General features: G+C 51.6%; 1 protein-coding gene across 2 annotated transcripts; it reads left to right on the top strand.

Annotated features, from left to right (window-relative positions):
- Nucleotides 1-13,648: 13,648 nt before the first annotated feature.
- LOC115404147 (CD9 antigen-like) lies at nucleotides 13,649-37,576 on the top strand. 2 transcript variants are annotated; one of them, XM_030113357.1, is made up of 8 exons: nucleotides 13,649-13,800; nucleotides 19,639-19,741; nucleotides 33,032-33,129; nucleotides 33,757-33,831; nucleotides 33,941-34,042; nucleotides 34,139-34,228; nucleotides 34,500-34,583; nucleotides 37,125-37,576. In XM_030113357.1, the coding sequence occupies exons 1-8, from the start codon at nucleotides 13,732-13,734 to the stop codon at nucleotides 37,188-37,190; spliced, it is 687 nt and encodes a 228-aa protein (XP_029969217.1). In that variant the 5' UTR covers nucleotides 13,649-13,731; the 3' UTR covers nucleotides 37,191-37,576. The 2 variants fall into 2 exon arrangements, with proteins under 2 accessions (XP_029969217.1, XP_029969218.1); XM_030113358.1 differs by lacking the exon at nucleotides 13,649-13,800 and adding an exon at nucleotides 15,576-15,709.
- Nucleotides 37,577-60,279: the final 22,703 nt, after the last annotated feature.

Genomic DNA, 60,279 nt, shown 5'->3' with positions numbered 1-60,279 from the left:
ACACGCCCCTACAAGACACGCCTCTACAAGACACACCCCTACAAGACACGCCCCTACAAGACATGCCCCTACAAGACACGCCCCTACAAGACACGCCCCTACAAGACATGCCCCTACAAGACACGCCCCTACAAGACACGCCCCTATAAGACACGCCCCTACAAGACACACCCCTACAAGACATGCCCCTACAAGACACGCCCCTACAAGACATGCCCCTATAAGACACGCCCCTACAAGACACGCCCCTATAAGACACGCCCCTACAAGACACGCCCCTACAAGACACGCCCCTACAAGACACGCCCCTATAAGACACGCCCCTACAAGACACGCCCCTACAAGACACGCCCCTATAAGACACGCCCCTACAAGACACGCCCCTACAAGACACGCCCCTACAAGACACGCCCCTATAAGACACGCCCCTACAAGACACGCCCCTACAAGACACGCCTCTACAAGACACACCCCTACAAGACACGCCCCTACAAGACATGCCCCTACAAGACACGCCCCTACAAGACACGCCCCTACAAGACATGCCCCTACAAGACACGCCCCTACAAGACACGCCCCTATAAGACACGCCCCTACAAGACACACCCCTACAAGACATGCCCCTACAAGACACGCCCCTACAAGACATGCCCCTATAAGACACGCCCCTACAAGACACGCCCCTATAAGACACGCCCCTACAAGACACGCCCCTACAAGACACGCCCCTACAAGACACGCCCCTATAAGACACGCCCCTACAAGACACGCCTCTACAAGACACACCCCTACAAGACATGCCCCTACAAGACACGCCCCTACAAGACACACCCCTATAAGACACGCCTCTACAAGACACGCCCCTACAAGACACGCCCCTACAAGACACGCCCCTATAAGACACGCCTCTACAAGACACGCCCCTACAAGACACGCCCTACAAGACACGCCCCTACAAGACACGCCCCTACAAGGCACGCCTCTACAAAACACGCCCCTACAAGACACGCCTCTACAAGGCACGCCCCTACAAGACATGCCCCGACAAGACACGCCCCTACAAAACACGCCCCTACAAAACACACCCTACACCTACAAGACACGCCTCTACAAGACACGCCTCTACAAGACACGCCCCTACAAGACACGCCCCTACAAAAGACACCCCTACAAGACACGCCCCTACAAAACAAACCCCTACAAGACACGCCTCTACAAGACACGCCCCTACAAAACACACCCGTACAAGACACGCCTCTACAAGACACGCCCCTACAAAACACACCCCTACAAGACACGCCTCTACAAGACACGCCCCTACAAAACACACCTCTGCAAAACACACCCCTACAAGACACGCCTCTACAAGACACGCCCCTACAAGACACGCCCCTATAAGACACGCCTCTTCAAGACACGCCCCGACAAGACACGCCTCTACAAAACACACCCCTACAAGACACGCCTCTACAAGACACGCCCCTACAAGACATGCCCCGACAAGACACGCCCCTACAAAACACGCCCCTACAAAACACACCCTACACCTACAAGACACGCCTCTACAAGACACGCCTCTACAAGACACGCCCCTACAAGACACGCCCCTACAAAAGACACCCCTACAAGACACGCCCCTACAAAACAAACCCCTACAAGACACGCCTCTACAAGACACGCCCCTACAAAACACACCCCTACAAGACACGCCTCTACAAGACACGCCCCTACAAAACACACCTCTGCAAAACACACCCCTACAAAACACGCCTCTACAAGACACGCCCCTACAAGACACGCCCCTATAAGACACGCCTCTTCAAGACACGCCCCTATAAGACACGCCTCTACAAAACACACCCCTACAAGACACGCCTCTACAAGACATGCCCCGACAAGACACGCCCCTACAAGACACGCCCCTACAAGACACGCCTCTACAAGACATGCCCCGACAAGACATGCCTCTACAAGACACGCCCCTATAAGACACGCCTCTACAAAACACACCCCTACAAGACACGCCTCTACAAGACACGCCCCTACAAGACATGCCCCGACAAGACATGCCTCTACAAGACACGCCCCTATAAGACACGCCTCTACAAGACACGCCCCTATAAGACAAGCCTCTACAAGACATGCCCCGACAAGACATGCCTCTACAAGACACGCCCCTACAAAACACACCCTACACCTACAAGACACGCCTCTACAAGACACGCCCCTACAAGACACGCCTCTACAAGACATGCCTCTACAAGACACACCCCTATAAGACAAGCCTCTACAAGACACGCCCCTACAAAACACACCCTACACCTACAAGACACGCCTCTACAAGACACGCCACTACAAGACACGCCCCTACAAGACACGCCTCTACAAGACATGCCTCTACAAGACACGCCCCTATAAGACAAGCCTCTACAAGACACGCCTCTACAAGACACGCCCCTACAAGACACTCCCATTTTGAGAGACGCTATGGTGGTCTAGAGAGACAATAGCCGAAGTCAATAAATCACAAATAAATAAAAATTGTTGCTAAAAGTAACAGTTTTAACCAACTATTATGGAAAGAAATAAGTAAAATCCCTGGGCCATGACGATAAATCACTTCAGCACCAATAATATGATCTAAACAATGAATTATTGCAAACAAAAGGGGAAATACAAAAAAAAATCACATAGATGTTGTCAATTCAACAATTACTACGCAGAAATAAACAGAATAAACTATGGATCAAGTTGGCTTAATTGTTAAAATTGTTTCGTATTTATGCATTTAATTATGCATTAGCCCAGCATCACAACAGCAGCTGCCTCAGAGGCTTCAAGATGTTACATTGGTCGGTAAAAATAAAAACAGTGAATAAGCATAATGTTAATATGTCAAATTCACAGTAACAAGACAAAACGAAGCAACCACCGCCTTAGACCCTCACATCCCGTGGGAAAAGAAGAACTCTTGTGGAGAACCACAGTATGGAGGGATCCCTCTCCCAGGGACGGACAGCTTTGGCAGTCAGGATATAGACTGCCACAGTTCAGATGCACCAAACAGGAAAGAGAACTCCAACAACCTCCGACTTTATACAAAATAAAATCATTTTTTCTTTAATAAAAACTTTAAACTGTTCAAAGACGTTTTATTTGTCCTCACATTAATTTTCAGATATATCATGAATAGACAGACCATACTGACTAAAATATACACTTTAAAAAGCGGGCAAACAAAAACTAAAACACACTATCAAGTTTTATATGACAAACTTCTATTTTGCCTGTAATCGAGCTATAGTGGAACGTTTCTGAATGTTTACACAGCTACATATACGGCCCGTTTGCAGGCTGTTGTCCATAAATTCTGCTCAGCTTCTGGAGGTCGATGCTAAATAGCGCACGGCTGCTCTGCTTCTCCGGCCGGCGGAACAGAGACGCAGCAGAACAGAGCGGAGCGGAGACGCTATCTTCAGGAGAGGGCGTGGCCTGCAGGAGAGGGCGTGGCCTCACTGTAACACAGCGCGAGGGGAAGTTACTGGTGCAGCTTCTCTGCTTGGCCAGGAGGAGTCTGTGTTGAGTCATTTTTACTGGGCTGTGAAAAGCACTAAATGCTGCCACTTTCAAGCCGACAGGTACTATACATAGTACTATATCGGAAATGAAAATTTGAAAAATTATATGTAAAATAATAATAATAAAGCAATTGAAAAAATTAGAAAAACTAATTATTAAAATGGAATGAATTCATTTTTCCCTGCCTACCCTGACTGCACGTCACATCTGGTACCTACAGCAGTGCTGACAAATGCTGTAGTTCTTCTTGTGGCCTCTGGGCGGCAGCAGGGTGTGAAAGGATGCTGTAGTTCCTGCTGTGGCCTCTAGGTGGCAGCGGGCAGTGAAAGGACACTGTAGTTCCTGCTTGATCTGTGATCTGCTTCTTCAGCCTGTGAACTCGCGATTGATTAGTTTCGTCTTAGATGAAGTGAAGAGAGGGGTCACGCTGTCGGGTGTGTGTGTTTTCAGTATTTATGCTCTTAAAGTTTTATTGCACTTCCTAATGGGTTGGTGTCTGTAGTGAGAAGACGTTCAGGCTGAGCGCCGAGGGACGCTGTCCGGAGGGTGACGTGCTTCCTGGGTGAAGCTGCTTCACTCCGCCCTCTCAGCCGCTGCTCCTTGTTGTACCCATATATGTTGATTACAATGAATTTAAAGTCAAATATCTCAAAGACCACCATTATCCAATGACCATTTTTCACTTTTGTAGGATTTTACCTGCAAACCTGTGAACTCAAATCATCACTCCCGCTGAGTGAGAAGTTCTGTGTGAAAACTAAATATTATCTCCCTTGTTGCTTCCAGAATTTTCCATCGTCTTTAAAGGTGCATTAAGGAGTTTTTCAACTTTAAAAATACTTATTTTCCACCATAAATATGTTACACATTTTTAATGATGTGTCCAATGTGCCCTGACAGATTCATTACCAGAACCTCTAACAGGCTAAACTGTCACTTGAAGTCACAGTGCCGGTCCGGCTCCAGAGTTTTTGGGGGGAGAATTTGAGAGGAATGACGTAATGCGCGCTCCGGCTGGTTAGGTTTCGCTTTGTCCGCCATTACTCCACCAGATGCTTAGTGAGCAACAACTGAGCAGGATCTTCCAGGAAGTCAGAACAGACTGGCTTCTAGCACTGCAGCTCCACACAGACTCCACCAGGGAGAGACACTGACATCTTACTGCAGCGCTGCTAGAAGAGCGAGGACGGAGTTCCCCTCTTCCGTGCACGAGAGCCACAGGGACGAGTGTTTCACGAAGCTGCATTACGCCTAAGGCCTGCAGGGGGCGCTGTTTCGCATAACACGTGCAAACTCCTTAATGCAGCTTTAACAGAAAGAGTTTCTTGTAATAAATTGAAATTTGCTTTAAGTTCCTTGCAAAATAAAAACATGGCCTTGCGCTTAACATTATTTTTTAAACCTCGAACATTCAAAGAACACAATTCAATAGACATATTTATGTAGAAAAAAGAACAAAAACGCCTCGATGGACTTAAGGTACATTTTTAGGCAGGAGTAATTATTTGTCCTTTATCTTAAACTACATTCTTCACAGTGATCTTCAATAACGTTCAACAAAGGCAGTGAGCTCAAATGAGTTTTTTTAGCCTCTACTCTTCTCCTGTCAATAATAGCATTCCCCTCTTTCAGGAAGCCTTTCTTCTGGCTTCGCCCAGCTTCTGCCACCAGAGGAAACAGCTTGGCCCGAGCCTGGCGATCCTCTTTGGACCAGTCCATCCTGAAATGAAAGTTCAGCTCTGCTTCCAGATCTCGTCCTTCATGGTCCGCATCCCGAACTGGATGCTGATGGGTCGTGGTCTCATGTTGCAAGCCGGATCATCTTTCTTCCCCAAACGGTGGACAGTGTCGACTTGGTCTCCAAGCTTTTCCACCGACACAGGAATAACTTCTGTCAATATACCGATCACCTTTTCTCTTGTGTTTTCATTTTCCTCCTCTGGGAGCCTGATTGCTCTTGCTGGAGGAAAAGGAAGACATGCTCATGGTGAACATGTAGATCTGTCAAGTGAACAATCTGTAAACATCTGGGTGTCTATTCCAGATGTCTCATTTGTGACCGAGTGTGTGTGTAATTATGTACTCACTGAAATTATGTTTTAGCAATATGTCGCCGCTGCTGCTTCCCCTGCTTTTTGTCCTCATGCTTCTGTTCAACACTGTGTGTGTCGAGGGGCTTCCTGGTTTCTTTGGTTTTTATTGCACCTTTGTCATTTTTTATGCGCTGATCGGTGTGTGAAGGAGGAAGGATTGAACAGAACGATTCTAAAGACTGCTCTGTGATCAGTCTGACAGCCGTCTGCTTCAGTTTGGGACAGTGGAATGTTCAACAGTTTGGGTTTCATTCGAGTCAAAGACGTGTGAATCCAACACACACCCGAGGTGTGGAGGACGCCTGAGCAGGAGGGGTGTGTGACAGTGTGACTGAGGAGGCTCCTGAGCGGCTGCAGGACTGGACCAGGTTCTGGATCCAGACCCGGACTGCAGCAGATTCTGGGACTCTTCTGGGACTCTGGATCAGGTTCAGATCCTGGTTGCTGTTCTTCAGCACCATGGACAGCTCCTGCTGCAGCCACCATGTGGGACTTCAGGGTCTGTCCAGCCAGAGGACAGCGTCCTCAGAGGAGACGCCACCCAGAGGACAGCGTCCTCAGAGGAGACGCCACCCAGAGAGGAGACGCCACCCAGAGGACAGCGTCCTCAGAGGAGACGCCACCCAGAGGACAGCGTCCTCAGAGGAGACGCCACCCAGAGAGGAGACGCCACCCAGAGGACAGCGTCCTCAGAGGAGACGCCACCCAGAGAGGAGACACCACCCAGAGGACAGCGTCCTCAGAGGAGACGCCACCCAGAGAGGAGACGCCACCCAGAGGACAGCGTCCTCAGAGGAGACGCCACCCAGAGAGGAGACGCCACCCAGAGGACAGCGTCCTCAGAGGAGACGCCACCCAGAGAGGAGACACCACCCAGAGGACAGCGTCCTCAGAGGAGACGCCACCCAGAGAACAGCGTCCTCAGAGGAGACGCCACCCAGAGAGGAGACACCACCCAGAGGACAGTGTCCTCAGAGGAGACACCACCCAGAGAGGAGACGCCACCCAGAGAGGAGACGCCACCTAGAGGACAGCGTCCTCAGAGGAGACGCCACCCAGAGGACAGCGTCCTCAGAGGAGACGCCACCCAGAGGAGACGCCACCCAGAGGACAGCGTCCTCAGAGGAGACGCCACCCAGAGAACAGCGTCCTCAGAGGAGACGCCACCCAGAGAGGAGACACCACCCAGAGGACAGTGTCCTCAGAGGAGACGCCACCCAGAGAGGAGACACCACCCAGAGGACAGTGTCCTCAGAGGAGACGCCACCCAGAGAGGAGACGCCACCCAGAGGACAGCGTCCTCAGAGGAGACACCACCCAGAGAGGAGACTCCACCCAGAGGACAGCGTCCTCAGAGGAGACACCACCGTCCTGGATCTGGACGGGGTGTAAATGATGTCCACGTCTCTAATGTATGGAGGACTTGTCTCACCACTGTGGTCAGAGGACTGGAACCAGCAGATCTCTGAGCTCCACCAGCTGAGACCACCGCACGAGCAACACGAGCACCGGCCCACAGCATCCACTGCCTGCACACACTCCTCCACTGCCTGCACACACTCCTCCGCTGCCTGAACACACTCCTCCGCTGCCTGGACACACTCCTCCACTGCCTGCACACGCTCCTCCGCTGCCTGAACACACTCCTCCGCTGCCTGGACACACTCCTCCACTGCCTGCACACGCTCCTCCGCTGCCTGGACACACTCCTCCACTGCCTGAACACACTCCTCCACTGCCTGCACACACTCCTCCGCTGCCTGAACACACTCCTCCGCTGCCTGGACACACTCCTCCACTGCCTGAACACACTCCTCCACTGCCTGCACACGCTCCTCCGCTGCCTGGACACACTCCTCCACTGCCTGGACACACTCCTCCACTGCCTGGACACACTCCTCCACTGCCTGGACACACTCCTCCACTGCCTGGACACACTCCTCCGCTGAGCAAGTAAAATCCTGTTTCATTCTGAAAGGTGTTTCCTAGTTAGCCTCATGTAGTCCATGATGCTAACAGCTAGCAGACTGCTAGCTGTTAGCCTCATGTAGTCCATGACGCTAACAGCTAGCAGACTGCTTGCTGTTAGCATCATGTAGTCCATGACGCTAACAGCTAGCACACAGCACTGCTAGCTGTTAGCCTGGTGCAGTTCATAGTGCTAGCGGTTAGCCTGGTTTAGTCCATGGCATAGATACATATAGAAACAGCAGATGGCTCCTGCGCGCTGTAACCCAGTGGGGACTGACGTCGTCACATGAATGGTAAAGGGACTACACTTGTATCGCGCTTTTTACCCCGCAATGACAGAGCCCAAAGCGCTTCACACTGCAATATCACATTCACCCATTCACACACATTCACACGCCACATAGCGGCCATCTTGGTACAGGGCTGCTCACTCTCTCATCACATTAATGTCAATGGAGCGTCAACTTTGAAATAGCTGTAGATTGCTCAATTTTTTAATCGATTTTCAAATGACTTGGTTTGTTATAAACGTCAGACACGTAGATATTTAACTGCATGCAAAAAGAAAAGTTGTGATTTTAACATTTAGTCTGAATCATAATGTTAGTAATAAATCAAACCGTCTGTAAATCTGTCAAGAATTCAATGAGTTGAGTATTTTAATTAGTGTAAATCACTCAGCTTCCCTTAGATTACCCAGAGCGCCTCAGAGAGGTCCACTGTCCCAAGATCAGAATCAGAATCAGAATAGCCTTTATTGTCATCGCAACAAGTTACCGAAGTTACAAGTGCAACAAAATTACTGGGTGGTAAAAAAAGAAACATCGAACTCAGATCACGGTTCTGAAGGGAGTCATGATTAGAAGAGAGAGACCAAAAAAAAAGCCAACCTGCGCACAAACATAGCAAAAAAACACGAGACAAGTTGCTGTCAGACTAGCGGATCCGTGGTCGCTGCCCCCATCGGCGCAACACGCCATCACCATTAGTCGCCAGCAGAAGAGAGGGGAGGAGACGTTGAGACTGGGGGGTGTGCGAGTGTGTGCTCTATCAGTTCATCAGTCCGTGTGTGTGTGTGTGGGTGTGTGTGTGTGTGTGTGTGTGTGGTTGGCCCGTCTCTCTGCGCTCCAGCTGGTGACCGCCGTTGCCATGGGGATGTCCTCCAAGAAGCAGTCCAGAAAGGGGAGGGTGATTTGTCGGGACAGTCGTGGGAGATAGAGAGCGACCTCGTGTCCTTATCTTCTTCCGGGAGTTGTTTGAATTCCAAGGGGCGCCAGATCCAGTCCGAAGGTTTCTTGGTATCTTGTTTTGGTCGGAAGGAGCCGTTGTGACCTTCCCGTTATCGCTGGTTCTCAACCGTTTCAGACCAAAGCTGAGTTGTACCTTCCCGTGGTCGAATCCATCTTGCGCCTCAGATCGTCCGTAGTCCCAGCAAAATTGTCCATCCTTCGAAAGAGTTCGCAAACTCAGTCAGCCTCAGCTTTTGCCCGTTGATTTGAAAAGACCGTCCGCCCTTGGACGTCTTTTGAGGTGGCGGTCTTCTTAATCCTCCAGAGGATCAGACCACTGCCCAGGCCAATCAGCAGCAGACTGATCATCATGAATCCGAAAATGTAAACATCTTCTGCATCCTCGACGCTCAGATTTGCCAGACAGATGACGGATCTCCACTGACCGCGGGACTCCATCAAATACCCAGCATGCCGAGTTCCGTCAGGGCAGACAGGCTAACCTCCTGCACTTCTTTGGGAGAAAATCGTATCAATCGCATTGAGAGACCAGCTGATCAATTCCATGGTTGATACGTTTTGATTCTTCGAAGAAAATCAAGACAGGTGGTTTCTCCAGTCCAACAGACGAGACAGAGTCCTGCAGCGGAGACAGTAGGGAGGGGGAGAGGCAAGCAGGAGCGACAGGAGAGGCGTCCGCCTCCTCCAAGAGCCAGCGCAGAAACAAAAGATGGCCGCCAGCGAACGGCGTTGTTGACTCCGCCTTAAGGCATCTAGTTCTTATATGATATCTATGGTCCATGGTGCTAACAGCTAGCGCACTGCTAGCTGTTAGCCTGGTGTAGTCCATGGTGCTAACAGCTAGCACACTGCTAGCTGTTAGCCTGGTGTAGTCCATGGTGCTAACAGCTAGCGCACTGCTAGCTGTTAGCCTGGTGTAGTCCATGGTGCTAACAGCTAGCACACTGCTAGCTGTTAGCCTGGTGTAGTCCATGGTGCTAACAGCTAGCACACTGCTAGCAGCACCACAGACCCTCCACACCAGGAACCCGGAAGCTACAGGAGGAAGGTGGAGGAGGAAGGTGGAGGTTCCTCGCTGTCTATCATGACATCTGCTGGACTGATGGAGGATGGATGATGTTTCCTTTTCATTCCTGATCTTTTCTCTGATCCTGAGTTTTACTCCAACATGTGTCTGTTCTGTGTTCTGTGTTCTGTGAACTCGCTCTTGAAGTCTTTCATACTCTGATGTCTGTGGAATATACCAGCTACTTTAAATTGATGGTGTCTGTCCACAGTAAAGAAGGTGTCTGGAAGCAGATGCTGGCTTCCCTCCAGGTTAGTGGTCTGTAGTTCAGTCTCATGTAAACCTGAGAAAAGATTTCAACATTCCTCCTCCTGACCAGTCCTCTGTTCTGCTGGCTGCAGCTGGTGAAGGATGGCACACACACACACACACACACACACACACACACACACACACACACACACACACACACACACACACACACACACACACACACACACACACACACACACACACACACCATGCCAAACACTTCCCTACTTCCTGGTTCTGTCCAGCCCTCACAGAACGTCCCCATGGTTCTCCCTGAAGCAGTGCAGGGTTCTCACTGGACAGGTCCACCCCCTCACCTCTGCTCCCAAACAGAACCTGCAGAGAACACACACTGGCCGGACGCCGTGCTGCGTCCCGCTGCTCTCACGCTGACCGGCTCATCAGTTCACTCAGCGTTCTGTGTTCTTGTCTGGGAACTTTCCTTTCCCCTCTGGGACTCTGGAGCCATGAAATGAACAGTCAACCTCGACTTTGCCGTGTTGTGAGTGAGACGTTTTTCTGGAAAGAACCCCGCCTCACCCACCTTCATCATCCTCCCCCTCCCCATCATCCTCCTCATCAGCATCATTGTGTGCAGCTGCAAACATCAGCCGTGGGCCGAGCGCCACACTGGAGTCTCTGTTCTGCAGGGAAGAAGCAAACAGTATCGCTCATCACACACACACACACACACACACACACACACACACACACACACACACACACACTTGGAAAGCTGCTGGTACAAAGTTCAGCATCAACATAATCATGTTGTGGTCACATGACCAGTGTTGCCCTCAGTGCTGTTTCTCCTCGATGGATCTGTTTTGTTTATGGACTCTTTCCCTGCAGCACCAGGCCAGGATTTAAGAAAGTTCTGTGTCATGTTTGGATCATCCTCTCTCTCTCTCTCTCTCTCTCTCTCTCTCTCTCTCTCTCTCTCTCTCTCTCTCTCTCTCTATCTCTCTCTCTCTCTCTCTCTCCATTCCCTCACCCCACCCAAAATAGCAGAAAGCCGCCACCTCTGGGCCTGGTTCTGCAGGCTTCTCTTCTGAGCCTGGTTCTGCAGGGTTCTCCTCCTCTGAGCCTGGTTCTGCAGGGTTCTCCTCCTCTGAGCCTGGTTCTGCAGGCTTCTCTTCTGAGCCTGGTTCTGCAGGGTTCTCCTCCTCTGAGCCTGGTTCTGCAGGGTTCTCTTCTGAGCCTGGTTCTGCAGGGTTCTCTTCTGAGCCTGGTTCTGCAGGGTTCTCTTCTGAGCCTGGTTCTGCAGGGTTCTCCTCCTCTGAGCCTGGTTCTGCAGGGTTCTCTTCTGAGCCTGGTTCTGCAGGGTTCTCTTCTGAGCCTGGTTCTGCAGGGTTCTCCTCCTCTGGGCCTGGTTCTGCAGGGTTCTCCTCCTCTGAGCCTGGTTCTGTTGGGTTCTCCTCCTCTGAGCCTGGTTCTGTTGGGTTCTCCTCCTCTGAGCCTGGTTCTGCAGGGTTCTCCTCCTCTGGGCCTGGTTCTGCAGGGTTCTCCTCCTCTGAGCCTGGTTCTGCAGGGTTCTCCTCCTCTGGGCCTGGTTCTGCAGGGCTCTCCTCCTCTGGGCCTGGTTCTGCAGGGTTCTCCTTGCTTGTGTAGAAATGACTGTGTTGTAATTGGAGCTGTATAAATAAAGCTGAATTGAACTGAATGTTCTTCATGTTGTGGTTCTGTGGTTTTCCTGTCTGCTCTGTTGTCATGTTTCATGGCTTCGTGGTGTTGTGGTTCTTTCACTTGTCTTCCTGCTGTAACCTGCGTTCTTCTTCTTCAAGACTGAAGGATTTGTTGTCACATCCACAGTAGAGAAACACGTTTCCCTGAACAGTGAAATTCTTACTTTGCTGCCGAAAGCCGAAAGCAGGTAAGTAAAATGAGCTTTCAAAGATATAAGATAAATAAGTAGAGAAAATAAAATAAAATATCTATATAATAAACAGAAACACTATAAATATGGACTAAATACTATGTACATATATACAGTACTGTAATAAAAAAAACTGTGTGCAGTGTGTAAAGATGATTATATGAGGTGCAACGCATTCACATAAATAGTACAGAAATTATTCATCTGCAGATTATGGGTCAGTGCCCATGGGGGGGGGGGGAGTCTCATGGCTGTTGGGAAAAAAGAGTTCTTAAATCTGGTCGTCCTGCATTTCACACTCCTGTACCACGGACCAGAGGGCAGGGGTGAGGATGGTCCATGCTGGGGGTGGGTGGGGTCCCTCATGATGGAGGCAGCTGTCCTGTGGACTCTGGGACGGTGGACGCTCTGCAGAGAGGCTGGAGGAGTCCTGGCGGTCTTTGTGGCAGTCTTCACCGCTCTCTGCAGGCGTTTGCGGTCCTCCACAGTGGAGCCGCCGTTCCACACAGTGATGGACTCACTGATGCAGCTGTCCAAGTTGCTGAGGACTTTGGGCGACATGCCAGACTTCCTCAGCCTCCTCAGGAAGTTCAGCGGCCGTTGAGTCTTCTTCACCAGCTGCGTTGTGCTGAGAGTCCAGGCGAGGGCGTCCCTGATGTGAACCCCAGGTATCACCTCCAGGTCCTGGAGAAACAGAGTCTCCTCTTCCTCCTCACGTCCACTATCATCTCCTTCGTCTGGTCTGTGTTGAGAGTGAGCTTGTTGTCTCCGCACCATGTCACCAGACGGTCCACCTCCCTTCTTGATCTTCAGGCTGAGCCGCGGAGCGTCTGCTTCCACCGACGCCGTCCGTCACTGTTCCGGTGGACAGAGTCCATTCACCCTCGCAGCGTCTTTATTCTACACACTCTTCCTGCCCGTAACCTGTGAGCAAACCGAAGGGAGCCGACTGGAAGAGGGCCTGGCTCTCCCGGGGAGCGGGGCGTCTTCCTGCTCACCTGATCGTTTGCAGAGGTTTGCTTCATTTTGTGGCCATGTTTTGGTTCCTGTTTCCTTCACAACTTTCACTGTTTCACCGCACTTTGGCTTCTCAGGTTCTCCGGTTCTCAGCTGACCAGTTATTTCAGGCAGATTAGTGTCATTTTGCATTTCTGAGCGGTTTTACTGTCATGGTAATAGTGGAAGCTTCTAGACCATGTTGAGCAGCAGCAAGCATGAGATGTATCATGAATAAACCGATGGATGGATGGATGAACAGACTGTCTATGAGCATGTGTTTACTCTTTATAGATACGAACAACACAACATATAGAGTGCTGCATTCATGTGTTCACAGGTTTCATGTGGAAACATTCATGCTGAGCTCATTATTTCATGCAGAAGCTGTCTGTTGTCTCTTTAAAACACGTTTCCAGCGTTGCACGCGCCCTTCCCTCTGTCTCTGCGGAAGAGAGGGAGCCTCTGTTCTTCGGTCTTTTCCGTGGGCGGGGACCAGCTGCCGCTCTGAGCCGAGCGCTGACGGAAACTCCCGAACGGAGCCGAAGCGAGCCGAGGCTGCAGAGCGGAGCGGAGCTGCGTCCGTCCGCCGCTTCTCACCACTTTTCCGCAGGTTCTTCGTTCCTCGGGTTCCCGGGCGGAGCAGGGATGACGGCTCTGAGCAGCTGGGAGCTGTGCGTCAAGTACGCGCTCTTCATCTTCAACTTCGTCTTCTGGGTGAGAGGCGCAACTTTCATTTCACTGCAACACCACCGAAAACACTCTGAAAGGTTTCATTGTCAGCGTCAGAAACAAAGAAATTCAGTTTGACACACACACACACACACACACACACACACACACACACACACACACACACACACACACACACACACACACACACACACACACACACAGGTGTGGTTCGGAGGCAGGAGTTCAGCTTCCCTCCATCATGGACGATCAGCTTCACACCAACAGGTGGATCCGAGTTTAAAAATCAAAATGTTGACTTTCCTTGATTTTGTGTTTCATTTATGAAATCACAAATACGATTTTTCAACAAAAGATAAGAACACTTTTTAGTGCTTTTTAGTGAAATATTCTTATATTTCCAGCTTTAAGACTCCAGTTCCGGAGATTCCACGAGGGTTCGGTCACGTTCTGCCCGTCGGATTATCTGTTTACTGTGGAATATCGGCGCACGAGTCCCCAAACTCAGGACTGCTTCTGTTTTTAGTAGTCCAGAATCCAGAGTCTGTTAATCCATCCTCAGAGTCCAGGTTTTGTTAATCTAGCTTCAGAGTCCAGGATCTGTTAATCCATGTTCAGAATCCAGAGTCTGTTAAACCAGGTTCAGGTCCAGGATCTGTTAATCCAGGTTCAGAGTCCAGCTCTGGGGGCCTGTTGCACAAAAGTAGGATCCATTGATCCAGGATCAGAAACTGGACGAGGCTCCTCCAATCCAGAACCACAGGGCTCAGGCTTACTTGGTTCCACTAAAGACCAAACCAGGATGAAGGCACTGGTCCAGGATCAGTGTGATTCCTGAAAGAGACTTCAGTCCCAAGACCATGAATATTCCCAGGTCTGATCCAGGTCCAGATGAACGAAGCGGTCTGGTCTCCAGACAGGATTTATAGAATCCACACATTAAGTTAAAAAATAAACCTCTGCTCCGCCTCGCCCCCCACCCCGGACCCAGGACTACAGACCATTATCCCCCCACCCTGGACCCAGGACTACAGACCATTAGCCCCCCACCCCGGACCCGGGACTACAGACCATTAGCCCCCCCACCCCAGAACCAGGACTACAGACCATTAGCCCCCCACCCCAGAACCAGGACTACAGACCATTAGCCCCCCACCCCAGACCCAGGACTACAGACCATTAGCCCCCCACCCCGGACCCAGGACTACAGACCATTATCCCCCCCCAACCCCAGACCCAGGACTACAGACCCTTCGGCCCCGCCCCCCACCCCAGACCCAGGACTACAGACCCTTCGGCCCCGCCCCCCATCAGGGATGTGCCTGCATACCTTGAGTTAAAGCAGCGGACGGTTCACTGCTCTGATTGGTTAGTATGTAATGAAGGAACGTCATGTTACTCTGATTACTTTTTAAATTGTAACTTTTGCGTCTGCTGATGACTCTGATCTGAAGATCGCAAATAATCCGAGATCATAAAGAATCTAAAATGAGGGATTTACTGAGCACAGAGTTTAAATCCTGCCAGAGGTTCTGCTTCAATGTGGGACGAGGAGAACCAGGGTCTGAAAACAGGGATGACACTGAATAAATCCTGGTCCTGGTCCTGGTCCTGGTCTGGTCCTGGTCTGGAGCAGACGAGCTCACAGAATAAATCTCCATGGTAACTTGAACCTGATCCTGGATCAGTTGATCAGTTTTCCAGTCCTGCTCTTGTCCATTTGTACATTGTTCCCACCTGGAGAGCTTCTGGCTCCTCCTCCTCCCGGCCCCTCCCCCTCCTGGCCAGGTGAGCAGCAGGGCGTGTCCTCCAGTCCTCAGACTGAAGACGAGCTGCTGCTGAGAGCTGGGCTTTGAACGGAGCTTTTCTAGGAATCATGGGAGGAATGAAAGTCATCAAGTATCTGGTGTTTGTCTTCAACTTTCTCTTCTGGGTACGTAGAGAGACACGCTGAGAGACGCTGAGAGACACGCTGAGACAGAGACACTCTGAGAGACACGCTGAGACAGAGACACTCTGAGAGACACGCTGAGACAGAGACACTCTGAGAGACATGCTGAAACAGAGACACTGAGAGACACGCTGAGACAGAGACACTCTGAGAGACACGCTGAGACAGAGACACTCTGAGAGACACGCTGAAACAGAGACACTGAGAGACACGCTGAGACAGAGACACTCTGAGAGACACGCTGAGACAGAGACACTCTGAGAGACACGCTGAGACAGAGACACTCTGAGAGACATGCTGAAACAGAGACACTGAGAGACACACTGAGACAGAGACACTCTGAGAGACACGCTGAAACAGAGACACTGAGAGACACGCTGAGACAGAGACACTCTGAGAGACACGCTGAAACAGAGACACTGAGAGACACGCTGAGACAGAGACACTCTGAGAGACATGCTGAAACAGAGACACTGAGAGACACACTGAGACAGAGACACTCTGAGAGACACGCTGAAACAGAGACACTGAGAGACACGCTGAGACAGAGACACTCTGAGAGACACACTGAAACAGAGACACTGAGAGACACGCTGAGACAGAGACACTGAGAGACACACTGAGACAGAGACACTCTGAGAGACACGCTGAAACAGAGACACTGAGAGACACGCTGAGACAGAGACACTGAGAGACACACTGAGACAGAGACACTGAGAGACACACTGAGACAGAGACACTCTGAGAGACACGCTGAAACAGAGACACTGAGAGACACGCTGAGACAGAGACACTCTGAGAGACACGCTGAAACAGAGACACTGAGAGACACGCTGAGACAGAGACACTGAGAGACACGCTGAGACAGAGACACTCTGAGAGACACGCTGAGACAGAGACACTCTGAGAGACATGCTGAAACAGAGACACTGAGAGACACACTGAGACAGAGACACTGAGAGACACGCTGAGACAGAGACGCTGAGAGACACACTGAAACAGAGACACTGAGAGACACGCTGAGACAGAGACGCACTGCGAGAAAGTGAGAGACACGCTGAGAGACACAACCACACTGAACCACACAGAAGGACACACTGAGACGCTTCAGAGAGTGGACCAAACACACGGACACTGCCGTGCAGTTACAGCGGCTGCTGGCTTGGGGGCGCTGTGGGCCGAAATACACTGACCAGACAGACAGAAGAAGAAATCCGGCTCGTTTGATTGGTGCAGACTGAAACACCAAGTCCCGCCCCAGCTAGCGGCTAGCGGCTAACGGTCGTGATTTCTGTCTTCTAAGCATCTATCAACGATGACCTCGTTCAGAACTGGAAAAAGCTCAAAAGTGCTTTATGAAGAGGCCAAGTCCCCCAAAGGTGAAGGAAACACGTCTCAAAATGATTCACAAGATTTACCTGGTTGGAGAATTCTTAAAAAATGGATTTGGCTTTGAAGCTAATCCCTGTGCTTTCTGTGACGAACAAAACGAATCTTCACAACATCTATTTCTTTCCTGTCCTCTCTCCAAAACATGTTGGGCTGATGTTAGAGACTGGGTTTCTCTCAGGACCAGCGGAGTTCAGAGGTCACGCCTCTCTGGCATCTCATGTTCCAAACTGTATGCAGACAGCTTCACTGTTATCAGCATCATTCCTCTGCTGGGAAAATATCATTCACATCGTAATAAATGGATGAGCAAAAAACCCTCCTTTAATTATTTCAAAAACCAGTTTGACCTTTATTTTCTGTCTCTGAAAAGGATGTCAGGTGCTGTTCCCTAAAAAATATGCTGTGATATGTTCTGTTTTCTTCTGATTGGATCTCAGCGTAGAAGACCCAGACCGCTGTGCAGCTCGTTCATGTTTCCTTGTGTTGAATTGCGCCGTGTCTGATTGTAATTATTATTATCTTTTGGCTTGTGTTCTTTTGTTGGTTGTTTGACTGTTTGCCTCCAGGAGAGTTTGTGTATGTTCTTTCTTTAAATTAAAAAAGGAAAAACATCAAGGAGCGCCTGCTCTTTCTCACCACTCCACGCCTGACCTCTGACCTCCTGACAGTGTCTGGCTCTGTCTTTGAGCGTCTGCTTCTCTGCAGCTGCTGGACAGTCCTGTCTGTGCTGGACAGTCCTCAGGTGTCCTGCTGTCCTGGCCTGCAGGCGGGTGGTTTGGTTCTTCTCACATGTCCTGTACAGAACGTAGACCATGCAGTTTGGATGCTGTTCTCTGGTGGAGTGCTGGTCGCACTGACTGCCAGCTCCAGGCGTGGTGCAGCCAGCATGTGGTCCCTGGTCCCGGTCTGGTCTCGGGGCTGGGCTCGGAGCCCCCCCCCCCGTTAGATCCCTGGACCCGCCGGTGTCACGGCGAGCGAGGGAGTGGAGGAGCTGCTGGGTGATCAGTTCGCTGCAGGTGTGGCCGACAGCAGGACCGACTTCATTCCTGAACCCTGCCCCTCCGGCGTCTGCAGCACCGCTGGGCGTGTTGTTGGTTCACTGGTCTGGACCCGGGTCCTGATTGGTTAATAGAGACTTTGTCGATCTTCGTGGACGTTCTTGCTCGATGCAGCCTGAAGGTTTCAGCGTTCTGGTCTTGGTGGTTTTGTCAACATTCAGACCAAACCATGTTCTGGTTTGCTTCAAGCTGCTGACTTTATCTGAGTTTAGAAGAGTTCCTCCGGTTCTGAGCTTTGACCGGATGGTTTGGCCCTCTGCGGTTAATTGGAGACATTTCTGAAGAAAAATGATCCCGAAAGTTCTTGAGAATGAAGCTTAATTACTGACCCACACTGATGTGTGTATGATCCATGGAGGCAGCTTTCTTTCTACATTTGGTTTAGAATCCAGAATTTAGAATTGTTCTGCACGCTGTTGATAAATGAAGAACCAGATCCAAATTCCAGTTTTAGCTGAAAATCACCAAGTTGAAGCCCTGAAGCAGAGACCTTCATGTTCTGGGCTCCATATCAGCGCCTGGCCGATCGTCCCGGATCAGCAAGGTGTCCAGTCAGACAAGAATAGGAGGGGCCCAGGACAGAGCCCTGAGGAACACCTGGGGGGGAGGAGGGGCCCAGGACAGAGCCCTGAGGAACACCTGGGGGGAGGAGGGGCCCAGGACAGAGCCCTGAGGAACACCTGGGGGGGAGGAGGGGCCCAGGACAGAGCCCTGAGGAACACCTGGGGGGAGGAGGGGCCCAGGACAGAGCCCTGAGGAGCTCCTGGGGGGGAGGAGGGGCCCAGGACAGAGCCCTGAGGCACTCCTGGGGGGAGGAGGGGCCCAGGACAGAGCCCTGAGGAGCTCCTGGGGGGGAGGAGGGGCCCAGGACAGAGCCCTGAGGAGCTCCTGGGGGGGAGGAGGGGCCCAGGACAGAGCCCTGATGAACACCTGGGGGGGGAGGAGGGGCCCAGGACAGAGCCCTGAGGAGCTCCTGGGGGGGAGGAGGGGCCCAGGACAGAGCCCTGAGGCACTCCTGGGGGGAGGAGGGGCCCAGGACAGAGCCCTGAGGAGCTCCTGGGGGGGAGGAGGGGCCCAGGACAGAGCCCTGAGGCACTCCTGGGGGGAGGAGGGGCCCAGGACAGAGCCCTGAGGAGCTCCTGGGGGGGAGGAGGGGCCCAGGACAGAGCCCTGAGGAGCTCCTGGGGGGGAGGAGGGGCCCAGGACAGAGCCCTGAGGCACTCCTGGGGGGAGGAGGGGCCCAGGACAGAGCCCTGAGGCACTCCTGGGGGGAGGAGGGGCCCAGGACAGAGCCCTGAGGAGCTCCTGGGGAACTGGGGGGCGCCAGGCAGCAGCTGCCGGAGGACCAGCAGGTTTAGAGACTGAACTCCCAGGAACTTCCTGGTTGTTGCCGCCGGTGAAACCAGGCAGCTGAATAGAAAATGTGTGAAAAACAGGTGAACAGAGTGTTTCTCCTTTCAGCTGGCGGGTACTGCAGTGCTGGCCGTGGGATTGTGGCTGCGGTTCGATTCCCGGACGGTGGGACTGTTTGAAGGGCAGGACTCGCCTTCTGTCTTCTTCACCGGTGAGTTCAGGCTCCTCCTTTACCTTCAGGCTGTCGTCACGACTCACTTCTCCTCAACACCTCCTTCAACCAGCTGCTCAGTTCAGCTCAGCTTTATTTATATCGCGCCGCGAACAACCGACAGTTCCAGAGCCTCTAACAGAGGAAACCCAGCAGAACCAGGCTCAGAGGAGGAGAACCCTGCAGAACCAGGCTCAGAGGAGGAGAACCCTGCAGAACCAGGCTCAGAGGAGGAGAGCCCTGCAGAACCAGGCTCAGAGGAGGAGAACCCAACAGAACCAGGCTCAGAGGAGAACCCTGCAGAACCAGGCTCAGAGGAGGAGAACCCAACAGAACCAGGCTCAGAGGAGAACCCTGCAGAACCAGGCTCAGAGGAGAACCCTGCAGAACCAGGCTCAGAGGAGGAGAACCCTGCAGAACCAGGCTCAGAGGAGGAGAACCCTGCAGAACCAGGCTCAGAGGAGGAGAACCCTGCAGAACCAGGCTCAGAGGAGGAGGACCCTGCAGAACCAGGCTCAGAGGAGGAGGACCCTGCAGAACCAGGCTCAGAGGAGGAGAACCCTGCAGAACCAGGCTCAGAGGAGGAGGACCCTGCAGAACCAGGCTCAGAGGAGACTTCCTGCTGTCGTGGGTTGTAGGCGGGGGACAGTTGGCAGAACCTCAAGACCCGGGAAAACAGAAGTGGTTAAAGTTGGTTGAACTTTTGTGATTTTTGGACCTGCTATCTAGAATAAACAAACTTCACCTCCCGGAGTGTGACGGGCCTGGGAATACGAGTCGGCGAAGAAAATTATGGCCATGTGAAAGTGAAATCAGTACCAGATTGTTTGTATGCAGAAGTGCATGTCTCTGGGTTGGAATCAGAAGAACAGTGTGGAGTGGGTCAGCAGAGTGTACGACAGCACGGGACCGGGCCAGGCAAGGCATGTTCTGATCCAATCACTGAAACATTCAAGTTCACATGCATTAAGATTTCAAAGGGTTCAGAAGGTGGAGTGTCTCTAATTCTGGCAGAAATACAGTGTCGGCCCATCATATTGGTTCATATTTATGATCCAGATGTGGGTGATCCGGATTTCTTTGGAGAATTAGAGGCTAAAGTTCAACCAGTGGGGAGCTACAGTGTTATCATGGGAGGGGATTTTAGGTGATGGATTCAGTTTTGGACCGAAGTGGTTTGGTGAATTATAGGAGTAAGAAAGCTGCTGTCGGTGAAGGCTGTGTGAACATTTAGCTTTAACGGATGTGTGGAGAGTCTTACATCCAAAAAACAGAGACTACGCATTTTTTTCCAGCTCCACATAAGACATTTTCTAGAATATTCCTGAGTTCCAAGTCTCTTTCAATCTGTTGTTGCAATGCTCAACTGGGAGTGTTTTAGTATCAGATGCTGCCCGGTGGTGTTGAAAGGATTGGAATGCCAAGATGGATGCTTTGTCCCCAGCTTTGATTATATTCATTCTGAAAAAAGACAAGGACCAATATGAATGTAAGAACTATCGACCCATCTCTCTCACATCTCTGGATGCAAAGATTTTGTCAAAAACTTTAGCAAACCGATTGAACAGAGTGATCTCTTATTTAGTACATAAAGATCAAGTGGGGTTTATTCAGAACTCAGCAGACGGTATCAGAAGGTTTATTAATATTAGGTGGGCAGTCTCTGATCTGGAGTCTCTAATTGCAGCAATTTCGCTCGATCCTGAAAAGCGTTTGATCGGGTTGCGTGGGGGTATATTTTGTAATCATTTAAAACTTTTGGATTTGGTAGGATGTTTACAAGATGGGTTCATCTGTTATACTGTCAGCCCGAGGCTGCAGTCCAGACACTTCTCCCTACTTCAGACTGGGCAGGGGCGTTCGCCGAGGATCTCCCTCAGTCCATGACCGTCCTGCTGAGCAGCAGAGCCGCTGGCTGCAGCCAGCCGGCAAGATAAGGATTGTCATTAGTGGTGCAACGGATCACTAAACTCATGGATCGGATCGTTCCTCGGATCAAGAGTCACGGATCGGATCATTTTTTGGATCAGCAAAAAGCAAAAAAAAAAAAAGTCTGTTTATTAGAAACTTAAATTATTAAATTTAAATATATAATTTTTTTTATTTTTTTATTTTTTTTTAAATTTAACCTTTATTTAACCAGGAGAATCCCGTTGAGATTCAGAACCTCTTTTTCCAGGGAGTCCTGGCCCAGAGGCAGCAAAGTTACAACTGTTACAATAAAAACATCAAACAATGTCCATAACAAATTACATAAAACAATTACTATTTAAAGAGTCCGTTTCAAGAGCTCTCAGTCCGGCTTTAAATTTGTTCAATGAGATAAGCTCAGTTCATCTCCAGTTTTTTTGCAACATGTTCCATGCAGTGGAAGCTCTTTTCCCAGTTCTGTTCGGACAAAAGGATCACAGAGCAACAAACGATCATTTGACCGCGAGCCGTAAGAATCAACACTTCTTCGTGTGATTAAGTTGCAGATGTAGGAGGGCAGTCGACCACGCATGGCCTTGTAAATAAAAATGTACCAATGTCCCAACCTCCTGGTGGACAAAGGCGTCCATCCCACACGACAATACAGATCACAATGACGAGTCAGAGCTCTGCAGGTGTAATAAACCTCAATGAGACACGATAAACGGTGTCAGTCTTCTGAAGACATTGAGCTGAGGCCTTCATGTACAGCAGGTCTCCATAATCTAAAACTGATAAAAATGTTGCAGTGACAAGCCGCTTTTTCACATTGAAAGAAAAACAAAATTTATTTCTGAAGAAAAAACCCAATGTGAGTTTCAGTTTCTTCACAAGATTTTCAATGTGTGTCTTGAAGCAGAGGCCCTCGGCAAGCAAGACCCAAGATGTCTGTACACCTGAACCACTTCTGTGACATTTCCCTCAAGCCTAAACAGGGGGGGGCAGCTTGAAGCACCTTCTTATTGTTTGAGAACAACATCAGTGTCGTCTTGTCAGTGTTGAGGACTAACTTGAGCTGCAGAAGTGTGTTCTGGACCACAGCAAAAGCTTTCTGCAAGGATTCAACAGCTTTCGTCGGGTTGGTCCATCACAGTCAATAATTGTGTCATCGGCATAAAAGTGCATATTAGCATCTGACACATTGAGACCCAAATCATTAATGTACATTATGAACAAGAGGGTCCCAGTATTGAACCCTGTGGCACCCCTTTGTGGACACTCATAAAGTCAGAAGAAAACCCTTCATACTTAATGCACTGAGTCCTGTCACTCAGATAATTTGCGAACCAGGACACTGCATGATCAGACAAACCAAAATGATGAAGCCTCTGCTTTAAAACAGTATGACCCACCGTGTCAACAGCTTTTGACTAATCAATAAAAAGTGAAGCGCAGCACTGCTTGTTGTCAAGAGCAACGATTATATCATTAATCACTCTCGTGGCAGCAGTGACAGTACGGTGCCTTTTCCTAAAGCCTGACTGCAACTTTGAGATAAGTTCATTAGAATCTAAAAAATCTTTAAGTTGATCACATACAAGAGATTCAAGAACTTTCGACAGGGTACACAAGTTAGATATTGGCCTATAATTGGTTAAAACTGCAGAGTCACCCCCTTTCAGCGAGGGAATAACATAAGCTGACTTCCAAACTGATGGAATTTCTTTGTTTTCCATAGAGAGATTATAAAGCATTGTACGTGGCTGTGCTACAAAATCAGCTGCCAATTTCAAGAACTAGGGCTCTATCAGGTCTGGTCCTGTGATCTAGTTCTTTGAGGGCTTTATGCACTTGCTGCACAGTAAAAGGTGCAAAACTAAAAAGGTCTCCAGAAGACATTGGATGATCTGTGCAGGGAGACAAAGAGGCTCCTGCAGAATCAAACAAGGAACCAGAGGAGACAAAATGCTCATTAAAGCAGTTTAAAACCTCAGCTCTATCATAAACTGGGACTGAATCCTTTAGAACAAATCGCGGAAAAGCCTGAGAACTTTTGTTTAGAGATAGAGACTTAATCACTTTCCAAAATTTCTGTGGATTATTAAGATTCTCAGTTGTAACAGACAAGTAGTACTCTGATTGAGCTTTTTTGATGAGGGAAGTGCATTTATTTCTTAGCTGCCAGAAAACAGACCAATCGGTGGCAGAATCACTTCTTCTGGCTTTGGCCCATGCCATGTTTCACTGATGGATAATGTCTGACAACTCTGGAGAGAACCAAGGATTTTCTCTTCCCTTCACTCTGATTTTCTTAATAGGAGCACGTTTGTTTATAATTTTCACCAAATTTCCCTTGAAGAAAGGCCAGGCTAATTCCACGTCTGGCAACAGACCTATGTGACCCCAGTTCACCAGAGATAAATCATGATGAAAAGCTTGTACATTAAATCTTTTTAGGATTCTCTTGCAAACAATGCGTGGATTGCATTTAGGGATTTTAGTATTCCTGCAAGCAGCAACAACACAGAGATCACTCAGATCATTGCAGAAGACACCCAATGATGAGAATTTGTGAGGAACATTTGTTAAAATTAAATCGATCAAAGTAGACTCGTCAGGATTTTTAAGATTTGGCCTTGTAGGCATGTTGACCAGCTGGGTAAGATTAGCAGAGTCACACAAGGATTTAAATTCATCAGACACAGAAGTTAACCAGTCCCAATTCATATCTCCAGCGATTAGAAGGTCATTATAATTTAATTTAGACAGAAGCTGCTTTAAAGATATTAATGCTTCTTTGGTTGCAGATGGAGGCCTACAACACCCACCGACAGTCGAGGAGAATGACTTGGCTATTTCCACATTAAGAGCTAAAAATTCCAGTTGCTTACAAATAGACTCTGACAAAACAATGGAAGTATAAAATCTTGCTTTAACATAAATGGCTGTGCCACCACCTTTCTTGGGCCTGTCGGAACAATAAACATTATAGCCAGGTATGTTAATGTCATCATCGGTGATAGGTTTGGTCAACCAAGTTTCAGAAATTATCACCACATGAATAAATTTTAAACCAGACATTGATTCAAACTCAGCAGGGGTCTGAACACAACGCAGCTCAGGTCCAGGGTTTGGTTGTACATTCCCAGATAAAAGTAAAAGTAGAACAATGATCAGACTGCGTTTTATGTTAGCTTTAGAGGCAGTCTTTTCATAAGATGAAGCCATGTGATGCCTTCTATCAAGTGACAGAGTAAGATCATATATAGCAAGAAAACTCTGAAGTTTAGGTAAACACCATGGAAGCCCTGACCACAAATGTAAGGCCCAGTTCAAATGAGTCAGTAATTGCTCAGGATTCCCGGCAGTAATAGAGCTTGTGCCCCCATGGCATGCATCCCACATGCTCACAACCGTGGCAGAGGAATTCACCCTGGAACTATCAACCAGTCCCAGGTCCCAGGCAGCCCACAAGCACAACAAAGTTCTAAAAAGGATCATCTTCAGTTTCCACATGTCAAGGTTATAAATTGAAAACAACGCAAACCTTGGTTGACTAGTAGCCAGCAGACTCCCAAGCTCCAGATGGATGCAGCAGGCCCAGGCCGGCCAGCCTCGCTCCACAGCAGGCCCAGGCCGGCCAGCCTCGCTCCACAGCAGGCCCAGGCCGGCCAGCCTCGCTCCACAGCAGGCCCAGGCTGGCCAGCCTCGCTCCACAGCAGGCCCAGACCGGCCAGCCTCGCTCCACAGCAGGCCGGCCAGCCTCGCTCCACAGCAGGCCCAGGCCGGCCAGCCTCGCTCCACAGCAGGCCCAGACCGGCCAGCCTCGCTCCACAGCAGGCCGGTCAGCCTCGCTCCACAGCAGGCCCAGACCGGCCAGCCTCGCTCCACAGCAGGCCCAGACCGGCCAGCCTCGCTCCACAGCAGGCCCAGGCCGGTCAGCCTCGCTCCACAGCAGACCGGTCAGCCTCCCTCCACAGCAGGCCCAGGCCGGCCAGCCTCGCTCCACAGCAGGCCCTGGCCGGTCAGCCTCGCTCCACAGCAGACCGGTCAGCCTCCCTCCACAGCAGGCCCAGACCGGCCAGCCTCGCTCCACAGCAGGCCCTGGCCGGTCAGCCTCGCTCCACAGCAGGCCCTGGCCGGTCAGCCTCGCTCCACAGCAGGCCCAGGCTGGTCAGCCTCGCTCCACAGCAGGCCCTGGCCGGTCAGCCTCGCTCCACAGCAGGCCGGTCAGCCTCGCTCCACAGCAGGCCCTGGCCGGTCAGCCTCGCTCCACAGCAGGCCCAGACCGGCTAGCCCTGCTCCAGATCGATGCAGCAGGCACAGGCTGGTCAGCCTCGCTCCAGGCCCAGGCTGGTTAGCCCAAGGTTCAGCAGATGAGGTAGTCCTTACAAGGTCCTTTTACTTCAATGAAAAGTCCACAATTTTCTAAAATATTATGATTTCATTAAAAAACGCAAACTGCAACATTTGAAAAACTTAAAATGCAGTAGAATCCATTTAAAACCTTCTTAAGCTCAGAATAGCTCTGAGCAGAAAACAAACATGCTGCCACCTTGCCGCCATCTTGGATTCAGATCTGATAAGTAATGCACAAGGCATAATAGCTTCTTTTTAAGATAATTATTATTGAAAAACAACTTAAAGTGCAATTTATAGGAATATCTCCTTCATTTAAAGCTATAGTGCATAACTTTAAACGTCTCTGAATGTCCGTTTTAGCCAAGCCACTAGTGGAGACGACAAAATGCAGATTAAGCCGATCGGCTCCTCTAACATGTCGCAGGATTTTTCAATATATATAATTCTTGCTTTGCTTGTCGACTGGCGACATTCCCGCGCTGGCGCGCAGGAAATTACACATTTTACGTCACAACAAGAAGGGAGGGGGAGGACGGGAGGCCTCACAGCAACGGGCAGAGCGAGGAGTCCTGAAGTGGATCCGACCACCAAGAGCCTGGACGGTCGGCAGAAGGACTGCTGGCCAAGAAGGACAGTGACCGACGGAGAAGGCAAACGAGGATTTGTTTTGGCGTGGCTTTTCCTCGGTGGAGAGCGTTGAAAGCAGGAATCGGGCTGAGGGCACAGATGTTGCCTTGCTGCTGTTGGATAAGTAAGTGACTTAGTTTATAATTATTTAAGTACTTTATTATTTTCTGTAAAGCAGGCGCCTTGTCTCCCGTTTGTAATAAGCTATTTGCGTTTCTGTGGAAAAAAACAAAACGATAATTTCCTCTTCGGAAGAGTCCGTCTTTTTTTCACCAGCTGTCCTTATTCACACAGAATAAAAACCGTTTCCGTTGATTCGCGCTGTGGAAACGCGAATCAGAGGGGGAGGGGGGGCACCGGGGCGTACGTCACGAGGAAGCGCCGGCTTTGTTGTCGTAAGAACGCAGAATTCCGCTAGAGGGCGACCGAAGTTACGCACTATAGCCTGTAGCGCACTATAGACTTTGGACAGCTTGGGGTAAAAGCTGTTTTTCAGTCTGTTGGTTCTGGCTCTCGGTGTCCTGTAGCGTCTGCCCGAGGGGAGGGGGGAGAACACAGAGTGTCCTGGTGGGAGGGGTCTCTGCTGATTCCCCTGGCCTTCCTCTGCAGTCTGCCGGTGTGCACATCACTGAGGGGGGGTAGTTTGGTCCCAGTCACCCGTTCTGCTGTGCAGGTCCTTCCTGTCCTCCGCAGTGCAGCAGCTGAACCACCGTGCAGCAGGAGGTCAGGAGGTCAGGAGGTCAGGAGGTCAGGAGGCTCTCCATGGTGGAGCGGCAGAAGTTTGTGAGCAGCTTCACGGGGAGGTGCGCCTGACGCAGCTTCCTGAGGAAGTCCAGTCTCTGTTGGGCCTCCCCCCCCGGGGTGAGATGTGGGTGGACCATGTGAAGTCTTCAGAGATGTGGACCCCAACGAACTTAAAGCTCTCCATTCTTTACCTCCTCCCCATCGATGTAGAGGACAGAGTGCTCGGTTCGCTTTGCTCTTCTAATGTCCACTATCATGTCCTTGGTCTTTCCAGTGTTGAGGCTCAGGTTGTTGTGACGACACCACCGTCGTAGACGCTGGACTTCCTCCCTGTAGGCTGATTCATCGCTGTCTCTGATCAGTCCTATGATGGTGGCGTCGTCTGCAAACTTAACGATGGTGTTGCTGGAGTGAACAGGAGAGCAGTTGTGTGTGAACAAGGAGTAGAGAAGGGGACTGAGGACACAGCCCTGAGGAGTGCCGGTGTTCAGGATGAGAGTGGAGGAGATGTGGTCTTATCCTGACATTCTGGGGTCTGTTACTGAGGAAATCCAGTATCCAGGACCACAGTGAGGAGCCGACCAGTTTGTTACACTAGATTAAAATATAATAATGAGCCAAAAATCAATTTAAAGTGCAACAGCAGCATAGAAAGGCTGGTTCAAAAGACCATTAATAAAATAAAACTGAAAGGTAAAGATAAGAAGACATCTTCCTTGAAACAAGGAGAATGAAAGAACCTGACCTGAACACACCGATAGCGTATAGCTTTAGCCGGTCGGACTGCGCAGGGAGAGGCTGCTAAATGCTGCCGTGTCGCTTCAAATGTGCGACATGCTGGATGTGTTTCCACTTATGGCTTTTTTCTGCCACAGCGCCGACACACCGTCGCGGTTTTGCCCGCTGACCTCTTTCCTTCGTTGTCATATTTGACAGGAAACCAAAATGCAGGGAGTGTCGCGGGGTGTTCAAGCTCCTCCTTTCTCCGCTCGCCACAAGCGGTGTGCGGACTGAGCACAACATTCTCTTTTCTTTTTTTGTTTTTAGAAATCGATCCACGGGTCACGTATGTGCCGAACCGATGACGTTGATCCGAACGGATCAATGATGATCCGTCGCCCCACTAATTTTCATGGAATTGATATTGATGGGACTGCCCATAAATTGACGCTGTATGCGGACGACATCTTGATATTTGCATCCAATCCTCAGGTATCTGTCCCCTCATTGCTAGACTTAATTAACCGTTTCTCCACATTTTCAGGGTACAAAGTTAATTTGGCGAAATCGGAAGCTCTTCCACTGACAGAGTTCTGTTCCCCTGCTCTGTTCCAATCAGGCTATTTTCTCTGGCCCAGACAGGGTTTGAAATATCTTGGCATTCTGTTCCCTCCTCATTTGGATGATCTCAGTAGGGGGAATTTTGAACCACTGATGCCAAAAATTTTAATAGATGTACAACGCTGGTCATCAGTGGCCTTCTCTCTGTGCGGTGAGGTTAATGTCCTGAGAATGAATGCTATCCCAGGACTCGACTCTCTGCTGCATTCTCTTCCCTTTGAGTTACTTCAAGAAATTTGATCTTATTTGCAAATATTTCATTTGGAGTGGTAAACATCCACGAAAGCATCTTGGTAACTTCAACAACCTGTAGAAAAAGGGGCTTTGGGCCTCCCAGAGCTAGTATTTTATGACTGTGCATACAGCTTGAGACACCTTGTGCACTGAGCATTGCCTCCAGAAAGGGCCCCACCATGGTTTTCCATAGAGCAGTGTGCAGCAGCCCCCCAACCTTTAATAAACCATCTATCAACTACGGTGAGGAAGGCTAATAAATTCCATCCAATCATATCTCATCTTCAGGGGGCGTGGAGGAAAAGTTCAGAGATGTCAGACATCGACCGTAGCTAAACGGTACATCAAGTATCTGGCTTAATCTGAAGGTGTGTATTGATAAGCTCCCTTCCTTGTGGAAAGAGTGGGCCGATAAAGGGATGGGCAGCTTGGGGGGATGGCACTAAATCTTTTCGGGACATATCACTACAATGTGGGTTGGGCAGAAATCATATTTGGAGGTATTTTCAGATTCGTCTTGCTCTGAAGGGGAGATTTGGATCATTATCAGGCCCCGCAATCAGCAGATCAAGTCAATACCATGTTTCAGATGATCGGGGAGGACGGGAGGCTCCGGGATGCTATCAGCTGTTAAGGCCCGTCCATGCTTCACATGTTCGCGTTTCCGCGTCCGCTTTGGAAGCTCCGCGCTCCACCGATGCGGACGCGCTTCCTCCCATGCTACATTTTGAGCTCAGCTGTGCGTCTCATGCCGGCGCGGTGATCCACGCAGCCTCGAGAAGCTTTTCCGGCTCTACAGACTGTTGATCTGCTCCTTTATTACGGATTATTTAGAGAAAATTAAGCACACACACTGTCAGTACATTATCTTTAAGTATTAAAGTTTATTTAGCCTTTTTTTTCTGTTTCTGAATCGCGGGGCGGCGCCGGAGCGATTAGTTACTTTTTCACTTCTGTCTGCAGACCTTCTCCTCCCTCCAGACAGTCTCTCTCTCTTTCCACCAGTTTTTCACTCTTTCGGTGTCTTTAGTTGAGCCATCAGGCTGGAGCTCCGTCTACTTTCACGTTTACCGTCATGTTTTGTTTGCTATGGCGCTCTGGCGCAGGCGCACACTTCCGCGACCTGCGCGCAATGCGCAACGCGGTCTCAATTTCTGGCTGCTGCGCGGACGTCTGCGGATCGTTCCGCGCGGACCCTAGCGGACAGGAATTCATGACGATTTTTACGTCACGCGGACCAACGCGCACCCACGCGGACATGTGAAGCTGGACGGGCCTTTATTCAGCATCAGTGCTAATAAGAATATGACCTCTGGGAAACGTGTTGGGGAAAGGGATTTAGGATTTTCTTTTCATGACCACGATGGTGAGAAAATATGCGCTAACGGCCGTACTTTACCCAGAGATCTCAGCGTGAGACTGATGCCATTCAGAATATTACACCGCTTCCACTGGACACCAAGCAGGTCACTCAGAGTGGGTTTATTAGATTCTTCTTTATGCTGGGAATGCAAACAACATGATGGTAGTCCAGTTCCTGTGCTGTGGAGACGTCGTCACATTGTCCAGGTAACGCGTCTGTTTTGATTTCTGTCCTGTGTTGTTCGTACTCGGACACTCTCGGGCATTGTTGAACTGACCCGATGCAATGAAGGAGTGGACAGACTGAAAGTGACGGATCTTGCTGAGACACTGGGAATCATTTGGAACCCCCTGGTGATGAATGGATGTCTGAGCTTGGAAAGGTTGCAGCATCATGAAAAAATGTCTTACAGGATGATTGGTACGCTGCATGGACAGAAATGGAGCGTTCTATCTCAGTCATCAGCTCAGGGGGAAAATGCAGAGGTACAAATACATCTGTGTGAAGCATGACACACACTCTGCGTATTATTCTTAAATCAGTTCACATGTCCTACGTTGTTTTTCTTTTCTTTCTTCTTTCTATTCGATTGTTCTTGTTTTCAAGCAGCAGTTATAGGGTTTGAGATAACGGTCTCTTTGGTGTCGTGGCAAAGGGTTAAATGTTTATACACTTGATTCAATGATATAAACCTATCAACGATGTTAAATGGAAAATAAAAAAGTCTCAAAGCGCTGGTTGAACTTGACGTTCAGGCCTCAACTCCTCCGAAGACATGAGCAGGTTTTGGGGAAGACGACACATTTACCACGAGAAATATACTGAAACACAAACATTACCTACCGAATGAACTAGAACAGCTGATCCCGGAGGTCGTCATGGTTACAGAGAACCAGCAACATGTTCCAACAAGTCAACAAACGAAGTGTAAACTAAGAACCAGAGGAGAGCTCGGCCTAAATGTGGATGAGACCGAGTTCCACTGAGCAAACCCCCTGAAGATCCGTCAGTTGGTCCAGACCAGACCCAGTCAGGTAGCCCCGCCCCCCATTAAGAACACCTTAAGGCTCCATACGAAGCTCACAATGGACCGGTTTCAGATGGACCATCCGATCTCTCTTCTGGACCTCAGGTCTAACAGACAGTCCTGAGCTGGAGATCCGGTTCTGTTGACGTTTCATTTGGAACTGAAGTCTGTGGATCCAGAGTGTTTCTGGAACCTGGACCCTCTGTGGAACCAGAGCCTCTGTGGAACCCGGACCCTCTGTGGAACCAGAGCCTCTGTGGAACCAGAGCCTCTGTGGAACCCGGACCCTCTGTGGAACCCGGACCCTCTGTGGAACCAGAGCCTCTGTGGAACCCGGACCCTCTATGGAACCAGAGCCTCTGTGGAGCCAGGACCCTCTGTGGAACCTGGACCCTCTGAGCCAGGATCCACTGTGGACCCCCTGTGGAACCAGATCCTCTGTGGATCCAGACCCTCTGAGCCAGGATCCTCTGTGGACCCCCTGTGGAACCAGATCCTCTGTGGATCCGGACCCTCTGAGCCAGGATCCTCTGTGGACCCCCTGTGGAACCAGATCCTCTGTGGATCCGGACCCTCTGAGCCAGGATCCTCTGTGGACCCCCTGTGGAACCAGATCCTCTGTGGATCCGGACCCTCTCTGGTCCAGGCCCTGGTGACTGCTGGGATGCTGATGGTTTTGGACACTCCAGGGTTTCCCATGTGGAGCCAGAGGCTTGGTCCGTCTTCACCCGGTCTCTGAATGAGCCCAATCAGCTGCACACACTGCCCCCTGCTGCTCTGGAGGACTGCCAGGAGCGGGGTGGTTCGGCTCCTGTCTTTCTGGTTCTCATATTGAAGGTTTTGGAACAGGTAAAGTCCTTGTGGGGCATGTAGACCAGGGGAAGGGCCTGGCTGGGCCCTGGGAGGCCAGCTGAGGCCGGACTCGTCTCCACACAGCGTCCATTCTTCAGCGGGGGACAGGGCGCCTTTGTTCCCACGCCGCCGCTCTGGGAGAACGTGTGGCGCTCTCCGCTCGCTCTGTTCGGTTCTGCAGTGGAACACGGCGCCAGAGGACAAACATCTGAGTCACTCCGGAGGCGGCTGTTCTGTTGTCGCTCGGTTCCACGTGTTTTCCATCGATCATCAGTTTGAACGACATGGAGGGACAAAGACCAGCTGTTTTCTGCTGGAGTCAATCCAGTAAAAAACCCAAAACATGAGCAAAGATCTGACTGTAGCTCACTGCGGTGGTCTGCTTTGGAGAGCTTGCAGCTAGAAGCAGCAGGTTGATGCAGAGTTTGGTTGTGGATCTTTCAGCTGGAGCCGAGCCGTCTCGCTCCGGGGGTTTCAGCTTTACTCCCAACTCAGCAATTCAGAGGTGTTTTCCTGATCTTGGTGAAAAATGAAGGATTAACTCCTCTCCGACGCCGCGGGCTGTGCAGCGTTCTGATTGGACGGTGCGACCCTGACAGTGACGTCTCCAGGAAGTAAGCGGGTCCACCAGAGGGGACGTTCAGACGGTCCTCCTCAGTGGAGACGGATACAGAACGCCGCAGCAGGTCTCTGAGGGACTGACCAAGTCCCGGTCTGGGCCGTGATGAGGGGACAGACGGGGATCTCCTCCCCCGGGGAAATTCACAAAGTGGTCACGGTAAGCCGTAGGTCCGGTCCAGGGCCTGATTCAGCGCCGGTCTTGTTGCAGGTGTGTACATCCTGATTGCAGCCGGAGCTCTGATGATGGTGGTGGGCTTCCTGGGCTGCTGCGGCGCCATCAAGGAGTCGCCGTGCATGCTGGGACTGGTGAGTCGTCCTCTAGTCATGTCCAGGATTCAGCTTCCCTGCTCCTTCCTAAAAGTTTACTGTAGTTGATGGCAAACCCCTCTGAGCCCCGACCCCAGGGGGGGACAGGGGGGTCTGGGGACAGGGGGTCTGGGGGCAGAGGGTCTGGGGGCAGAGGGTCTGGGGACAGAGGGTCTGGGGACAGAGGGTCTGGGAGACGGGGAGGTCTGGGAGACAGGGGGTCTGGGAGACAGGGGGTCTGGGGACAGGGGGTCTGGGAGATAGGAGGTCTGGGAGACAGGGGGTCTGGGAGACAGGGGGTCTGGGAGACAGGGGGTCTGGGAGACAGGGGGTCTGGGGACAGGGGGTCTGGGAGATAGGAGGTCTGGGAGACAGGGGGTCTGGGAGACAGGGGGTCTGGGAGACAGGGGTCTGGGAGATAGGAGGTCTGGGAGACAGGGGGTCTGGGAGACAGGGGGTCTGGGAGACAAGGAAGTCTGGGAGACAGGAGGTCTGGGAGACAGGGGGTCTGGGAGACAAGGAAGTCTCAGGACAGGGATGCCTGGATGTCCCTGCTTGGACTGCTGGCCATGGGACCTGGTCCAGAATTTGGACCGTCCTGACTCTGGACTCTGCTTCCTGCTGCAGTTCTTCCTCTTCTTGCTCCTCATCTTCGCCGTGGAAGTGGCTGCTGGGATCTGGGGCCTGTCCAACAGGGACCGGGTACGCCACGACACACACTGTCCGACCCCAAGACACACCCACACAGAGACACACACACACACACACAGTCTGACTCTGTCTCTGTGTCTCTGTCTCTGTCCGTCCTCAGGTGGTGGAGGACGTCACTGAGTTCTACAAGCAGACTTACGCCAACTACAAGGACACCAGACAGGAAGCTCTGAAGGAGACTCTTCGACTCATCCACTTTGGGGTGAACCGCCCCTCCACACACACACACACACACACACACACACACACACACACCAGTCTTCAGTTTTCCATCAATTCACACACTCTTTCTGTGTAGTTGGACTGCTGTGGTCCTACGGGGACGGTGATCGACGCCGCCAGAGACATCTGTCCCAAGCAGGAAGGGCTGGAGGCGCTCATCACCACGGTGTGTGGTGTGTGTGGTGTGTGTGTGTGTGTGGTGTGTGGTGGTGTGTGTGTGTGGGTGTGTGTGTGTGTGTGTGTGTGTGTGTGTGTGTGTGTGTGTGTGTGTGTTGTGTGCGGTGGTGTGTGCGGTGGTGTGTGCGGTGGTGTGTGCGGTGGTGTGTGTGGTGGTGTGTGTGGTGTGTGTTGTGTGGGGTGTGTGTGTGGTGTTGTGTGTGGTGGTGTGTGTGTGTGTGTGTGTGTGTGTGCTGGTCTGACGGCCTGTCCTCCTGCAGAGCTGCCCCGCCGCCATCGACGAGATGTTCAACAACAAGCTGCACATCCTGGGCGGCGTTGGGATCGGCATCGGGGCCATCATGGTGGGTCTGCAGGACCCGGACCAGGAGGTCCAGCACTGAGAACGGGGGGCTTCAGGGTTCTGGTGGAAGGACGCGGTTTGATGCTCTGCACGGTTCTGGTCTCTCACCAGTCAGTCTGCACTGGTCCTGGATAGTCTGTCTACAGTACTGGGGGGAGGGGGTGGAGGGGGGGGGGTTGATGGGGGGAGGGGGGGGGGGGGTGGTTTGATGGGGGGAGGAGGGTGGTTTGATGGGGGGGAGGGGGGGGAGGGGTGGTTTGATGGGGGGGGTGGTTTGATGGGGGGGAGGGGGGTGGTTTGATGGGGGGGGTGGTTTGATGGGGGGAGGGGGGTGGTTTGATGGGGGGGTGGTTTGATGGGGGGAGGGGGGGTGGGGGGGTGGGGGGGTGGTTTGATGGGGGGGTGGTTTGATGGGGGAGGGGGGGGTGGTTTGATGGGGGGGGTGGTTTGATGGGGGGAGGGGGGGTGATTTCCTGACAGTACAGATTAATCTTAACAAATGAAAGCATCAGACTTGTGGATTTTGAAGAAACGGGGTTTGAGAGCTGCTAATGAACCAGATTCTCCCTGTGGTGGTTCCAGTTCACCTGTCTTGGTGACCGGTGTGGACCGGTGTGGACCGGTATAGGGTGCCACACGGTGGTGCAGTGGTTAGCTCTTGTGCCTCACGGCAAGAAGTTCCTGGGTTCAAATCCCGGCCGGGGCTCAGGCCTTTCTGTGTGGAGTTTGCATGTTCTCCCCGTGTGTGCGTGGGGTCCCTCCGGGTTCTCCGGCTTCCTCCCACAGTCCAAAAACATGCATGTCAGGTTAATTGGTCACCCTAAATCGCCCCGAGGTGTGAATGGGTGAATGGTTGTCTGTATGTACGAGGGTGAACCCAGATGAAACTGGAATGTGGTCATAAAAGACGAATAAGAATGAGGTCATCCTCCGACATATCTGTGAAAAATCCGAGCTCCCAGAGTGACACTGCCGTCTGTAACGTTACTATTTATAGTACCAGAGTGCCCCCCCTCTGCCATTTCTCCACAATGGCGACAGTTAGTGGAAAGCCAGAGCAGCGCCCGAACATTAAATTCTGCGTTTTGCTGGAAGCAAAACACTCAGCTTGTTGCAGCAAGCCTACAAGGATGATGGTCCGGGGAAGACTCGGGTCCATGAGTGGTCCGGGGTTTGAGAAGGGCCAGATGTCCATTGAGGATCAGCCCACATCAGGACGACCCTCCACCTCCCGCGCAGCCCAAATCGTCGGGGAAATTGAAGCGGCTGTGATGGCGGATCGAGGCCGGGGCGTTGGAGAGGTGGCTGGTCTGACGGGGGTCTCCTGGGATCCCTGCCAGAGGATCATAAGCCAGGATTCGGGGCCGCACCGGGTCTCTGCCAAAATGGTGGCACACGGCGCTGCGACTTTTTCTTGTTCCCCAAGTTAGAGATGGAGCTGAGGGGGCGGCGGTTTGCAGACGTAGAGGAGCTGCAAAAAAAAGTGCAGCAGGCCCTTAAAGGCACAATTACGCACGAGTTTGCCGACACATTTGTGAAGTGGGAAACACGGCTGGAGCGCTGCATTAATGCGAATGGAGATTATTTCGAAGGCGATGGTGGTGTTTTATTTTGAAATGTAAGAAATAAAAAGTTACAACCAAAGTCCGGTTAGCCCTGCGACAGACTGGCGACCTCTCCAGGGTGACCCCGCCTTCGCCCACAGCAGCCGGGATCGGCTCCAGCCACCCGCGACCCTGAAACGGAGAAGCGGTAGAAAATGAATGAATGAATGATTTGTATTGACCGGTATTGACTGGATATTGACCGGTATTGACTGGATATTGACCAGTATTGACTGGTATTGACCAGTATTGACTGGATATTGACCAGTATTGACTGGATATTGACCGGTATTGACTGGATATTGACCGGTATTGACTGGATATTGACCAGTATTGACTGGTATTGACCAGTATTGACTGGATATTGACCAGTATTGACTGGATATTGACCGGTATTGACTGGATATTGACCGGTATTGACTGGTATTGACCAGTATTGACTGGTATTGACCGGTATTGACTGGATATTGACCAGTATTGACCGATATTGACTGGATATTGACCGGTATTGACCAGTATTGACCGGTATTGACTGGATATTGACCAGTATTGACTGGTATTGACCGGTATTGACCGGATATTGACTGGATATTGACCGGTATTGACTGGTATTGACCGGTATTGACTGGGTATTGACCGGTATTGACCGGTATTGACTGGTATTGACCAGTATTGACTGGATATTGACCGGTATTGACCGGTATTGACTGGTATTGACCAGTATTGACTGGATATTGACCGGTATTGACCGGTATTGACTGGATATTGACCGGTATTGACTGGTATTGACTGGATATTGACCGGTATTGACTGGTATTGACTGGTATTGACCGGTATTGACTGGATATTGACCGGTATTGATCGGTACGGACCGGTATTGATCGGTGTGGACTGGTACGGACCGGTATTGATCGGGGCTTCCCGTCCTCTGTTCACAGATCTTCGGGATGATCTTCAGCATGATGCTCTGCTGTGCCATTAAGAGGTCCAGGGACTTTGTGTGAAGCCTGGCGTTGACCTTTAACCTGCAGCTTTAGACTTGACGGCGCGGTCCCCGCCCGCTCGGATCCACGCTGGACGGCCCGGCCGGCCTGTGAGAGCGTGACTTTCTCCGAGCGGTTCCTCCACCTAACCTGTCCCCCGGGCTCCACCCCCTGCAGACGGTTCCCCCTGAAGAGAACTCCACTCACAAGCTTCCTCCTCCGTCCGGCCCCAAGCTTCCCCGTCTGAAACCCCACTGTGCCCCGAGCTGCAGGACACGGGAGACCCTGACCCTGGCCCCTGACCCTCTGACACTGACCCCTGACCCACTGACCCTGACCCCCTGACTCTGACCCTGACCCTGACCATGACCCCCTGACTCTGACCCTGACCCCCTGACTCTGACCCCTGACCCTGACCATGACCCCTGACTCCGACCATGACCCTGACTCTGACCCTGACCATGACCCCCTGACTCTGACCCTGACCCCCTGACCCTGACCATGACCCCCTGACTCTGACCCTGACCCTGACCCCCTGACTCCGACCATGACCCCCTGACTCTGACCCTGACCCCCTGACCATGACCCTGACCCCCTGACTCTGACCCTGACCCTGACCATGACCCCCTGACTCTGACCCTGACCCCCTGACCCTGACCATGACCCCCTGACTCCGACCATGACCCTGACCCCCTGACTCTGACCCTGACCCTGACCCTGACCATGACCCCCTGACTCTGACCCTGACCCCCTGACCCTGACTCTGACCCTGACCCTGACCATGACCCCCTGACTCTGACCCCCTGACCCTGACCATGACCCCCTGACTCTGACCCCCTGACTCTGACCCTGACCCCCTGACTCTGACCCCCTGACCCTGACCATGACCCCCTGACTCCGACCATGACCCTGACTCTGACCCTGACCCTGACCATGACCCCCTGACTCTGACCCTGACCCCCTGACCCTGACCATGACCCCCTGACTCTGACCCTGACCCTGACCCCCTGACTCCGACCATGACCCCCTGACTCTGACCCTGACCCCCTGACCCTGACCATGACCCCCTGACTCTGACCCCCTGACCCTGACCATGACCCCCTGACTCTGACCCTGACCCTGACCCCCTGACTCCGACCATGACCCCCTGACTCTGACCCTGACCCCCTGACCCTGACCATGACCCCCTGACTCTGACCCCCTGACCCTGACCATGACCCCCTGACTCTGACCCTGACCCCCTGACTCTGACCCCCTGACCCTGACCATGACCCCCTGACTCCGACCATGACCCTGACTCTGACCCTGACCCTGACCATGACCCCCTGACTCTGACCCTGACCCCCTGACTCTGACCATGACCCCCTGACTCTGACCCTGACCCCCTGACTCCGACCATGACCCCCTGACTCTGACCCTGACCCCCTGACCCTGACCATGACCCCCTGACTCCGACCATGACCCTGACCCCCTGACTCTGACCCTGACCCTGACCCTGACCATGACCCCCTGACTCTGACCCTGACCCTGACCCTGACCATGACCCCCTGACTCTGACCCTGACCCTGACCCCCTGACTCCGACCATGACCCTGACCCTCTGACCCTGGCCCCTGACCCACTGACCCTGACCCTGATCATGACCCCCTGACTCTGACCCCCTGACCCTGACCATGACCCCCTGACTCTGACCCTGACCCTGACCATGACCCCCTGACTCTGACCCTGACCCCCTGACCCTGACCATGACCCCCTGACTCCGACCATGACCCTGACCCCCTGACTCTGACCCTGACCCTGACCCTGACCATGACCCCCTGACTCTGACCCTGACCCCCTGACCCTGACCATGACCCCCTGACTCTGACCCTGACCCTGACCCCCTGACTCCGACCATGACCCTGACCCTCTGACCCTGGCCCCTGACCCACTGACCCTGACCCTGATCATGACCCCCTGACTCTGACCCCCTGACCCTGACCATGACCCCCTGACTCTGACCTGATGACCCTAACCATGACCCCCTGACTCTGACCCCCTGACCCTGACCCCCTGACTCTGACCCTGAACCCCTGACTCTGACCCCCTGACCCTGACCCTGACCCCCTGACCCTGACCATGACCCCCTGACCCTGACCATGACCCTGACCATGACCCCCTGACCCCTGACCCCTGACCCTGTTGGCACTCCAGTGTTCTGAGAACAGAGACGCCCTCTTCAGCTCGTTTTCCTCCAGAGTGTGAAGCTAACTGGACGCTACATTAAAACAAGAATTTTCTTTTTTTTTTTTTTTTGGGGGGGGTTGCAGATATTGAGACAAATGCAGTTGAAATGTGTTTCAGAAACCAAATAAACTAATAAAGAGTGATTTTTGTCAGTTTTATGCCTTGCATTCTTCACCAATCTGGATTCATCTTCACTTTAAAACACGGCTCAGCTGTCCTCGGTTTACTGAAATCAAAGCAAACAAACACATTCATCCAATCTGAACAACTTTTTTTAATGTCAAATTGCCACATAATCCAACAGGAAGGAGACAAAGAGTTTTGTCACCATCTTTTCCAGTTTCATCATGAAAAGTGAAATGCTTCCAAACACTAGCTTTAGTCCTGGTGATTGAACTTCAGGCTCAGCTGGAACCGATAAAACCAAATGAAAAACTCACAAAATGTGAAAGGAAATCCGGCACAAGCAGGCAGAAACCTTCCCATCCTCTTCATTCTCCTCTTTAAAAACATGGAAGCAAAATGGTATATCTGGAGGCAACTGATACGGAGTTGCAGGAGTCCATCCATCCATCCATCCACCTTCCACCGCTTATCCGGGGCCGGGTCGCGGGGGCAGCAGTCTCAGCAGGGATGCCCAGACTTCCTGTCCCCAGACTCTTCCTCCAGCTCCTCTGGGAGGATCCCAAGGCGTTCCCAGGCCAGCCGAGAGACATGGTCTCTCCAGCGTGTCCTGGGTCTTCCCCGGGGTGTCCTCCCGGTGGGACATGCCCGGAACACCTCCCCAGGGAGGCGTCCTAAAGAGGAGCCCAAGTCTCCTCAGCTGGTTCCTCTCGATGTGGAGGAGTAGCGGCTCTACTCCGAGCTCCTCCCTGGTGACTGAGCTCCTCCCCCTGTCTCTAATAACCCTTTCCCACTGGCCAAAAAACCTGTTAAAACCCGCTAACTATCGCCTCCTCATGGCAGTGGGAAAGCGTATAACCGGGTCGAAATCTCGGGTCGTTCGACCCTGCAATCGACCCGGTAATTTACCGGGTTACTTTGTCCTGGCATTTTAGTGGGAGGGACACATCCTGGAACTTACATGATGACGTCAACGCAGCGCGGCTACGTTAGCGTGCTAGTTGTTGTTTCTGGACACAGCGTGAGATTTCCTTCAAGATAGAGAGACCAGAGAGCTTCTCCTGATCCGTCTACAGGTAGCAGGGACTGTGTTCCGCTGCATTGTTTACTTTCGTTTTGCTCCGTTGCGCTGATGATGTCATCAACGTGGGACATCATCGGTGCGGGAAAACGCAGCATCGCGGCTAGCCAGCAGGCGGCTACACGCTGGTCTGCATGCAGTGGGAAAGGAGTCTTAAAAAAAACAAAACAAAAAAAAAAGCCGATCGTTAGCGGGTCGCAGACACGGGTCGACCCACTAGTTGCAGTGGGAAAGCGGTATAAGGGAGTCCAGCCCCCCTGCGGAGGAAGCTCATTTCAGCCGCTTTGTAACGACCACGGAGGTCCCTGCATGTTTCACCCGGCAGGGGTGATGAAACATTTCCCGTGCTGTCGTTCTAATATGCTAAACTTGGGTCACTGTGGCTATTTATCTGGGGCACAGTTTTGTGTTTGGAAACCAAGGCAGACATAATTATCTGGACATTGGTGCCGGGGCGGGGCTTGTCTATTTAAGGGAAAGCAGCGCACCTGCAAGGGGGGAGAGTGACGTCACACGCCGTCCTGGAGGGAAACTCACCTGCCGGAGGAGCGAGGCCGTGGAGCGTTTACCCGGAGGAACTGCCACAAAGGGATTTTCACCTTGTGCTTTCGGGATTTACAATTGCTTGCCTCGGAGCCACCGGGCTGGAGAGGAGGAGCATCGGGGACGAGAGGTCTCTGGATTTGGCCGGGGCGTGAGTAATTATCGGCCGCCGGCCTCCCAGTCGGTCCCCTTGCAGGGACGTGCGCCTCAAACTTTGGGAACTTTGGGCAATAAAAGACAGGACTTTGTGGGCCCTTGTGTTCATTTTTGGGCGTTGTGCGGCGTTTTCTGTTTAATTCATTAGGAGGAGCGCTCGAGCGTCGAGTTGCTTGATTTCTGTTGGGAGGGGGTTTCCAGAATAAATGCGAGTTTTTTGTTACCAATCTTAAGTTTGTCTTCTGCCTATTCATCACCCCTGCTGGTTGTTGTTTTCCGCCTGTGACCTCTTTATGCGTGTGGCAAGATCGTCCTGGAATCAACGAGCGAATTGTTACAGCTTGTATCCGGGAACTTGTCCTTTCGGTCATGACCCAAAGCTCATGACCACAGGTGAGGGTGGGAACGTAGACTGACCGGTAAATCCAGAGCTTCGCCTTTCGGCTCAGCTCCCTCTTCACCACAACGGACCGATACAACGACTGATCACTGCGGCCGCTGCACCGATCCGCCTGTCAGTCTCACCTCCATCCGTCCCCCACTGTGAACAAGACCCCAAGATACTGAAACTCCTCCACTTGGACCAGAGTCTCTCCACCGACCTGGAGAGGACAGGCCACCTTCTTCCGGTCGAGGACCATGGCCTTGGATTTGGAGGTGCTGATCCTCATTCCTGTCGCTTCACACTCGGCTGCGAACCGCCCCAGTGCATGATGGTCCGGGTTCGATGAAGCCAACAGGACAACATCATCTGCAAAAAGCAGAGATGAAATCCTGTGGTTCCCGAACCGGACCCCCTCTGGCTCCTGGCTGCACCTAGAAATTCTGTCCATAAAGATTATGAACAGAACCGGTGACAAAGGGCAGCCCTGCCGGAATCCAACATGCACCGGGAACAGGTCCGACTTACTGCCGGCAATGTGGACCAGACTCCTACTCTGGTCCTACAGAGACCGGACGGCCCTTAACAAGGGGCCCCGGACTCCGTATTCCCGGAGCCCCCCCACAAGACACCATGAGGGACGCGGTCGAACGCCTTCTCCAAGTCCACAAAACACATGTGGTCTGGTTGGGCGATTTCCCACGAACCCTCGAGCCCCTATGGAGGGTGTAGAGCTGGTCCACTGTTCCACTACCAGGATGAAAACCGCATTGTTCCTCCTGGATCCGAGGTTCGGCTATCGGTCGAATCCTCCTCTCCAGTACCCTGGAATAGACTTTCCCGGGGAGGCTGAGGAGTGTAATCCCCCTATAGTTGGAGCACACCCTCCGGTCCCCCTTTTTAAACACGGGAACCACCACCCCGGTCTGCCAATCCAGAGGTTCTGTCCCCGACCGCCACGCGATGTTACAGGGACGTGTCAACCAAGACAGTCCCTGCACATCCAGAGACTTAAGCCCAATCCCAATCCTCTGCTTAATCCTCGCTCCTCAACCTTGATCCTCAATCTCAAATGAAGTGCCTCCTAAAAACAAGTGTTCAGGAATGTAAAGTCACTTGGAAATGGGACAACCCTTAAAAACAGTTACACCCTTGGACCACAGGGGGCAGCACTGCGCAAGAGGGTAGAAGAAACCCTGAAGTGGAAGAGCAGCAGGAATAATTCTGGTCAGTGATCAATAACAACGCCCTTTGTAACTGTAAGTAACGCGCCCTGCTTTAGAAATGTTTAACATGTTGCTGTGTGACCTGGTTAATAAATGCATTCAAATGAATTTTCTTGATTTCTTTCTAACAGCCTTTGTAAATATTGTCTGTGATAGAAACTTAATACACTTACTCCCAAAGTAATATACAAAGTTTTTTATTAATAAAATAACAGCAAAACGAACTATTTAACAAGCATTCTGGGTTATCCTTACCTCCAAGGGAGGTCTGTAGAATCTTAAAATTAAGGGAGATAACGCTCCTGAGCCTCGCTCCTTTCCTCAACCTGTTTAGGAACGGGACGACACTGAACTTCACGGGAGCATTTTGAGGAGTGAGGAGTAAGACTGAGGATTAAGCAGAGAATTGGGATTCGCCCTTAAGATACTCGGGGCGAATGTCGTCCACCCCCGGTGCCTTGCCACCGAGGAGCTTACCAACCACCTCAGTGACTTCAGCTTGGGTGATGGACGAGTCCATCTCTGAGACCTCAGTCCTCCTCTGAGACCTCAGGCCTCCTCTGAGACCTCAGTCCTCCTCTGAGACCTCAGTCCTCCTCTGAGACCTCAGTCCACCTCTGAGACCTCAGTCCACCTCTGAGACCTCAGTCCATCTCTGAGACCTCAGTCCTCCTCTGAGACCTCAGGCCTCCTCTGAGACCTCAGTCCACCTCTGAGACCTCAGTCCTCCTCTGAGACCTCAGTCCTCCTCTGAGACCTCAGTCCTCCTCTGAGACCTCAGTCCACCTCTGAGACCTCAGTCCTCCTCTGAGACCTCAGTCCACCTCTGAGACCTCAGCCTCTGCTTCCTCCAGGAAGACATGGCGAGGGGATTGAGGAGGTCCTCGAAGTCTTCCTTCCACCGTCCAACAATGTCCCCAGTTGAGGTCAGCAGCTCCTCCTCCACTGTAAACAGTGTTAGTGGAGACCTGCTTTCCCCTCCTGAGGCGCCGGACGGTTTGCCAGAATTTCTTCGAGGCCGACCGATAGTCCTCCTCCATGGCCTCTGAACTCCTCCAGACCCAGTTTTTGCCTCCAGAGCCACTCGGGCTGCAGTTCGCTTGGCCTGCCGGTTCCTGTCAGCTGCTTCTGGAGTCCCATGAGCCACCAGGGCTCGATAGGACTCCTTCTTCAGCTGGACGGCAGCCCTTACTTCCTGTCTCCACCACCGGGTTCGGGGGTTGGCGCCACAACAGGCACCGGAGACCTGGAGACCACAGCTCCAGGCAGCTGCTTGGACAATGGAGGTGGAGAACATGGAGAACATGGAGAACATGGTCCACTGGGACTCCATGTCCCCAGCCTCCCTCGGGACCTGAGAGAAGCTCTCCCGGAGGTGGGAGTTGAAAGCCCTGCTGACAGAGGGTTCCACCAGACCTTCCCAGCAGACCCTCACAACACGTTTGGGTCTGCCAAGTCTGTCCGGTTTCCTCCTCCGCCAGAGAATCCAACTCACCACCAGGTGGAGATCGGTCCACAGCTCTGCTCCTCTCTTCACCCGAGTGTCCAAAACACGAGGTCAGAGGTCAGATGACACGACAACAAAGTCGATCATCGACCTCCGACCTAGGGTGTCCTGGTGCCAGGTGGTCTTATGGACCCCCCTGTGCTGGAACATGGTGTTTGTTATGGACACACTGTGACTAGCACAGAAGTCCAGTAACAGAACACCACTTGGGTTCAGATCGGGGAGGCCGTGCGATCCAGTCACCCCCTTCCAGGTCTCACTGTTGCTGTCCACGTGGGCGTTGAAGTCCCCCAGTAGAACCATGGAGCCCCCAGTCGGAGCACTGTCCAGCACCCCTCCCAGGGACTCCAAGAAGGCCGGGTACTCTGACTGCTGTTCGGCCCATAAGCCGAGACCACAGTGAGGCACCTATCCCCGACCCGGAGGACCAGGGACCAGACCCTCTGGTTCACTGGGGTGAACTCCAGCACCTGGCGCTGAGCTGTGGGGCCATAAGCAAACCCAGGCTGTGTGGAGGTGAGCCCGACTATATCTAGCCGGTATCTCTCAACCTCCCTCACAAGCTCGGGCTCCTTCCCCACCAACGAGGTGACATTCCATGTCCCTAGAGCCAGTCTCTGTGTCTGAGGATCGGGTCGCCGGGCACCCTGCCGTCGGCTGCCACCCGATCCACACTGCACCCTACGGTTCCCTCGTGGGTGGAGGGTCCACCGGAGGAGCTGCAGGAGTGCCATAGTAAAATAAGTGTTAAAACGAGGAGAAACGTGTAAAAATAAACCAGAGAAAATGTATTCTGTCTCAGCTTTCCCTTTGGGTTTTCTTTTGGTCAACGCTTTTTCCTTTGCTCCATGAACTCATGGCTCAGACCGGAATACAGACTCAGCAGTAGAAATGTAAAATTGAAATCTTTAGTTTCTTCCCTTTTCACGCTGACACAAACTATTTCTGCCTGTCTGCAGGAAAAAATAAAATACTGTGGTTTTGTCTTATTTAGACCACAAAACAAACCACCATCAGACCTGAAACGCTGCTTTGCTGTTAAAACGAGGAGGAGAAGATGAAGAGCAGAACTCGGTCTGCTGTCAGACATCTGGAACAAGAGACTCTTTAAAGCTCTTCCTGTTAAACATGGCGGTTCAGATACGTTTGACATTCCTGGAGTTTCACAGACACGAATGTTTAGCTTCACTGTCTCATTTTATCGTCTGTGGAATGACTTCAGTCAACGCTGTGAATGTGTCTTTGAACGCCTCACATGCTAATGTCCCAGCTGCCTGGAGCGTCTCCTCGGTGGACAGACCCAGAGACAGAGGCAGCTGTTACGCCGCGTTTTTAACTCATTCCACATTACTTTCATGAGCTTCGTGTTCCCCATGGAAGGATTAAATCTGCTCTGCTGTCAGTAGCTGGCTTCAGACACTGGTCTGGTCCTCCAGGATGTGGTCTGCTGGTCCTCCGAACAGGCCCCTCAGGAAGACAGTCCAGTCTGCTCACTGGACAGCTGCTGGGCTCCAGGCTCCTGGAGGACACCCCAGCGACCCCCTGAAGGATTAAAGCAGATTAACACTGTAGATTACCAGGTTAGCCCTGTACATTACCAGATTAACACAGTAGATTACCACGTTAACACTGTAGGCTCGCAGATTAACACAGTAGATTACCACGTTAACTCTGTCGGTTATCAGATTAACACAGTAGATTACCATGTTAACTCTGTAGGTTATCAGATTAACACAGTAGATTACCACATTAACACTGTAGGCTCGCAGATTAACACAGTAGATTACCACGTTAACTCTGTAGGTTATCAGATTAACACAGTAGATTACCATGTTAACTCTGTAGGTTATCAGATTAACACAGTAGATTACCATGTTAACTCTGTAGGTTATCAGATTAACACAGTAGATTACCACGTTAACTCTGTAGGTTATCAGATTAACACAGTAGATTACCACATTAACACTGTAGGCTCGCAGATTAACACAGTAGATTACCACGTTAACTCTGTAGGTTATCAGATTAACACAGTAGATTACCATGTTAACTCTGTAGGTTATCAGATTAACACAGTAGATTACCATGTTAACTCTGTAGGTTATCAGATTAACACAGTAGATTACCACGGTAACTCTGTAGGTTATCAGATTAACACAGTAGATTACCATGTTAACTCTGTAGGTTATCAGATTAACACAGTAGATTACCATGTTAACTCTGTAGGTTATCAGATTAACACAGTAGATTACCACGTTAACTCTGTAGGTTATCAGATTAACACAGTAGATTACCACATTAACACTGTAGGCTCGCAGATTAACACAGTAGATTACCACGTTAACTCTGTAGGTTATCAGATTAACACAGTAGATTACCATGTTAACTCTGTAGGTTATCAGATTAACACAGTAGATTACCACGTTAACACTGTAGGCTCGCAGATTAACACAGTAGATTACCACGTTAACTCTGTCGGTTATCAGATTAACACAGTAGATTACCATGTTAACTCTGTAGGTTATCAGATTAACACAGTAGATTACCACGTTAACTCTGTCGGTTATCAGATTAACACAGTAGATTACCATGTTAACTCTGTAGGTTATCAGATTAACACAGTAGATTACCATGTTAACTCTGTAGGTTATCAGATTAACACAGTAGATTACCACGTTAACTCTGTAGGTTATCAGATTAACACAGTAGATTACCACATTAACACTGTAGGCTCGCAGATTAACACAGTAGATTACCACGTTAACTCTGTAGGTTATCAGATTAACACAGTAGATTACCATGTTAACTCTGTAGGTTATCAGATTAACACAGTAGATTACCACATTAACTCTGTAGGTTATCAGATTAACACAGTAGATTACCATGTTAACTCTGTAGGTTATCAGATTAACACAGTAGATTACCATGTTAACTCTGTAGGTTATCAGATTAACACAGTAGATTACCACGTTAACTCTGTAGGTTATCAGATTAACACAGTAGATTACCACATTAACTCTGTAGGTTATCAGATTAACACAGTAGATTACCACGTTAACTCTGTAGGTTAACAGATTAACACAGTAGATTACCACGTTGACTCTGTAGGTTATCAGATTAACAGTAGATTACCACATTAACTCTGTAGGTTATCAGATTAACACAGTAGATTACCACGTTAACTCTGTAGGTTATCAGATTAACACAGTAGATTACCACATTAACTCTGTAGGTTATCAGATTAACACAGTAGATTACCACGTTAACACTGTAGGCTCGCAGATTAACACAGTAGATTACCACGTTAACTCTGTAGGCTCGCAGATTAACAGTAGATTACCACGTTAACTCTGTAGGTTATCAGATTAACACAGTAGATTACCACGTTAACTCTGTAGGTTATCAGATTAACACAGTAGATTACCATGTTAACTCTGTAGGTTATCAGATTAACACAGTAGATTACCACGTTAACACTGTAGATTTGTAGATTACAAGATTAACACTCTAAATCCATTTGGTTGCCCTGAGCAGGAATCACATGGAACTCGGAACTGATAGAAATGGAACCAAAGAACTAAACATAGTCGATTTATTGGTAACTGAGTAGTTTTTGTTTACCTGTGTTGTCGTGTTGTTTCTCCTCTCATACATGTGTCGTCCTGTTTATGTCAAACATTTGGGAACACTGAGAGGATTTTGTGCCTCAGATTGACTCTTCTTGTTTCGCCTGTTCATTTGATAAGGTTCTGGAATTATCAGTGTTGGGGAGTAACAGAATACATGTACTGCCGTTACGTATTTAGAATACTAATTATTAGTAATTGTATTCCGGTACAGTTACTGGTTTTTTTTTTTTTTTTTTTTTTTCCCTTGTCCTGTTCGGTAGCTGGGGCATGCAATATTGTATGATTGTAGCCTTTTACTATCCGAACAGATTTTAATATTAGCAGCAGGACGAGACTGAGTCTCCTCCTGCTGCTGCCTTTATTTAAAGCTGGCATCCGGCATGGCTGAGGACAGGACCGGGACGGAAATGCTCAGAGAGCAGGGACAGAAAGAGAGAAAGATAAAGAGAGGGAGAACGGGGGGGGGGGGGGGGCACAACCTATGTACAAAGTCACAATACAAAACAGTGTTGTCGACGCACCACACGCAACCTAGAACAATCCCAAACCCCCAATCTAGACAACACCAAAACAGAGCCGACAACCAACACAGAAAATTACAGAACCATACATACATTTTTTTTTTTTTTTTTTTTTCCCTTCCTCTTTTTTTCCAAACCATATTAGTGAACAGACCAGGCCACAAAAATAAAAGGAGGTGTAGGGGAGGAGGGAAATGCAAGGACACCACAAACCGTATTTTTTTTTTTTTTTTTTTTTTTTGAATATAGCTAGTCGTAACTAGTAGTAAACTCGGGGCGTGCATCAAGAGAGGTCTGCTACAGATCACCATTAGTCTAACCACCACAAGAAGACAAGGTAACCCAGTATGTAAAGAGTGATTAAAGATCAACGTGATCATGTGAATATGATGGTGACAGTGATGGTGATAGTGATCATGCATATATGACCTCTGACCTCTGAGAAGGCCAGAAGCAGGCCAGAGAGGCCCTCAGAGCCCAGACAGCCGGCGGACATCACAGAGCCCGGATCCAAGCCGCCCCCCCAGGCAGACGCCCACGCTCCGGTCCAGAAACGGGGCAGAGGAAAGCCCCGGCCGGGGACCCCGGCAGTCCCGGGGCCCGGGCCCCGCGGAGCCACGACCGGCAGGAGCCGGTCCACCCCGGGCGCCGGACGCCCAGGGTGGGCAGGGCCGAGAGCCCGAGGCCCAAGAGCCCAGGAGCCAACCCCCCACACAGGCGGAGGGCCATGACCCCCCCGGGAGAACCAGCCCACACGGGCGGCTACCCACCCCAGGCCAGTACCCCCCCCAGCGCTCCGGCCACGCACCCCGAGATCCAGGGCATCACCCCCCCCCCACCCCCCCCCCCACCCCACCCCACCCCACCCCACCCCCCACCCCACGACCCCCACCCGGAACCCACCCCCCCGCCCGTCCACCGCCCGGCCCACCCCTCCCACCCCCTGTCCTCTCCCGCCTCACTCCCCCCCGCCCCAACCCAACACTCATACCCACTCACTCATACTGACACACACACATGCACACACGCACACACACAACCACTCATCCCTAAACCAAACGCACACACACACACACTCACATTCCAACACACTCACACCCTCTCACGCACACGCTAACAAGCACGCGCACGCACACGCACACACGCACACACACACGCACAGACACAGACACACACACACACACACACACACACACACACACACAGTCCATCCTACTCCAAACACACTCACATTCCCGCGTCATCCAACTGTCACATCCTGTGGGAGACCCCCCCGGAAGGCAAGGGAACACCGAACCCCACATCCAGGACCCCCCGCCACCCACAACTGCCGCCCCCACCCCCCCACCCCCCCGCCGCAGACAGGTATGCACCCCCCTGAGCCAGCAGCCCCCCAAACCACAGCCGCTCCAAACCCCCGGCCTGTGGGGAAAACAACAGCCCCCCCCGCCCCACCCCCCACCAGAAGGAATCTGGAAACGGGGGCGCAGAAGACCCCATTGCCCTCCCTCCCCCCCCCCCCTCCGTCTCGTGAGTGTTGATGGAGTATATGTTGTTTGCGATTAAAATTTGAGGGTCAGTAACCACACTGTGCCGCGTGTGAGGCCAAACGAGCAGTCTCATCCACCTGAACAGCCCCACCCCCGACACAGCGCGCCAAGACCCCCCGACGTGTGTGTTTGTATGTATTTGGTCGTGTTAGATGACTAAGTGCAATTAAGACTGAGAGGCGAGCCACTGAAGGGTGCAGTGATTGGGGCCACTTAGACGGCCCCCTCCACCCCCCCTCCACCCTCCACCCTCCACCACACCCAACTTGATAAGCCCGCCTCCCAAAGCCCTACGTGTGTGTGCATGAGAGCGGGGGGAGAGGGGGGTCCGGGGATGCCGCAGCACCCCCGTCACCCAGGAGCCCCCCGATGAAGGACAGGGCCAGGAGCGTCACCCCCCCCCCAGGACCAGGGCAGACAGCGACCATGGCCAGAGAACCACCGACCCAAGAAGCACACACCCATCATGCATCAGGAGGAGTGAAGGTGAGGACAGACAGGGGGCAGCAGAAGGACCCAGACCCAGGGCCCACCGCCCCCAGGCCCACCGGGGCCCCCCCCACAGGACACCGCACTCTCTCATACATAGCTCCAGTCGCCCACACATATACACACACACGTACAGACATACATACATACTTACAGATACACACCCTCACACACATACATACCCACACACACATACACACTTACACATACATAGTCATACACAAACATATCCAGATACACACCCACACACTCACATACACCTACATAAATACCCACACATACAAAAACATATATACATACTCACACATACACACCCACACACATATACACATACACACACACGCACCTTCCCCAACCCCCTAACCCCCACAGCCCACCACCCCCCTATCTACCCCCCCATCCACCCCGCCCCGTCCCCCACCACCCCCACCCATCCACCCCACCCCCCTGTCCCCCACCACCACCACCACCCACCCCGATGCCCTGGATTCCGGGGCAGCAACCAGACACCAGGGCGTGCAGCGACCCAGGCCGCGGCAGCACGCCCGAGCCGACCGGCCCCCCCAGCCAGGTCGACCCCCTCACCCTCACGGAAGGAGAGAGCCCCCAGGCACCAGGGCCCAGGGCCCCCAGCCACACCCGCCCCAGGACACCCCGGCCGCCCGGACATGAACCGGCACCCGCCGACCCCGGCCCCCCGGGGCCCCCGCCCCACCGCCGCCAGACAGCCCCAACAACCGGCGGCCCCCCCCCCACCCCCAATCCAAACCAAACACGAAGACAGCCCCCAGCGAAGCAGCCCAGACCCCGACCCCAAGACAGCGCCAACCACCCGCAGCCATCAGGCCCCCCCCCCACCAACCACCGACCCTCAAAGAGGAGAGGCCCCCCCCCCACCAACCACCGACCCTCAAAGAGGAGAGGCCCCCCCCACCAACCACCGACCCTCAAAGAGGAGAGGCCCCCCCCACCAACAACCGACCCCCAGAGAGGAGAGGCCCCCCCACCAACAACCGACCCTCAAAGAGGAGAGGCCCCCCCACCAACCACCGACCCTCAAAGAGGAGAGGCCCCCCCCACCAACCACCGACCCTCAAAGAGGAGAGGCCCCCCCCACCAACCACCGACCCCCAGAGAGGAGAGGCCCTCATCTTCCCCTGACAGGAAGTGATGGAGCTGATCACAGGGGACCAGAGGGAACCAGATTCAGCTGATTGATCCTCTGAACAGACAGACATCGTCTCCAAGCTGATATGATCTAATAGAAGATTCTTAAACTGCCTGATACTCAGATTACTTCTGGATTTCCAATTTACAAGGATAGTTTTCTTTGCGATGCACAAGATGGTGAGAACCATGTAGACTGAGTTTATTGACATGTTCATTTCACCCAGATCCCCTCAGAGGCTCAGTGTGGGAGTAGCAGGGATGTTGCAGTGAACCATGTTGACAGGTCTTCACACACCTGAAGCCAGAACCTCTGCACTGGTGAGCAGGACCACAAGGCATGGAGGGAGCTGTCATCATGTTATCATTGCAGTGTGAACAGATATCAGATTGTGATAGACCCATCTGGAACATCCTTCGTCCTGTGTAATGAATTCTATGCAGAATTTTGAATTGTATTAGTTGTATATTTGAATTCTTTGTCATTTTGAAAGTATTTAAACATATTTGTGACCACGCATTTTGGTCCAAGTTGTTAGATAAGTCAGCCTCCCATTTTAAGGTCGGTGTCAGGACCCGCACAGCAGCAGCCTCCTAGTGGTGCTGTGCAGGTTCTGGTTTCTGTTTTTCAGGTGGGTGGAGCCGGAGAGGAGGCTTGCTGCAGCATGGGTTCAGCTCGTCAGCAGGATGACTTTCAGCTGCTTGGGACACTGGCACTATTTAAGCAACACCCAGGTTGAGAGTCAGCGCTGGATCGTAACATCTACGCCCGTGTGTGACGTGTGTGAGCACTTCAGCTTAGTACCTACCCAAGTTAACTTAGTTATTCTTATTTGCAGTTTGAGCCGCGATCAGCCTGCCTCAGTGCCCAGCAGCTCTCTGCCTCTCCAGCCGCCCACCTGCTCCGGACTGTCTCAGGACGCAGTGCCAGGACACCACTACTGAAGCTCGCCACCGACAATTCGGACTGAGCCCCTTCAGATCAGCCGCCTGGACTCGCTGGTTCCTGACCCCCCCGGAATAAACTCTTCTTGCATCCTTCAGACCCGCCTCCGACTTGCTGTCTGCGTCTGAGCCTCTGTACAGACCGTAACAGTACGATCCAGCCAGACAATGAGCTCAGCAGACCGCAACCCCGGGGGTGAGCAAGGAGTTGCTGCTCAGCAGAACCTGGTTTCGAAGGTGGCCGACCACGATAAGGTTCTGGGAACATTATTTGAGCAGGTCTCTCGTCTGTCTGACCAAATTGCCAAGATCACCACCCACCTGTCGTCCCCGCCAGCAGGTCCTGCTGTGGGCCCCATGGGCCCGGCTCCATCTCCGCAGGCGATGGTTCCTCCTCGGGAGCCGAACGCGCCTACACCGGAGCGCTACGCCGGAGATCTTGGTTCCTGCCAGGCCTTCCTCACCCAGGTTTCACTAGTGTTTGAGCTGCAGCCACTGTCCTACCCCACCGACCGGTCCCGTATAGCCTACCTGATCGGCCTTCTCTCCGGCCCGGCGAAGGCCTGGGGAACGGCCTTGTGGGACAGTCAATCGCCAGTATGTCAGTCCTATCAGGCCTTCACGGAGGAGATGAGGAGAAATTTTGATCACCCGGTGAGGGGCAGGGACGCTGGCGACCGGCTAACGATAATCCGTCAGGGAGGCCGCAGTGTGGCCGAATACGCCATTGAGTTCCGGACCTTAGCTGCACGGAGCGGGTGGAACGACAGCGCTCTTCAGTGCGTGTTCTTACGGGGTCTGCAGGATCATTTGCAGGATGAACTGGCCACCAGAATTGGAGAGCCTTATTTTTCTGTGCATCAGAATCGACAATCGTATTAGGGAGCGCCGGCGTGCGCGCTCACTTTGCTCCCCAGCACCCGTAGTTCCGGCTTCGTCTCGGCTGACGGGAGCAGAGGCTTCGTCTGTGCCTCAGGATCCGGAGCCCATGCAGATCGGCCGGGCCCAGATGTCATCTCTGGAGAGGAGGAGGCAGCGCCGGGCCACGAATGCATGCCTCTTTTGCGGTGGGGTTGGACATTACTTTGCCGACTGCTCCAAGTGGCCGTTAAAAGACCAGGCTCCCCAGTAGACGAGGGGCTGCGGGTGAGCCGAACCTCCTTCAAGTCCCCTCAACGCCTTCAGGTAACCGGTACTCTCTGCTTTCACTCTCAATCCATTCCTGTGGCAGCTTTGGTGGATTCGGGTGCTGAAGAGAGTTTTATGGATATCCAGCTAGCCCATCAGCTAAACATTCCTTTCGTTCAGCTTGAGTCGGAGCTAACTGTAAGGTCTCTGAACGGTCTCCACCTTGCTCAGGTCAGTCATAAGACCTGTCCGGTGGTTTTGGTGCTTGCTGGGAATCATCAGGAGACCATAACCTTCCACCTCATTGATCATTCGCAGCCGCCGTTGGTGCTAGGTTTTCCTTGGCTGCGTAAACACAATCCCCAGATCGACTGGATTAAGGAGGAGATTAATTCCTGGAGCCCGTTCTGTTTGAATAACTGTTTACGCTCGGCGCTCACCCCTGATGCGTCTCCGCAGTCTTCTCCCCCTGAGCCTGTCGACCTGTCTGCAGTTCCCGAGGATTACCACGACTTGGCTCAGGTTTTCAGTAAGAGTGAGGCCCTTTCGCTGCCGCCACACCGTCCGTATGACTGCCCTATTGATCTGCTTCCAGGAGCCACTCTGCCCCGCAGCCGGCTGTATAACCTGTCCCGACCCGAGCGCGCTGCCATGGAGACCTACATTCGTGAGTCCCTGGCAGCTGGCATAATACGCCCGTCCTCGTCTCCAGTTGGTGCAGGGTTTTTCTTCGTGAGTAAGAAGGACGGTTCGCTCAGACCTTGCATTGACTTTAGGGGACTAAATAGCATAACGGTTAGAAACCGCTACCCCTTACCTCTGCTCAGCTCCGCCTTCCTCCCCCTCCACGGTGCCACGGTGTTCTCCAAGCTTGATCTACGCAATGCCTATCATCTGGTCCGTATCCAGGAGGGCGATGAATGGAAGACGGCCTTCAACACACCACTGGGTCACTTCGAATACCTGGTTATGCCGTTCGGACTGACAAACGCCCCGGCAGTGTTCCAGAATCTCATGAACGACGTTCTGAGGGATTTCATTGATCGCTTTGTGTTTGTCTACATTGATGATGTCCTGATCTATTCCCGCAGCATGGAGGAACACACCCAGCACGTTCGCCTGGTCCTGAACCGACTCCTTAAGAATCACCTGTATGTCAAGGCGGAGAAGTGTGAGTTTCACAGGTCCACTGTGTCTTTCCTTGGCTATATCATCTCGCAGGGAGAGACACGCATGGACCCCTCCAAGCTGACGGCTGTACAGGAGTGGCCCCAACCGGTGGATCGGAAGCAGCTCCAACGTTTCCTTGGGTTCGCTAACTTTTACCGGCGGTTCATCAGGGATTACAGTAAGGTTGCTGCCCCTCTAACAGCTCTCACTTCCACTTCACGGCCGTTTACTTGGACTCCCGAGGCCTCCAAGGCCTTCCAGGAACTCAAGGCCCGGTTCACCTCGGCACCAATTCTCATTCAACCTGACACTAGCCTCCAGTTTGTGGTGGAGGTGGATGCCTCTGACTCTGGTGTGGGGGCAGTTCTCTCTCAGCGAGCTGTATCCGATAATAAGCTCCATCCCTGTGCCTTTTTCTCTCGCCGTCTCACTCCAGCAGAACAAAATTATGACATCGGGAATCGTGAGCTGTTGGCAGTCAAGTTGGCTTTGGAGGAGTGGAGACACTGGTTGGAGGGGGCAGAGCAGCCTTTCATTGTTTGGACAGACCATAAGAACCTGGAGTATGTACGCTCTGCGAAACGGCTGAACTCCCGCCAGGCCCGCTGGGCGTTGTTTTTTGGGCGCTTCAACTTTACTCTGACTTACCGTCCGGGTTCCCGTAACATCAAGCCCGACGCCTTGTCCAGACAGTACGCCACTGAGGACGCCGTTTCTGAGAATGAACCTATACTACCCCGATCCTGCACTGTGGCATCGCTCTCTTGGGAGGTGGAGTCCCTAGTTCAGCGGGCCCAACTGCAGGAGCCCGGCCCAGGTAACGGACCCGCTAACCGCTTGTTTGTGCCCACTTCTGTCCGCTCTCAGGTCCTGCAGTGGGGACATTCTTCTCGGCTTTTCTGCCACCCTGGAGCTACTCGTACGTTGGAGGTGCTGCGACAGCGGTTCTGGTGGCCCACCATCAACAAGGACACGCGGGAGTTTGTGGCTGCCTGTGTGGTCTGCGCTCGGAACAAGACTTCTAACCGGCCCAGTTCTGGTCTGCTTCAGCCCTTGCCGGTACCCAGTCGGCCGTGGTCTCATATTGCGCTTGATTTTGTCACAGGCCTGCCCCCCTCCAGTGGCAAGACCGTGATCCTGTCCATTGTAGACAGGTTCTCTAAGGCTGCCCACTTCGTCCCCCTCGACAAGCTCCCCTCAGCCAGGGAGACGGCTGACCTGCTTGTCTCTGAGGTGGTCCGCGTGCATGGCATTCCCGCCGACATCGTGTCTGACCGGGGACCCCAGTTCACGTCGGATGTTTGGAGGGCATTTTGTGCTGCTCTGGGGGCCACCGTGAGTCTTACCTCTGGGTTTCATCCCCAGTCTAATGGCCAGACTGAACGTTTAAATCAGGAGATGGAGACCCTGCTCAGGTGCGCGACGGCAGAGGATCCTTTGGCCTGGAGTGCTCACCTTCCTTGGGTGGAGTACGCCCATAATTCCTTGGTCTGCTCTTCTTCTGGCCTGTCTCCGTTTCAGTGCTCTCTGGGATACCAGCCTCCTCTATTCCCGTCCCAGGAACGGGAGTTGGCTGTGCCCTCGGTCCAGGCTGCCATGAGGAGGTGTGAACGGGTTTGGAAGAGGGCGCGGGCTGCGCTGCTCAGGTCTTCGCGGCAAATGGAGCAGCAGGCCAACCGCAAGCGTACCCCCGCTCCCTGCTACTCTCCGGGGCAGAGGGTTTGGTTGAGGGCCAAGGACCTCCCTCTCAAGGTGGAATCCAGGAAGCTGGCTCCTCGCTATGTGGGACCTTTTGAAGTGGACCGGATCATCAATCCCAGTGCGGTGCGCCTCAAGCTCCCTGCATCCATGCGCATTCACCCCACCTTCCATGTTTCTCAGATCAAGCCTGTGAGTGAGAGTGACCTGGCCCCCCCTGTCCGTCCCCCGCCTCCGCCCAGGATGCTGGATGGGGGTCTTGTTTATTCGGTGCGGCGGCTTGTGGATGTTCGTCGCTGGGGCCGGGGTCTCCAGTACCTCGTGGATTGGGAGGGTTATGGTCCTGAGGAGCGCTCCTGGGTCCCTCGGGGGCGTATTGAGGACCCGGATCTTATACGGGAGTTTCATCGCCGCCACCCTGATCGGTTTCCGCGTGTGCCTGGGGGCCCACGTAGGGGGAGGGGTACTGTCAGGACCCGCACAGCAGCAGCCTCCTAGTGGTGCTGTGCAGGTTCTGGTTTCTGTTTTTCAGGTGGGTGGAGCCGGAGAGGAGGCTTGCTGCAGCATGGGTTCAGCTCGTCAGCAGGATGACTTTCAGCTGCTTGGGACACTGGCACTATTTAAGCAACACCCAGGTTGAGAGTCAGCGCTGGATCGTAACATCTACGCCCGTGTGTGACGTGTGTGAGCACTTTCAGCTTAGTACCTACCCAAGTTAACTTAGTTATTCTTATTTGCAGTTTGAGCCGCGATCAGCCTGCCTCAGTGCCCAGCAGCTCTCTGCCTCTCCAGCCGCCCACCTGCTCCGGACTGTCTCAGGACGCAGTGCCAGGACACCACTACTGAAGCTCGCCACCGACAATTCGGACTGAGCCCCTTCAGATCAGCCGCCTGGACTCGCTGGTTCCTGACCCCCCCGGAATAAACTCTTCTTGCATCCTTCAGACCCGCCTCCGACTTGCTGTCTGCGTCTGAGCCTCTGTACAGACCGTAACAGTCGGAAGGAAGATTTCGTCTTCTACCTTTGATAATATTTTATATATCTTTGATAGTAACTTTGGGGAACTGAGGTTTAAGAATTCTTCGACCCCGAGAGGTAGCTGTCCCTGCAGTTGATTAAAGGTATACTTTTTACCTATGATAGATTTCAGTTGATGATATTCTAAAAATGCTGTGCTGCTGATTCCATATTGTGAGATGAGAGTATTGAATGATAGAAAGTTGCCGTTTTCAATGATTTGTTCAAGCTGGCTGATTCCTTTATTTCTCCACTGAGTGAAGTTTATCATCTTTTTGTTTTGCAGGATGTCCGGGTTGTTCCAGATGGGTGTGAGTTTACACGGGATCAGAGAAGATTTGGTTAGCTTTAGAAAGTCCCACCAAGCCATTAAAGAGGAGCTGATGTTGACACTTTTAAAACAGCGATGGGATTTGATGGTGGGACTGATGAATGGCAGGTCAGAGATGACTAGATCCTCACATAATGCTGCTCTACATCCAGCCATGGCTCATCTAGATTGTTCGGTTTAAGCCATTTGGAGATATATTGCAGCTTGCTGGCTATAAAGTAATTACTGAAGTTAGGCAAGTCTAGTCCACCTCTGTCTTTAGTCTGTTGTAGCGTCTTTAAACTGATACGTGATGGTTTATTTTTCCAGAGAAATTTAGATATGTATGAGTCCAGTGATTTGAAGCAGCCAGACGATGGTTTGGTTGGTATCATTGAGAATAAATAGTTAACCTTAGGTAAAGTCATCATTTTAATGGTAATAACCCTCCCCATAAGAGATATAGGTAAGCGTCTCCACCGTAAGAGGTCATCCTCTGTTGATTTCAGTAACGGAACGTAATTTAGTTTTGAAAGTTCTGATATCCTTGGAGAAATGTTTATGCCTAAATATCTAATGTTTCCAGACTGGATTGTAGCATTGGGTATACTTTGTAAATCACAGTTTATAGGCATGGCTGTAGTCTTAGACCAGTTGATAGAATAGTCAGATATTAGTGAAAATGTGTCAATAAGTGTGATTGTCTGGGAGATAGAAGATGGAGAGTTCTGCAGGAAAAGCAATACATCATCTGCATAAAGACTTATTTTATGTTCTATCTTATTGTTGGCCAGGATCCCTCTGATGTCTTTATTTTGTCTTATAGCAGCTGCCAGAGGCTCGATAAAGATGTCAAACAGTGAGGAGAGAGTGGACAGCCCTGTCTGGTTCCTCGCTGCAGACAGAAGCTTGGAGAAGTCTGCTCGTTAGTCTTCACACATGCAGCTGGGTTGTTATAGAAGATTTTAATCCAGTCTATGAAAGACGTTCCAAACCCAAATTTGGTTAATATTCCAAATAGAAATTTCCAATTTACTCGATCAAAAGCTTTTTCAGCATCTAAAGAGATAATTATGGATTCTAGATTATGTATCGTAGAGTAATCTATTACATTAACTAATCTGTGCATGTTAGTGGATGAGTGTCTACCTTTAATGAACCCTGTTTGGTCAGGATGTATTATGAGCGGGGTTATCTTTTCTATTCTCCTGGACAGGGCTTTGCTGATTATTTTGAGATCTACATTTATTAATGAAATAGGACGATAACTGGACGGAAGTGTGGGGTCTTTCCCTGGTTTAAGTATTAAAGTTATTTTGGCTAAGTTCATATTTGAGGGTACTGTTCGTTTATTTTTTATTTCCATTACCATTTTATGAAAAGTGGAGCCAACATGGTCCAGAATTCTTTATAGAATTCTGCTGGATAGCCATCTGGACCTGGAGCTTTATTGTTGGGCATATCCTGCAGAGATTTATGGAGTTCATCCAGTGAAAGAGGAGAATCCAACACTATTCTATTTTCATCTGTCAGTTTTGGAAGGTTAATATCATTAAAAAAAGTATTAATTTCCTCATCTGTTGTGTCTATTTGTGATCGGTATAATCCTTGATAGAAATCTCTAAAGATATTATTGATCTTGTCCGGGTCATGGCTGATGTTTCCTTCTGAGTCTTTAACAGCTGAAATCCTGTTTTTCTCCTTGTTTGTTTTTAACTGATTCGCCAGGAATCTTCCAGATTTATTACTATGCTCAAAGTTCTCTAAACGGAGTCGTTGGATCAGGAATTGAGTTTTTTTATCTAGAATTTCATTCAGTTCAAGTTGAGCTTTCCTTATATCCTTCAGCATGTTCTCTTGTGGGGAGACATGATAAGCCTCCTCCAGCCATTTAATTCTTAATTCCAATTCTAAAGTTCTTGAAGCCTCTTTCTTTTTCTTGTGTGAGGAGAAGGAAATTATTTTTCCCCTCATCACCGCTTTCCCTGCCTCCCAAAGAACACATGCTGAAGTATCTGGCAAGTCGTTATTTTCTAAATATATAGACCATTCTCTTGTTAGATAGCTAATAAACTCTGGATCTTTAAGTAATGATGTATTAAATCTCCAGGTTCTAGTTGGTGGTTTATTCGTCTTATTTCTGAGAGTAAATGAAACTGGTGCATGATCACTTATGACGATGGGATGAATTTTGATTTCTGAGATGTCATTCATCAGTGTGCTGCTCGTTAAGAAATAATCTAAT

This window comes from Salarias fasciatus, chromosome 17 (genome assembly GCF_902148845.1).
Source record: "Salarias fasciatus chromosome 17, fSalaFa1.1, whole genome shotgun sequence".
NCBI classification, from domain to species: Eukaryota; Metazoa; Chordata; class Actinopteri; order Blenniiformes; family Blenniidae; genus Salarias; species Salarias fasciatus.
The sequence above is the reverse complement of the archived record's forward strand: the minus strand, read 5'-3'. Positions and strand labels throughout refer to the sequence as shown.

Excerpts from the sequence above, each read along its gene's own strand:
- LOC115404147 (XM_030113357.1), top strand. The coding sequence starts at position 13,732 with ATGACGGCTCTGAGCAGCTGGGAGCTGTGCGTCAAGTACGCGCTCTTC. Across the intron at positions 13,801-19,638 it reads TCTTCAACTTCGTCTTCTGG|CTGGCGGGTACTGCAGTGCT; the intron begins GTGAGAGGCGCA and ends TTCTCCTTTCAG. Across the intron at positions 33,832-33,940 it reads GCCTGTCCAACAGGGACCGG|GTGGTGGAGGACGTCACTGA; the intron begins GTACGCCACGAC and ends GTCCGTCCTCAG.